The 71,136-nt window shown below is 34.8% G+C and overlaps 6 protein-coding genes across 9 annotated transcripts; all 6 read right to left on the bottom strand.

The window, feature by feature from the left end:
* Positions 1 to 1,183: 1,183 nt before the first annotated feature.
* LOC133303089 (uncharacterized) lies at positions 1,184 to 9,478 on the bottom strand. The gene is made up of 3 exons (XM_061502950.1): positions 8,294 to 9,478; positions 2,240 to 2,498; positions 1,184 to 1,849 (listed from the first exon to the last, which is right to left on the bottom strand). Exons 1-3 carry the CDS (start codon positions 9,265 to 9,267, stop codon positions 1,691 to 1,693), a joined length of 1,392 nt encoding a protein of 463 aa, XP_061358934.1. The 5' UTR covers positions 9,268 to 9,478; the 3' UTR covers positions 1,184 to 1,690.
* A 4,924-nt stretch (positions 9,479 to 14,402) lies between these two features.
* On the bottom strand, positions 14,403 to 28,746 carry LOC133303100 (casein kinase II subunit beta-1-like). Of its 3 annotated transcripts, XM_061502965.1 has the most exons (6): positions 28,378 to 28,746; positions 27,303 to 27,521; positions 26,946 to 27,055; positions 26,698 to 26,863; positions 19,063 to 19,223; positions 14,403 to 14,498 (listed from the first exon to the last, which is right to left on the bottom strand). In XM_061502965.1, exons 1-5 carry the CDS (start codon positions 28,418 to 28,420, stop codon positions 19,093 to 19,095), a joined length of 669 nt encoding a protein of 222 aa, XP_061358949.1. In that variant the 5' UTR covers positions 28,421 to 28,746; the 3' UTR covers positions 14,403 to 14,498; positions 19,063 to 19,092. The 3 variants fall into 3 exon arrangements, with proteins under 3 accessions (XP_061358949.1, XP_061358948.1, XP_061358950.1); XM_061502964.1 differs by lacking the exon at positions 14,403 to 14,498 and having other exon boundaries at positions 18,875 to 19,223; positions 28,378 to 28,745; XM_061502966.1 differs by lacking the exon at positions 14,403 to 14,498 and having other exon boundaries at positions 18,875 to 19,223; positions 26,701 to 26,863; positions 28,378 to 28,744.
* A 1,392-nt stretch (positions 28,747 to 30,138) lies between these two features.
* Positions 30,139 to 33,360, bottom strand: LOC133303099 (uncharacterized). Of its 2 annotated transcripts, XM_061502963.1 has the most exons (4): positions 32,753 to 33,360; positions 32,158 to 32,681; positions 30,856 to 30,862; positions 30,139 to 30,573 (listed from the first exon to the last, which is right to left on the bottom strand). In XM_061502963.1, exons 1-4 carry the CDS (start codon positions 32,931 to 32,933, stop codon positions 30,365 to 30,367), a joined length of 921 nt encoding a protein of 306 aa, XP_061358947.1. In that variant the 5' UTR covers positions 32,934 to 33,360; the 3' UTR covers positions 30,139 to 30,364. The 2 variants fall into 2 exon arrangements, with proteins under 2 accessions (XP_061358947.1, XP_061358946.1); XM_061502962.1 differs by lacking the exon at positions 30,856 to 30,862 and having other exon boundaries at positions 30,139 to 30,628; positions 32,152 to 32,681; positions 32,753 to 33,348.
* Positions 32,811 to 35,927, bottom strand: LOC133303098 (pentatricopeptide repeat-containing protein At4g17616). The gene is made up of 2 exons (XM_061502961.1): positions 33,713 to 35,927; positions 32,811 to 32,939 (listed from the first exon to the last, which is right to left on the bottom strand). The coding sequence occupies exon 1, from the start codon at positions 35,762 to 35,764 to the stop codon at positions 33,722 to 33,724; it is 2,043 nt and encodes a 680-aa protein (XP_061358945.1). The 5' UTR covers positions 35,765 to 35,927; the 3' UTR covers positions 32,811 to 32,939; positions 33,713 to 33,721.
* An 8,307-nt stretch (positions 35,928 to 44,234) lies between these two features.
* LOC133303082 (calcineurin B-like protein 1) lies at positions 44,235 to 48,873 on the bottom strand. Its single transcript, XM_061502944.1, has 9 exons — positions 48,660 to 48,873; positions 47,808 to 47,941; positions 46,815 to 46,897; positions 46,310 to 46,369; positions 45,206 to 45,314; positions 45,054 to 45,106; positions 44,808 to 44,888; positions 44,527 to 44,639; positions 44,235 to 44,439 (listed from the first exon to the last, which is right to left on the bottom strand). The coding sequence occupies exons 2-9, from the start codon at positions 47,884 to 47,886 to the stop codon at positions 44,376 to 44,378; spliced, it is 642 nt and encodes a 213-aa protein (XP_061358928.1). The 5' UTR covers positions 47,887 to 47,941; positions 48,660 to 48,873; the 3' UTR covers positions 44,235 to 44,375.
* An 11,932-nt stretch (positions 48,874 to 60,805) lies between these two features.
* On the bottom strand, positions 60,806 to 61,967 carry LOC133303083 (uncharacterized). Its single transcript, XM_061502945.1, has 3 exons — positions 61,760 to 61,967; positions 61,195 to 61,644; positions 60,806 to 61,023 (listed from the first exon to the last, which is right to left on the bottom strand). The coding sequence occupies exons 1-3, from the start codon at positions 61,965 to 61,967 to the stop codon at positions 60,806 to 60,808; spliced, it is 876 nt and encodes a 291-aa protein (XP_061358929.1).
* Between the last annotated feature and the right edge of the window lie 9,169 nt (positions 61,968 to 71,136).

Genomic DNA, 71,136 nt, shown 5'->3' with positions numbered 1-71,136 from the left:
ATAAGTAGTAAGTTGGTAGTGAAAAATTTTGGTAGTAAGAATATCTCTCCTCAACTTAATGTATGTAAGTATTTATTATGTTTGTATCGAAGTTTTAGAAACCGTACCAAAATGAGCCTGAATGAACCAGTTAAACTTTAAATTGGTTATGCTTTTTGATTAGATATTATTTGGTTCAACGAATATCTAATCGCTAACTTAACAGGTTAAACCAATTAAAAACATAACTTGAAAGTTTCGATGATTCAATGTATAATTCGATTTCCAAAACATGTTTGTACGACACTAAAAGGAATTTTTTTGGGGTATAAGATGCTTATACAAAGAACCAGATGGATCATGTTAAAGAGAGGGGTGTAATGGCATGTCTTCCTTATCCTAACTAATGGTAACGAAACATATGTTAAAGAAATATTGGAGTAACGGAATTCTAAGAGGATCAAAATTTTGTGCACTAGGGTATTTGATAATATTGTACTCAACGAAACAAACATTGATTAGCCTGTTTGACGCAAGTTCCAATAGAAATTGCTGCGATGTTTACCATCATTCTAAAGGGCCGATCCAGTTCAAATACCCACTTCGTGAGTGTCTGGGGAAGGGAATACTCTAGGCAGTCTTTCCCCTGCTTTTTGCAGAGAGGCTAATTCGAACCCGCGACCTGACACACCACGGCAAGCAAGCTTACCGCTGAGCCAAGCCGGCCCTTCATGTTTACCATCATTCTACAACATAAAATTCTTTCAAATAATAGTTGTTATATCATATTTTTACTTTTTCTTTTTTTTTATATACTAAGGACTCGTTTAGATGGACTTTATTTTATGAAAAAAAACACTTCTTATTTTTAGTGCGTTTGGATGTTGCTTTTAAAAAAAAGCAGAAGTTACAAAAAAAAGTCAAAAATCTATTTTTTTTCCTAAGCTAAAAATTTCAACTTCTAAAAAAAGCAAAAGTCAAATATTTTTTTTCAAAAACTAAATATTTTTTTGAAATACTAAATATTTTTATAAAAATATAAATATCTTTAACTTTTATTAAAAGCACTTCTAAATTAAGGAAGAGATAAAAATTACTTTTTGAAGAAGGCGAAACAAAGGAGCTCTAAGTCATTCATCGTTATTTCATGCATTAGTCTGATCGTATAAATGATAACGAAATTGAGCTTTCTAAAATTGGTACTCTTCAACAAACACATACAACACTGGCTGGGGAGCAACTTTATAAATGCACCCACCCAAATGCATATAGATACACTAACAAGTTCATAACAGGAATCCAACACGTAAAACCTACGCTAAACTTTGGCCATCTTTTTGGCACTTAAGCCTTACACATTGTAACTCTATAGTCTATTATATTCTTACTCTTCCTATACATATAAAAACAGCCACTAAGAGTGAGGAACCTATTTGCTCCGCAATCTGCCATCAAGTTCAATGACAGAAAGTGGTTCCAAGCAGGCACCTCCCAAGTGGGGAGAAGAAGAAAATGTACATAACTAAGCAACCAAACTTCAGAGGAGATCTCATGATTTTTCTGCATTTTTATGATTCATCTTCCTCGCATTCATTCTGCTTCCTTTGCTTTCTCTCATATCTAAAAATGTTCTGTATGCAACCTATGATGGTCGATGATACAGATGAAATGCTTTTGTATGATCCAAACATTGAGTGAATGGTAAGAAGTATCATTTGTCATTGTTATTATGGTGCATCCTGTTTTGCACAGCCTTTACAGCTGCCACTCTTGCTGCGTTTGCTGCTTTATTAGCTGCAGCCACTATTTTGTTCACACCATCATCCACCTTTGCCATATTGCAAGCTTTCTCAGCAGCACAATGTGCATCCTGCTCAGAATGAGACAAGTGTAACATTATTCTAGTGCCTAAGAAATCAGGTGGTTTAAGGTTTGACCAGAAGGTCAAAGTAGCTTATGCAGAGAGCTGAGTCTCATAAAATTGGGGAAGGTCCAGGTTGCTTCCTGATTTCTTTATTTGAATGTCCTTTTATGATAACAATTAGGAAGAAGCAAGGAGACTATATTGAGCAGCAAAACAATATATTAATATAATGCTATCATTATTTTTAATTCCCTTTTCTTTTCCTTTAAAGAAAAGAAAGAAAAGAATAACTTCCCCCTCATCTTTTTCTTTTCCATTCCTCTACTACCTTTTGTGTTTTTAGTAGATGTTTCTATGTGCATATTGATCCATAATGAGTGCAAAAAGGGTTATTACCTGGATTGCGTTTAAAACCTTAGCATGGTCCACCGCACATGGAGACCCAGAATGACTGTTTTGCCTTTTGGTATCATCAAGAATCCCATTCTGCCAGTGACCACATTGTGTTTCCCCATTTCTGAAAGTGTACATTCCCAGTCCTTGTCTTCTTCCTTCATGCCATGCCCCCTCATACCGATGACCATTCTGAAATTGATACACTCCAAAACCATGCATCTTGTCTGCAAAATATTCCCCAGAATATATGTCCCCATTTCTGCAGTAGCATACACAAAATTAACATAAAGACCCAGTCAAAAGAGATTATTTTGTATTTGTTGAGTATACAAAACCTTCCAATCACAATTGTTCATTTGTATTGCGTTCAATATATAGAAACCTTAAAGGACTACAGCATTAATGACAATAACAGTTTTATACCTCCTTCCAATGAGGTTGTTCTTTATCCATGTTAAAAAATGTGAAGTAGTAAAAAAAAAATACAGTTCTGGAAATGTAAATCAAATTCAATACTGAGTTCCAGCTATTAATGATGTACGATTGTAGAATAAAGCTAGACAGAGTTCGAAAGTTATATTCTTGAACTGATACTGTAGAAAATTAGAATTCAAACATGTTTCCGTTTTTATTTCCTATTAATTAGGATTGATTATGATTGATTAGGATTGATTATGATTGATTAGGATTAATTGTGATTGATTAGAATTGATTGTGATTAGGATTGTGATAGGATTGATTAGTCATCGCTTAGTCATTCTTAGCGATTCTTTCTTGTATAAATACTCACTCATGTAATTTATTCAATATCAATATACAAAAACTTCTTTTCAATATGGTATCAGAGCGGGTTCGTTCCTACCCTAATTCAAATCTGAAATAACCATCCAAACACTTCCATCACCGTCAAACACCTCCTAAACACCGCCTTGAATCTGTCCAACACAGAAACCTAGTTTACTGACCTCCGATCAAAAAAAGTGAGGTGACCATTCGACTCAGAAGGATCCGACGAGTCGACCGCCGCTGGACCCATCGTCGTCAGCCGCTACACGCACCACCACGCACCGCCTTCCAGACGTTTTTTTTTTCCGTCGCGACTTGCACAGACCTTCTCGCCGGCTTCTCCCCTTCCTGTTCCAGAGGTCAGATCAAAAGTTTACAAAACTTGATTTTTCATCAACGGTCAACCCTTCTCTTTTTATTCATGGCTTCCTCAAAACACTCTTTTTATTACCACGAGCAACCTCCCAAGGCCACTAGTCATGTGGTCCAGCAAGGTAAAACTTTCCATGTTGATAGTCAAAATCATTGGATCCTTGATTCTGGAGCCTCTGATCATATGACAGGTAATCTTGGCTTGTTTTGTTCATACACTCCATATTCTGAACCTTCTCGGGTCAAGATCGCCGATGGCAGTTTTTCCCAGATTGCGGGACACGGAACCATTAAACTTTCTGAGCTGATTACTTTGACATCAGTTCTTTATGTTCCTTCTCTGACTTGTAATCTCATTTCCATTAGCAAGCTCACCTCTGAGTTGCATTGCTTTGCTAAATTCTTTCCACATGGTTGTGTTTTTCAGGAACAGGACTCGGAGAGGATGATTGGCAGTGCTAGAGAGGATGGTGGACTTTACTACTTTGAGGAGGATGTGACTCATGAAGCTGTTTTCGTAGAAAAAAACTCTATGTTTCCTTTTGATTCATGTAATGATGTTATGCTGTGGCATCGTAGGCTAGGCCATCCAAATTTTATTTATCTTCAGAAGTTGTTGCCAAACTTATTTATTAATAAAAGTCCAAGTTTGTTTTCTTGTGATATTTGTCAACTTGCCAAGCATACTCGTGCTCATTATCCTTCTAAAGTTCACCATGACTCTTTCCCATTTTCCTTAATTCATAGCGACATATGGGGTCCAGCCCGTGTTAAAAATATTTCAGGTACTCGATGGTTCATTACCTTCATTGATGACCATTCTCGAGTTTGTTGGGTGTATCTTCTAAAGGATAAGTCCGATGCTGCATCCGTGTTTAAAAAATTTCATGCCATGGTTCAAACCCAATTCCAAGTTGCTATACAAATTCTTCGTACAGATAATGGCAAAGAGTATTTTAACTCTATTCTTGGAGAATATCTTTCCCAACATGGCATCCTTCACCAAAGCTCGTGTCCTGACACACCCCAACAAAACGGAGTTGCGGAAAGAAAAAACCGACATCTCCTTGAAGTTGCTCGGGCTCTTATGTTTACCACGAGTGTTCCTAAATATCTTTGGGGAGAGGCAGTTCTCACTGCCTCGTATCTGATAAATCGAATGCCATCTCGCATTCTGAAATTTCAGTCTCCTCTTTCTAGTCTTGTTCGTATTTTCCCTTCCTTCCGAGGTGTCTCCTCCTTACCTCTCAAGTTATTTGGTTGTGTTGTATTTGTCCATATTCCCTCCCATCAACGGTCTAAGCTTGATCCTAAGTCTCTCCAGTGTGTCTTTATTGGTTATTCTCCTACTCAACGTGGCTATAAGTGTTATTCACCCTCTCTTCGTAAGGTCTTTGTCTCTATGGATGTCACTTTTTCTGAGAATGACCCTTTCTTCCCCTCGACTTCTCTTCAGGGGAAGTCTATAGGAGTAGATGAAGATCAGTCATGGGAACCTATTAATGCCACAGTATTACCTCTACTTTTGGAAACAGGGGGAGCTACAGAATCCTCACCATCAGGAGCCTCCTCAAAATGGGGACAAGTTTATAGCAGGCGAAAGCCTCCTCAAAGTGTGAATAACCCAGAGCCTCTACACTGCCAGGATTCTGAACCATGTTCTAGTTCCAGCACCCCAATACTTGAGTGTCATGGTGAAAATGATCTACACTTGCCCATTGCTCTCAGAAAAGGTACTCGATCTTGTACTACTCATCCTATTTCTAATCATATTTCATATGGAAAGTTGTCCCCAGGGTTTCGTGCTTTCAATACTATGTTGGATAGTACAAAGATACCGAGAAATATACATGAGGCTCTCAATGATAAAAAATGGAGGGATGTTGTCTTTGAAGAAATGAATGCTTTAGAAAGAAATGGAACTTGGGAGAGAGTGACCCTACCCAAAGGAAAAAAAGCAGTAGGATGCAAATGGGTGTTTACAATAAAATTCAATGCAGATAATAGCATCAACAGATACAAGGCAAGATTGGTTGCAAAGGGTTTCACTCAGACTCATGGGATAGATTATCATGAGACTTTTGCTCCGGTTGCTAAAGTCAATACCATCCGAGTTCTCTTATCTCTTGCTGCCAATCTAGATTGGCCTCTGCAACAGTTAGATGTGAAGAATGCATTCCTAAATGGTGACTTACATGAAGAAGTCTATATGGATCCTCCACCTGGTTTTGAAAAGGGAAATGGATCAGTGTGTAAACTAAAAAAGTCTCTATATGGATTGAAACAGTCTCCCAGAGAATGGTTCGACAAATTCACACAAGCAGTCAAAAGAAGAGGCTTCATTCAAGCACAGACTGATCATACTCTCTTCCACAAACACTCTAAGGATGGTAAAATTGCTATTCTTATTGTATATGTAGATGATATAATTCTTACAGGTGATGATATTGAGGAATTGAACACCTTGAAGAAATTTCTAGCAGCTCAATTTGAACTCAAAGACCTTGGCACTCTCAAATATTTCCTTGGTATGGAAGTTGCTAGGAGCAAAACAGGTATCACTCTAACACAAAAGAAATATGTTCTAGATCTTTTGTTGGAAACAGGAATGTTAGGGTGTAAACCTGCTGAGACACCTGTGGAACCTAATACCAAGTTAGGTATTGAAGATGGGAATGAGGTGGATAAAGAACAATATCAGCGATTGGTTGGTAAACTAATCTACTTATCTCATACGCGTCCTGACATTGCCTTTGCGGTGAGTATGATTAGTCAATTCATGCACTCACCCAAGGAGAAGCATCTTAGTGCAGTCTATAGGGTGCTTAGATACCTCAAGAATACTCCAGGAAGAGGATTATTCTTTAAAAAGGGGTATAAAAGGACAATTGAAATCTACACTGATGCAGATTGGGCAGGCTCATCAGTAGACAGAAGATCTACCTCAGGCTATTGCACCTATGTGTGGGGAAATCTTGTTACTTGGAGAAGCAAAAAGCAAACAGTGGTTGCAAGAAGTAGTGCTGAAGCAGAATTTCGAGCTTTAGCTCATGGAGTTTGTGAAGGAATCTGGTTGAGAAGACTTCTTCAAGAGTTGAAGATTTCATATTCCCTACCAATAAAACTATATTGTGACAACAAGGCAGCTGTTAGCATTGCTCAAAATCCTGTGCATCATGATCGAACAAAGCACGTGGAAGTTGATCGTCACTTCATCAAAGAAAAATTAGATGATGGAAGTGTGCATTTGATATATGTTCCAACCAAAGAGCAAACGGCAGATGTTCTTACCAAGGGCCTACACCGTCCAGCATTCGAAGACTTGATTGGCAAGTTGGGAATGATCAATATTTACCTCCCAACTTGAGGGGGAGTGTAGAAAATTAGAATTCAAACATGTTTCCGTTTTTATTTCCTATTAATTAGGATTGATTATGATTGATTAGGATTGATTATGATTGATTAGGATTAATTGTGATTGATTAGAATTGATTGTGATTAGGATTGTGATAGGATTGATTAGTCATCGCTTAGTCATTCTTAGCGATTCTTTCTTGTATAAATACTCACTCATGTAATTTATTCAATATCAATATACAAAAACTTCTTTTCAATAGATACAGTAACTGAGAAATACTTCAATTAATTGCACTTACACTGCTACACAATAACAGATTCAATAGTCCAATCACTTTTCAAGTATTTTAGCTGGATATGTATATTACAGGTAAAATTGGTTGAGAAATAATATTTTTGATACTGAGACAAGTCTTTCTTATTTAGCAGAAACAGGAAGCAAATTCAGCATAGGCAGATAATTAATAATTTAGAAAATAGTTGTCTACAACAAATGAGAGACGAAAAGCTTTGATCCACCCATATATGCTTGCTTAGAAACAGGCAGAGCTGTTCCAAGCAAGTTGAAAGAGATATACAGAACATTTGATTAAATTATTGTCTTGTGGTTATTGAGAAACTAGAGCAACCCTTATAAACAACTCATTGAACACCATAGTAAAAGCAAAGTAGATAGAAAGAAAATTCATCACGTCAGCTACTGCAACAAAATGTAGTTGGCATTTTTTTGTTTGACCAACTATAAAGCATAGTAAAGCTAAATCAATATCTCCCTAAACTAGCAAAACAAGATATGCAATGTAACAAATCCAACTTGTGTTCCTAAAACACGTTGTTGACAATTTGAATAGTCATATTTTGCGACCAAAACTCCAAATGATAAAAGTGGTCTAGAATCATAATGACTAACAAATGTTAATATCAAGAGGACCTGATATGGGTAGTTTATGAAGTCATAATTGAAGCATTGGAATATTGGATAAATTTATTGTCCAATAATGCTCTGACACATACTTCTCCAGTCCAGGCCAGATGAAAATATTTCTAAACTTTTGCCCACAAAAAAATGAATGCTTTCATAAAACGACAATAAAATTGGCTTGTATCAGATTTACACAAAAGCTGCCGTATCAACCATCGTTTAGGAAATTCTCAGCAAGTTTCAACCGAAATACCAAAGTCCCATTGCATTGAACAATCCGAGAACACTAAGCCTAAACAGATAATGTCAAATCTCTATATCTTCCAAGCTGTATTTCGGTAGCAAATTATGACCAGTTGAAATTATTACTCAGTTAGTTTACAAGCCATCAAACGTAAGAATTACTCAGTTAGTTACAAGCCAACAAACCTAAGAACTTAATCCAACTCTACACTCAAATCCGGTGAACCATGGAACATGGCTCCATTCTTACAAGCTTAATGAAGAATCAAACATTTACCAAGACAGAAAATACATTTCTGGCATAGTAAATATACAATTGTAAACCTAAAAAACAAAACTTTGATGATGTTGTTAGGCAAAGAACAAAAACATACCTGAAATGGTACTGGCCGAGTCCATGTTTGACACCCCATTTAAACTCCCCAATATAACGGCTCCCATCATTGCAAGTGTGAACTCCAAACCCATGACACTGGCCATTAGACCACTCACCAGCATACACATCACCACTGTAAAACCTATAGATTCCAATTCCATGCCTCAAACCCTGTCTATATTGCCCACGATACCTGCTTCCTCTTGCCCATGTCTCAACACCATATCCATCATACTTGCCATCAACCCAATCACCCTCATATCTTCCACTCATGTGATAGTGATAAACCCCACTCCCAGAACACTTGCCCTTGTGGAATTCACCCTCGTACACATCCCCATTGCTATAAACTTGAACCCAAGATCCCGAAGTTGCGGTTTTCAATTGCTCTTGCTTCGACCCAATAGACCAAAGAACAGGCTGAGGAGAATATGTGGCGGCAAAAGAGGAAGATAGCTTGGAAGGCAACGATCGAGCGAGGAATAATCGAATTGAGGGTAAGCGTGGGAGTGCCAGATTCAGAGAAACCAAGAGTGCTGTTGAGAAAACAATCACGAAGAAGAAATCTAGCAAGCGAGGATACGAAACGAGAAAGTAGAGAGAAGAAGGAAGGGAAAGGGAAAGGAAAACAATGAAACGGAAATGGGTGAGAGGCTTCAAAGTTGGAAACTTTGCGCCAAAGGGTGTTGGGAATGAAGAAGGGTAAGGGTGGGTCATTATAGGCCTCTTGTGGGGTGAGGAGTGTGGAGTTTGAAATGGTGATGATGGGTTATTGGAGAAACGTTCATGGTGATAGAGACTTGGCGGGTTTGGTGCTGGTTGAGAAGAAAAAGTTGGAATTTTTTGGATTGAGAAATGGTTTTGGTTTGGATTTGGAGAGAAGGATAGTGAAGTTGAAGTGGAATCGGAAGAGAGGTTTATGTTTTCTTCTCCGATGTAAAGCTCAGATTTGTGGTGGTGACGCATTAACATACCAAAAAAAACAAAAAACAAAAATGGTACCTTGTTTTGTCTCTTGGTGTGTGTGCCTGAAAGTGATTAGTATCTATCACGGTGCTTTGCAATTCAGCTTTTTGTTTTCTTCTCTAACGTAGTTGCTGTTTCTAGCTTTGGTTTTGTTTGATTCAGAGAAAACCAGAGCTCGTAAAATGCATAGTGTGTTTGTGTTGCGTTTCAATGGATAAGTGGGATTTGGAAACCGGCGTCTATGAAAAACAAAACAAACAAAGAGACATGTGCTTTGTTCGGATTTTCTAAAATACCACCTTATATTCACTCTCCAACTTGCAACCCATGCTGAGGTGTATTTATTGCAGGTGAATATGTTTCTCATAATACATAAAAAAAATATAATAATAGATGTCACTTGTTTTAGTAGATTTCATTTTTTTTAGTAAACATTCTTTTGGTCCCTAACAAAAAATATGATCTTTATTTTAGTCTCTTACAAAAATAAATTAGTCAATTAGTCTTTAACAAATTCAAAGTGGACCCATTTTAGTTCTTTTGAGAGACTAATATAGATCTTTTTTGAATTTGTGAGGGACCACGATTTCAACTAAATGGGTCCACTTTGAATTTGTGAGGGACCACGATTTCAACTAAATGGATCCACTTTGAATTTGTTAGGAACTAACTGACTAATTTATTTTTGTAAAGAACTAAAGTGAGGACCGTATTTTTTGTCAGGGACCTAAAATGCTATTTACTTTTTTTGTTGTTGTTGTTGAAGAAATATATTTACCTTTATTAAATGTACAATACAAATTCATAAATAACGGTAATAAATTAACCACTTATGTAAAAACAATCTTAAATTCTTATTAATTCTGTTGAATTCTTTGCATTTGTGGAGTAACACTACGCCTCTTATAAATGAGGAAGGGTTTACCAAGAAGGAAAAAGAAAGGAGGATGGTTAGTTCGTAAAATAAAAGCCTAATGAGGGGTAAATATGGAAGAGCGGAACCTCAAAGCTGTGGTCGCGTCGCCTCTTCTCAGGTCACAATTCTCAACTCATAGCTACGCTTACGGTTCAATAACGGTTACCTTAGGTTAACGGTAACTGTTCCGGGAACGATATACACGTGGCACACTATGAATCTGGCGCGTTGCAGTCGTGTCAGCTCTTCAATGCTAATCCTGAATTGGAAAGTTAGTTTGAGCCTTAGAACAATCACATGGTTCTGCTAAATTTACGGAAACGCCACTCTCCTCTTTCCTTTCCTCCAAGAAAACGTAAGAAATGGAAAAGCTTACAATTGGATTTTTTTATTTTTGGAAAATATTAATTTTTTAATATATCTTTATGTATTTTTGAAATGATGGAAAGTTCATCATTCTAATAATAAGTATACATACCTATTTAATGATTTAATTTAAATTAACTTTAGTCTCCAAGTTTAGGCTTTTTGACCCTTATAACCCTTTATTATTAATTAATTACCGATTTGACCTTGATTATAAACTATTTCAAAAATTTAACCCCCTCAGAAAACATAACACTAATCTGCCCCTGTTTGACTGTTGACCACCAAGCCTACCCGGGTACACCCCTCTGTACCCGGGTATTTTTTGAAAATTTTTGTCTACCCGGGTAGGGAGGCGTGTACCCGGGTATTGTTCTTCGTACCTGAAAAATTGCTTGAATTATTTACCCGGGTAGAGAGGGGTGTACCCGGGTAAATCTTCGACCACCCATTTGGTATTTTTTCTCTCTTTTTTACAGCTAATGAGATAGATCAGTATTATCAAGTTAAGCATGCCTAACCAATTTGAAGAGCTTTTAGCTTTGAGAATGGATTTGGAATTTTCATACATCAACACTTTACTGCTCATCAAAGCGGTCCCTGTTCGTATCGATTATGATGGGGTCTACTTTTATGTACGACAAAATCGCGCTCCTATATATAAATGTGGTACCGGGTCTATTGGGGAGAGTGAGACGGAAAGAAAATAAAGACAGGGTTCATGGTACAGAAATTTAGTGTGAGCATGCAGCTTTTCATTTTACTGGTAAATGACGAATTATCATGTTCAGGGAAGACATGCATGGGACAAGGTTTGTGGTTGTGGATTTATACTGTTAACTGAGAATTCTCTTTCTGAAATAATCATCGAAAAATATTTGTGTGCTTTACAGACCCAAAAAAGTTGCAGAGGCAGAGCACGTGATAGTCGGTGCCTCCATATTCAAAGCTTGGAGAAGAAGAGTGCATGGGAGATCCAAAGAGTAATCATACCGGGTGGTTGAAGATTTACCCGGGTACACCCCTCTCTACCCGGGTAAATAATTCAAGCAATTTCTCAGGTGCGAAGAACAATACCTGGGTACACGCCTCGCTACCCGGGTAGACAAAAATTTTCAAAAAATACCCGGGTACAGAGGGGTGTACCCGGGTAGGCTTGGTGGTCAACGGTCAAACAGGGGCAGATTGGTGTTATGTTTTTTGAGGGGGTTAAATTTTTGAAATAGTTTATAATCAAGGTCAAATCGGTAATTAATTAATAATAAAGGGTTATAAGAGTAAAAAAGCCCCAAGTTTAACTTACAACAACTATTTTATAAAAAAATTGCTACAATCAAGTCATTTGACTATGACATGAGATCTTTTTAGTTGATGAAGAATAGTGCCACGTTGTTCTATATTAATAAAGTAAGACATTCTTATATCAAATTAAGAATTGTGATGATAACATTATACCAACTAAAGGACAGCAATGAAAATCAAACGGATTCAAAGTATGATTAAATATATATTATTAAAGGTGATGATAATTTTAAAGGAAAATATTAATCTCATGTGATAAGAGAGACTTATAATAAGTCTCTCTTACACACTCAAATAGATGTGAGTCTCATTTCAATTTTTCGTTTCTTTTTTCCTGTATAATGAAATCCACATAAAATTATGAGTGCAACATAAGATATCATATCTCAATCCCAATTTTAAAATGGGTAAAGCCTCCACTAGTATATGATTGTGCAACTTGGTTGGGTAGCCTTACTTTGTTCTTATCCATCTTTGCCTTGCCTATCCTTCTAATGGCATAAGATAACCCATACTAATTGTCCTTATCCGTGTCATCTATCTTGTCTCCTTATGCCGTAATAGGGGGCAGTGCCTTCATCTTTCGATTTCCATGTCCTTACTAGCTAGCTTGTTCTGCAATCAAGATATAGAAAGATGCCAAACTCTGGAAGAAGAACCAAAATAGTAGTGGAATCTTCTTGTTTGATAGTTTAGCTAACAGAAAAATTCGGCTTCCATTCCTTTTGTTTCTTTTTCGTTATCTCTATTTATTTAATTATTTACTTTTTGGTAAAAAAAAAAAAAAAAAGGGTAACAGCTATTAATCTCCGCAAACACATTTTGATCAATTTTACCAAATACCTTTTCCCCACTTTTTTGTGTTTTTATATTAATAAAATCAAGTTGAAATTGCATATTTAATTTGATTCAAAATAGGCTTTCACCATTTTATTTAAGGGTTTATCGTTTTTATGGTCACAGAGAATAAATTAAAGAGTTAAATTTATCTCCTGCTTGGGAAGAGAGAGAACGAAAAAATATAACTCACATTTTTATGTGTATGTAAAAAATAAAATTATTTCCTACAATATGAAAAATATTAATCCCTAAATTAAATATCTAATTTGAAGTAACAAAATAAGCAATGAATTACAAGAGAGGAAACTTCATTTACCTTTTTCCACATAAAAAACAAGATGGTATTTTGAAGCAGAAAGCGAATTTAGGCTTACGACAGACAGACAGTACAGGTTTTGCATCACATAATTTATAAACATTTTTTTTTCTTTTTTGAGGTTTTCATAGGCACTAGAAAGATCTTTATTGAATTTTGTTTTTAAATTTGACCAAAAAGAAATGGAAATGAAGTGTTTAAGAATTTTGCTATCACCTCATGAGGGAGTGGTAGAAAATGTTCGACCGCTCAATGCACCGCCCAACATTTAATCTTTTTAAATAGTTTTATGGTATCTAATAATGCTTTAATTAGCTGCCAAACATTTATTGATTGTTGATTAATGATTAATTTAATATATTTCAATTATTTAAGAACGATTTTTGTAATTAAGAGAATTCAATCCGAAAGTATCACTCTTCTTGAATAAGATAATCTTGTATTACCTATAGATTTTGTATTTCACCATATCAAGTGTGTAGCGAATAACTTTTGTGAATTCTGCGGCTCAAAGCTTGAAATATCCTCTAAATCCAGAGTGTACACATTCCATATAATGATCGTCATCAATAGAGTAATCTATGGAATTGGGATGGATGGACGTTCAATTGGATCACTTACAATTGACAAAATCAGATAAAGAAGCCCAAATCTTTTAAGGTAAGTCCAACTATAAACTATTAAGAAACATAAATAAATAAAAATATAAAAAAATACATAAATCAGCAGAGATTTAGTAATCTTAAGGGAACAAATTGATTAAAGCCCCTATAATTTATTAACTGCATTCAAGTACTTAACCAACTCCGCCTATGTATGCTTGCATGCATGGCCTGTCCTTATCCAGAATAAAGAAGAGTTGGTGTCAGGTGTAGGGAGCCAGCAGTAAAAAAACAACTATATTTATGAGTTGAACCCTTATGATAATCTGTTAGGGCGTACCCTTCATAGCAACACGTTGCATCGAGCCTCGGGTGTAGCGAAAAATGGGCTAAGGCCTTTGCCACAAGGCAAGGCGCTACATCGGTACGGGGTGTAGCGATAAATGAGCTCAAATCCTTGTCTCAAGACAAGGCGCCAGGTCTTCACCCGGATTTGGTGACAAGTATGTCAGGGTCCCAACACGCAAATAGACGAGCGTGGCGGACAAGCACCGCCCAGGAGTTAAGGATGCGATTGGGAAGCTGGAACATAGGAACCTTAACGGGTAAACTGGGAGAGTTAGTAGGTGTTTTTGCTAGAAGGAAAGTGAATATTGTTCGCTTGCAAGAAACTAAGTGGGTTGGAGAAAAGGCCAAAGAAGTGGACGGAACCGATTTCAAGTTGTGGTATATATGTATAAACAAGAGTCAAAATGGTGTTGGAATTATGATCGATAGAAGTTTCAAAGATAAAATTGTTGACGTCAAAAGTAAAGACTACAGGATTATTTTGGTTAAGCTTGTAGTGAGTGATTTAATCTTGAATATCCTCAGTGTGTATGCACCCTGTAAGAACCTGCACCGTTAATTAAGAAATTTAATTAATAAATTATAAGAAAATAGGATATGATTCCATAATTGACCCTAATAATTATTATGAGGCTTTAATAATTATAGTAAGTGAGTAATAATGCTGAAAGTCGCTTTTCGGAAGAAAAGTGCAGATACCGGTTCTGCTAGTCGGTATAAATGCGTACCGAAAAAGTATCCCGAAAAATTATAATAAGTCCATGATAATTACTAGAATAATATATAGGACTTGTAAAACGAGTTTCAAGTCCAAATAATGAGAACTGGTGCCAGAATCTGATACTGGCTATGAAAAGCGCGTACCGGAAAGGTGCTCAGAAAAATATAATAAAGATATGATAATTTTAGTAAAATTGAGTAGGTTAAAAATTCAAAGTTTGGGATTAAAATGCTAAGCGTAGAAATTAAAGTTAATACGTGTTTTAAGCTTAAGTGGCTATATATATGTTAGTTGCACACAACCCTAGGCTGATCTTTAGCTTTTTGTGCGTGGGATTTTGTGTGTGTTGGTCAGCCTCTTGGTGCCTTGCTTTCTCGTCACCATTTCTTCATGGAAAACCTCCAAAGTTTTCTCTTTTCCTATGATTCTTCTCCTTCTTTCTTGGTAAACACTTGGTAGAGTGGTGTGGGAGGGTGAGTCAGCCACCTTTTGAGTTGGTGTTTCTGTTTTGAGGTAGGGAGAGTGTTGGCTTGGTGGCTGGAGCTTGGTCTTGGTGGTGAGGGCTTCAAATGGTGATCTTTGTGAAGAAAGGAACCACCTTGAAGTGTATTTTCGTGCACCCTTTGTGTCAGCACCTTGGAGTTGTAGTGTGAGCTCCAAGAGCACCCATAGCTACTGCCTTGAAGCTTGGGTAAGTTGTACCACCTTTGTTCTTGAGTTTTAATGCTTAAAAGAGATGTCTTGGCATGTTTAATGAGTTAAGCAAGTAACCATCAGTTGTATGAACCTTAATGTGCCTAAAAATGCATGCTTTAACGTGTTTAAGTGTTAAAAATGGACCCTTGGGATTGATATCTCGCGAAATGCAAAATCTGCATTCTGACGCGAAATATCCCGATATTTGGTTGTAAATATCCGGATATGTGATATCCCGATATTTGGTTGGAAATATCCGGATATCAGATATCCCGATATTCAGTTGGAGATATCCGGATATTTTGGTCTGGACAGCAACAAACCTGTTTTAGTAAAAATTCGATATCTTGGGCTACAGAGCTCCAAATTGAGTGTCGTCTGGACCTATGTGAAGCTAACACATAGGGCTACAACTCTGTAAATTTTCGTAGCCATTGGATCAGTGGTTTGATCGCAGTGTCTATTATAAGTCGCGTTTTGGTTACTGGAAATTCTGTTTATCATGGTAAAATATTGGAATATGAATATTGATATAATTGTTGGTCTAAAACAGATTGTGATTGTGTTTGTGGACCTCGAGCTAGTGTGGACCTTGGTTTGGGTTTTTAGCTTGCGAGGTAAGCTTTCGTGTCCTCGATTTAGCCATGTTGTGGTTCCACCATGTCCCATGGGGGTATGGTTGTATGCATGTTGTATTACATGCTTTGAATATTTGAAATGCTGTTGAGCTTTATGTGTAATGGCTTTTAATATGCATGTGTTGTTCTATCTTGACGGTAAACCTGAGTATGTAGCGCCATACAAGACGGTGATCCGGGGTGGATGCAAGTAGCGTCTTGCACTAGTGTGGGTATTTGGCGTATGTAAATCCTGCATTTCTCTGGCCAGTAGAATAGAATTGACACACATGACATGATTATCTGCTGCATTGCACTATTTTAGAACTGATGATGATAAACTGCTTTTGAACTTATATTGCACATGTAAGTGAGCTTGGAGTGGAAGATCCTTGAGGACCCCTTGTCTTACTGAGATTTCTTGTTTAGAGATCTCACCCCACGTTTGGGAAATGCTTATTTCAGGTTCCGGTAGTTTGGTGACTGATGCCTCCGGCGGCAGGAGGCCAGAGCTTAGTTGATGATATTATGTTGTATTGCTGCCATGACTGGATTTGGATGTTGTTTATGTTTTCCGCTATTTATGATTATGTTGTCGTTGCTGAGACTGATGTTGGGCATGTTGCCTTATTTTAGTGAGCATGGGGATTGTTCATGACACTTTATGTTAGTATTTTAGATTGGAGTTGTATAAACTGTTAGATGGTCTGGTCTACGTTGTTGTAGTTCCGTGACTAGAGCCACACTTTTATTATATATATTATGAGGTATATTCAGATAGCTGTTTTATTGCAATTACATACGGGCGTTGTTTTTAATTGATTAATAAGCAAGTTGGTAATGATAATGACATCATAATTGAAAAGAAAAAGATATTCCGCATTTTTAATTAAGCGCTGCTTAATACGATAGTATGATAACATTACCGAATATATACGGGGTGTTACATTTATGGTATCAGAGCCTGGCCCTGGACCGGTGTGTACAGCGGGGACGCTGTATTCCCATTGGGGGAGGATGTAATGTCCCACATCGGTTGGAGAGGGGAACGAAGCATGCCTTAAATAAGGGTGTGGATACCTTTCCTTGTAGGAGGCCTTTTGGGGGTAATCCGAAATGTAAAATCGTGAGCTCGACAGTGCTTGTGCGCGGGGCAAAGCGGACAATATCCTGCTACAGGGTTTGGGGTTGTTACAGTGTACACCAAGGTTCGACTCTAAGTCCTTATCTATTTGCCTTAGGTATGGATGAACTAACAAAAGATATCCAAGAGGAAGTGCCATGGTGTATGCTTTTTGCAGATGATATTGTGCTTATTGTTGGGACCAAATACGGTGTTAATAGAAAACTTGAATTGTGAAGAAACACGTTAGTCTAAAGGATTCACGTTAAGCCGGAGCAAAACTGAGTATATGAAATATGTTTTCTCTAGTAAGAGATGTAAACCAAGATCCTGTGCATCTACTTGGTCAAGAAGTACCTAAGAAAGATGCTTTTAGACACCCGGGATCCAATTTGCAAAAAGGCGAAGAGATTGATGAGTATGTAAATCACAGAATCAGAGAAGGGTGGCTGAAATGGCGTAGTGCTTCTGGGTTTTTGTGTGACCGCAAAATTCTCCTTAAGCTAAAAGAAAAATTCTATAGAATAGCAATAAGGCCTACAATGTTATATGGAGCTGAATGTTGGCCAACACATAGGCACATGAACATAAAATGTTAGTACCAGAGATAAAGATGTTAAGGTGGATGTATGGTTATATGAGGATAGATAAGATAAGAAATGAAGATATTCGACATAAGGTAGGAGTACTACCGGTGGCTGAAAAGATGAGAGAACATAAATTGAGGTGGTTTGGGCACGTAATGAGAAGGTCCCTTGATGCTCCCGTAAGAACAAAAGTTTGATACCAAGAGCTCGACAAAAAGAAAGGTAGAAGTAGACCGAAATTTACTTAGGTGAAAGTAGTAAAACAAGACTTAATTGAGTGGGATATAGATTGGCGGGCGGTGTGCCTTAAGATAGAATGGAGAAATGCTATTAGTATGGTAGAGGGTTAGATCCATTGTTATTCCTATGTTTCAGGTAGTCCCTTCTTAGTTCTTTTCCTCTTCACCCCCCCCCCCCCTTTTTCTTCTTTTCCCTTCTATAGAATAGCAATATGGCTTGCAATGTTATATGGAGCTAAATGTTAGCCAACACATAGCTAACATAAACATAAAATAGAAATACTAGAGATAAGAATGTTAAGGCGGATGTGTGATGATACGAGAATAGATAAGATAAGAAATGAAGATATTCGACGTAAGGTAGGAGTACTACCAGTGGCTGAAAAGATGAGAGAAAATAAATTGAGGTGGTTTGGACACATAATGAGAAGGTCCCTTGATGCTCCCATAAAAACAAAAGTTTGTTACCAAAAGCTCTACAAAAAGAAAGGTAGAAATAAACCGAAACTTACTTAGGTGAAAGTAGTAAAACAAGACTTAATAGAGTGGGATATAAATTGACGGACGATGTGCCTTATGACAGAATAGAGAAAAGCTATTAGTATGGTGGAGGATTAGATCCATTATTGTTCGTATATTTCAGTTAGTCCCTTCTTAATTCTCCCCCCCCCCCCCCTCTCTTCCCCCCTTTCCCTTCTTTTCCTTTATATCTTTTCCCCTTCTCTATCTTTTTTTTTATTATTTTTTCATCCCTTTTATTTTTACTTTTATATTTATATATATATTATTATTATTATTTTTATTTTATACCTTTATAACTTTCACTTGGGTTCATCTACTATCGATCCCAATTACTTTGGGATAAAAGTGTTATTGATGTTGATATTGAATCAAGTACTTAACCTAAATATTGATCACAAAAGTTTTACCAAAGCTCACTGAATTTGAAGCAGAAAGCAAAATTAAGCTCTTGCAGTTGGTGACTGCACATAGCTGTAGTTGTCTACAGTTTACAATACAGGAAGACGTAGATTGTACTGATTTCGAAAACTGAAAATCCACTGAGTTTTTGAGGAAATACAACAAACACTAAGCTAAACAAGGTATTAGGCATGCGCAGACTCTTACTTTGATGAAAGCTTGAGACTCCATCCAGCTTCAGGGCTTGTGAACTTTGAAACCAAAAACTCTAGGAACATAACTCTCTGATGGTTTTTGTGGCTTCAGATTCCCGTAAGTCATCAGAAAGAGGTGAGGGAATGTATTTCCAAAATAAGCTCCATCAATGTCTAGACGAAGTTAAGGAAATTTGAGTATAAAATACAGAATATTATTTTCCACTATAAATTAAATTGAAACCACAACCTTATGCCAAAACTCAAGAGTAACATGCAGTCATTCCAAAAATATTCAGTCAGAAATTCAAAAAACTGTCCTTATAATCGTGGAGATGAGGGTGCGTTAGAAGAACATTAATTATCTTTATCTAGTCAAACAGAAACTTCCAATATATAACATATTGATATGAGAAACTCAAATACTGTAGTTGAGACATAGCCTACTAAATTACTAATCACATGTCTGTAATAAAGAGAGGTTTTAATTATGAATACTCTGAAGTGTTTGAGTGTCCACCTTACTAATGACATGTCTGTAACAAAGAGAGGTTTTAATTATGAATACTCTGACGTGTCCACCTTACTATTGACATGTCTGTAATAAAGAGAGGCTTGAGTGTCCACCTATTATTATGGCAAAAGAAACCTCAAAAGGTACCCAGACTTCCATAGGTAGATATAACATTACGTGCAGTGTTCCTAATCAACATATTTCATTATATGACAGCTTAGTCTTGTGTTGCTAGTAAAAGAAATATTTTGAGAACAAAGTTTAGTCTTGTGCGCATATACTACCAGCTCATCCAAGTAAAATAAATCTTCCGAGAATTAGTGATGAGTTCCTTGCGTCATTTTTATTGATAGTTAAATCACGCATATAGGAAGACATTTAGGATCAATATCCATTTTCCTTTCTATTTTTTATTTTAGATCAACAACAGCAACATCACATTTACCCCAAACTAGTTGGGGTTGGCAGTAGTCAATGAACCCAAGTAAAAATAAATAAAATAAAAGCAAAATCAGATTTGAGTTAAAAGAAATAATAAATACGAACGAAGAATATATATATATATATATAGGAGTAAGATTCTTTGACACCAGTGTCAAATTTAAAGTTTGACACCTCATCTGAGAGCCGTTAGATCAAAAAAGATCAATGGTGTCGCATACTTCCAAATCAGAGTCGTTGATCTTTTTTTATTTAATAACTCTCAGATGAGGTGTCAAACGTTAAATTTGAAGGTCAAATGATCCTGTCCTATATATATATAATAAAACAGGTAGATAAAGAAGATTAACATATAAAATTCATATCTATTTTTATTTCAGAAAATAGTTGAACATACAAATTTCAATAATTCAAAATACAGTATTTCAGGACAAAGAAGAGAACTTACAATCAAGAAGGTGATCGCACAATCCTCTTTCTTCTAGAAACAATGAAAACAGAAAACTTTTGGGAATGGCAATATTGTTATCAGAGTTGAAACTAGCTCTCATAACTCACGCCTTACACCAAAGGAAGGGGGTATTTACAATACGAAACCTACTTAAGACACTTGAACTTCAAGACTTTGAATCCGCAAATTATTTCTGACATAGATGTTTGTCTTCTTGCGTCGGCAGGGGACATCATCTTTTACTTTTCTAAAGAATATTTCTTTAATAAAGATACTTGTCTTTATGCATTGGCAGGAGACAACATCCTTTACTTTTCTAAAATAGAATATTCTTTAATAAAGATACTTGTCTTCATGCGTTGGTAGGGGACAACATCTTTTGCTTTTCAGAAAGCCACTTATTTCTTTTGTTTGCTAATAAAAGATCTGTCAGGTTAGGGTCAAGGTCTATCCCGAAACAATCATCTCCATTTTCAAATTAGAGATTAGATTCAGCTTCGAGCTTTGGATCTTCTAATTCATCATCTGAACCAAGAGAGGATAACGCTGCTTGCAGAAACTTTTTATACTCTTCCTTGGTGTTGGCTTTGACATTTACTAGAAACATAGTTGGTCCTGACGAACTAGCTTCCATCTTTTCAATAGTCAAAGGAGATATTATTTGTCCATTTTCCCAATTTCTGAATATTTCTTCAAGAAATTCAATTTTATATTTCTTCCACCATAAACCTTGATCTTTAAACACAACCTCTTTGGATAACTAGGCTCTAGCATATTCTGATGAAATTCATATAAATTTTAGAGAAGCTAACTTACTCTCATTTGTGAACAGAATTCAATAAAATTAAAATGATTTGGTAATTCAGGTGTTAATTTCTTGTTGAAAAAGTTGAACTACCTTAACAAGTAATATTGCTCTAACCGGTCCCATTTGTTGAAACCTATCCCAAGGTTCTTTACAAGGTATCAGAGCCTCGGTGTACCGGGTTCGATCCTCACCGCCCCCACTTTCTTTCAAGTGAAATTTCTTTCTTCGCATAGGTAGATGGGCCTGTGCATTGTCCACCCTTCAAACCCAGTGGGCTTTCGTGTGAGGGGGCGTGTTGAGATATATAAAACCATTAATATAACCTCACCCAACAGCTTAAGCTTTTGGGTTGAATTGGTTCTTTACATGGTATCAGAGCCTCGCCGCCCCCCCACTTTCTCTTGTAGCGTTTCTTAGCACAGGTAGGCTGGGCCTGTTGCATTGTCCACTCTTCAAGCCCAATGGGCTCTCGTGTGAGGGGGCGTGTTGAGATTTATAGTCCCACATTGGTTGTATGTGCAACCAATGTGGTCTTTATAAGACATTGGGCACTCCCACCCTTTGAGCTAGCTTTTGGGGTGGTGTATCCCAAGGTGTAAAGAACCTTGGGATACACCACCCCAATCAAAGGGTGGGAGTGCCCAAAACCTTATAAACTCCACATTAGTTGCTCATACAACCAATGTGAGACTATATATCTCAACACGCCCCCTCACACGAGAGTCCATTGGGCTTGAAGAGTGGAAGATGCAACAGGACCAGCTTACCTGTGCTAAGAAAGTCCACAAGAGAAAGTGGGGGGCGGCGAGGCTCTGATACCATGTAAAGAACCCTTTGAGCTAGCTTTTGGAGTGGTGTATCCCAAGGTTCTTTACAAAACCAATACAAAAACTAGGAGGGTATTTATGAAGAAAGGGGTTTTGTGAAAGTAATATATCACGAATGTTTGACTTTTTGTTCCAAAAGAACTTTATACCAGGTCTCTTGATAATAAAAGTAATTAAAAGAAAAAGGGGAATAGAGTCTAAAGAAATTGTTGGCTACAAGAGGATTTTGGTTCCAATCTCGCAAGGTCAACACAGTATTTATTTTTAATTTGGAATAATTCATGTTTGAGGGATCATTTGGGTCTACTTCAAGGCTTATTTCTGCAGAATTGGTATCAATTAAAATAGATTAATAGAATTTCAAATTCTTCTCAAGGGATTAAGGTTTTGGGATTCATCCCCGTCCTTTAGGGGGGAATTTGGATATTAATTGGTCGATAGATACAAGGTATGTTTTAATGATAACAAAGAGACAACAACAAAAAGAGAACAACCTTAATCAAGAGCAAAAAGCATTAACCATGTGTAGGGATTGAAGATGCATGTTGGAGCCACACAAGAAGATTAATGACATCAAAGTTGCAACAACATGGATGAGCTTTGAGAATAGCAAGGAGTCCAGAGCAATTCAATCAAGCGCAACAAGGAAGAATAGCAAAATTAAGATCAAAGATAACAAACCATGGACAACATCTAAGAGAAGATAAAATATCACAACTATGGTGAAAAATGATCAAAACCAACAAAATGTTAAGCATTGAGATATCCAACAAGTCAAAGCATCAAGTTCAAGTAAAGATCCAAGACACAAGCCATGAAGCTAAGTCCAAAATCATATTTAGAATATACCTTTAGGACTTAGACTTGTATGTAAAGGTATATGATAGATTGAATTGTATGAGCTCAAAGTTTTTCTCAAAGTAAACATATTTTTCAAATTGCATAATCCATAACCTGTATATACTTGAGAGAAATTTGAAAACCCATGGAAAAGATCATTGACATGTTTTATAAGTTCAAAACATATTTATCATATCAAGATTTTTAATAAAAAGTTGTTGGAAGTTAGAACACATTTGAACTTAAAATTTGCTGCATAATTTGGCTACTTTCTTCAAGACATTTTTTCGTATCCAAGATGATAGATTTGATCTTGTGTTCTTCATAGAAGTTGTAGATCTCTTTCTCTTATCTTTCCAATGAGACCAGGATCACATCAATATGATAAAAGTAGCTCAAGTTATGCCCAAAATACGAAATAATGTTCTTGTTGTCGAATTTCCAACCTTTAACAGGGTTAGGAATCGATTCCCACAGCAAGAGAATCGATTCCCTCTGCAGTAGAACAGCTATAACGGCTATAAACGACTAGTTTTGGGTAAAATCACTTTATATACATTCCTGACGGACCTAAAACTAATTGATCATCATTCCTACACATCTTAAGGATGATTTAAGAGCTTCTACACTATCATTTGCATATCATTTCATATCTTTCAAAGATTACACATATTTGAGCTCGTATATTGAAAATCCATATAGCCATAGTGCTTCAAGTTATATATTCACAGTTTGAGAGTATATATTTATTTCCAACCACTTCCTTTTGTATTCTTGAATTGAGAGGGTAGTGAAACCCATTGAATTAGAGAGGTCACCAAATACCTAAGTAAATTTGGAATGAAGCGTAAACTTGGAAATTGAAAGGTATCCAAGAACTCGAAGTCTTAGAAGGTTGTAGCGGTTTGTCAAGCACCCGTAAAGCTTGACCATTAGTGAAATAATTGATCGAGCGACTTCAGTCTCGACGTAACTCTCAAGTGGTGGTGACCGAACCAAGATATATTGTGTTTGCAATTCTCTAAACTCTTAACTCTTTATTTCTAACACTTTAATTGCTTATTTGATATCTTGTATGTACTAGTATAGGTTCTATAATTGCGATATATTATATGTAATGGATTGTTTGAATACTAGCCTTTCATATATCAAAGTTTGCTTGAAATGCTTTACGAAAAATGGTAATACACAATTCGTCCCCTCCTTGAGCATACAAGCCATATTCCTAACAAGGTCTAGTATTTCGGGTTCGAAGGTAATTATTTTTGTGCATCCTTCTTTGATATGGTTGTCAAGATGAGGTACAGGGGTGTTCTGGGGGATATTTCCAAGAGTGGTTAATTTATTAGTTTTAAAGATAGTTCTTGGTAGTGCTGCGACATTTATTGTTAATTTAGAGATATTTTCTGAAGACGGTTTTGCTATCGCAATCTTAGAGAAAGATTGGTTGAATTATCTGTAGACAATTTCACCCTATGCACTTTGTCCTTGCTTTCAAAGCTCATATTTTGTTGGTATGTCAAGCAAGGTTTTACTTTGTAAAATGTCATATCAAGTTTTGGTTTTCAGCCATTTCATTTTTCTTTTACATGTCCTATGTTCACACTTCCCTATATATATATATATATATATATATGACTTCACTCAGTCCTTCTCTAAGGCTGCGGCAGCAAAACCATCTTTAGGAAATACCTCTAAATCAGCAATAAATATCCCAACACTTTCAAGAACTATTTTGAAACAAAACAATTCACCATTCTTGGAAATATTCCCCAGAATACCCCTATACCTCCTCTTGACCAAAGACAAATGCACAAAAATAATTTCCCTTTACCCCCATACTTATTAGTAGCAGTTAGCGGCCGACCCCAAAAATGGTAGAGCGGTGTAGTGGTATTGCCGCTACGATAAAGTATTAATTCCACATATATTATACCAACAGTATAATACTACACAAATATAAATGCTCAAACATAAGAAGTTACACAAAATCAAACACATAATTCCACAATCAATGTCATATACAAGGAACATAATCGAAGGATCCAAAATTAAACACAAATGAACAATAAAATTGTCAAATAGTCAAATACAAGAAGTGAACTAATGAAGAAAATCATCATCATCTCCAAATTCTCCATCAAATTCCAATAAATCTTCTCCCTCACTTTCATCTTCACTTGAACTAATGGTATAATGGTGTAACGGTATTGCCGCTACACTACGCGGCTAGCGGCTAGCGTCGCAGTTGTAGCTACCTGCTACTGTAGCGGTTTAGCTGCGCTACCGGCCATTACTAAGAACCTAGTTTACCCCTCACCAAATAATATCCAAATTCTCCCCTATAGGATGGAAATGGATCCCAAAATCTCAATCCCTTGAGAAGAATTTGAAATTCTATCAATTTATATTGATACCAATTCTACAAAATTATTCCAAATTAAAAATAAATATGGTGCTGACTGCGAGATTGGAACCAAAATCCTCTCACAACCAAGAATTTCTCTAAACCCTATTTCCTTTCTTCTTTTAATTACTTTGATTATCAAGAGGCCTGGTATAAAGTTCTTTTGGAACAATACCCTATATGCTCGTGTTATATTACTTTCACAAAACCCCTTTCTTCAGAAATACTCTCATGGTTTTTGGATTGGTTTCAACAAATAGGACTAATTAGAGCAATATTACCCGTTAAGGTAGTTCAACTTTTTGATAATTACAAGAAATTAACACCTGAATTACCAAATCATCTTACATTTATTAAATTTTGTTCACAAATGAGAGTAAGTTGGCTTCTCCAGAATTTATATGAATTTCATCAGCATCTGTCAGAGCCTAGTTATCCAAAGACGTTGTGTTTAAAGATTAAGGTTTTCTGGTGGAAGAAATATAAAATTGAATTTGGCTGGAAAAAAGTTCCAGAATTGGAAAAATGGACAAATAATCTTGAAAAGATGGAAGCTAGTTCGTCAGGATCAGCTAAGTTTCAAGTAAATGTCAAAGCCAATACCAAGTAAGAGTATAAAAATTTTCCTCAAGCAGCATTATCCTCTCTTGGTTCAAATGATGAATTAGTAGATCCAGAGCTCGAAGTTGAATCTAATCCCTACTTTGAAAATGGAGATGATTGTTTCGGGACAGACCTGAACCCCAACCTGGCATATTTTTAATTAGCAGACAAAAGAAATAACTGGCTTTGAGAAAAGCAGAAGACGTTGTCCCTTGCCAATGCATGAAGACAAGTATCTTTATTAAGGAAATATTCTTCTTTAGAAAAGTAAAAGATGTTGACCCCTGCCGACGCATGAAGACAAGTATCGATATTAAAGAAATATTCTTTAGAAAAGTAAAATATGTTGTCCCTTGCCGACACAAGAAGACAAACATCTATGTCAGAAATAATTTGCGGATTCAAGAAGTTTTGAAGTCCTAGAGTGTCTAAACTCTAAAGTAGGGTTTGTAACATTATAAATACCCCCTTTTTCTTTGGTGTAAGGCATGAGTTGAGATCTAATTCTAACTCTGATAACAATATTTTCATTCCCGAAATTTCTCCACTTTGTCATGAAATAATATATTTTGAATTATTGAACTTTGTATGTTTTGTATGTTTAACTATTTTCTGAAATAAAAATAAATATGAATTTCAAATGTTCATCTTCTTTATCTACCTGTTTTCTATATATATCTATAGAAAACCAAAACCAAATTCTCAAGAGACCTGATAAATAGTTGACAGGAGTTCAATAAGATGCTTCAAAGGATGCTACCTTGATACTTGGACCGTGGGTAGTAAATGTCTTCACACCTGGGGCAATATATTTTCACAGTACTTGAACTAGGAATATCTGACTGGCCAATTGGAAGGCAGGGTTGTCCGGAGCAGTAAACTCTTGGACATCTGCCAAAGTGGTCGTTCCTGTACTTGTCCAGCTGTAGATAATCCAATGTCATTTACCACAACTTTGTCTACAATAAAGCATGAAAGAAAGTATAACTGGGAGCAAAATCCTACCATTGCAGTCATTCCTTTGCTTGTCAAAATGTACCGGGCATGAATCAGACCATAAAGCATCTCTGCTGCAGATTCAATTAACTCATTTTGTTCCTCTGCGAGCATGTCACCTACACATTCCAATGGACCAACAGTACCAGTCAAACAAGCAAATAGCAGAATGGCCAAATTGGTAATCAGAACTTAAGTCATGTCAGTGTACAGCTTGAATTTAGCTTCAAGTGGGGAAATTTTCGACTTACTTTAGTCAGAATAAAGTGGTAGAAAGAGCCAACACAAGTATTTTCAATTTCATCACATAACTCACTTGAATTATAGAATAAAGATTAAATTCAAGAAAGAAAAAAACAAGCTTACCATGGGAAGACTCAACATCCAAAATCAAATCAAGTGCATAATCATAGTAAGGCACTTGACTACTTAATCCAGAGAGGTTGAAATCATCTTGTACATAATCATCATCAACTTCGCAAAAAAATTCATTTCCTCTCAAATTGCAAAACCATGAGATCCAAGATGTATCATCCCCTTCAGAACCACTAACATCTGATTTGTCACTATCTGTTTCAGATTCCTCTGCAGCGAAAACATAGAAGATAAAGTCAGCTAATTAAAGTCAGTCCCAGCAGTTCTATACCAAGTAATTATTGTGTTCTCTCCAAAACTCCACTGTGCTCCTTAATTGTCAGTTTCACCTCCATCTATTTGCCACCAGTCTCATTTGCACAATAGGTTCAGCATAGGTAAGTGCTGGAAAATTTTCATTTTCCTTTTACATCTTTTATCTTGTAGAACCAGCAATTTTTTTTTTATTCTAAAAAAAACGTGAATAACCAAATGCAGTTTCCGGATTAGGTAAAATTCTAATATGCCTTTGAATTTCATTTTCAAGAATGAAATTTTGAATGTTCAGGCTCTTGTACTGGTAGAATATGCCACAGTCATGGAATTAGTAGTACCAATAACATGAATTAAACGGCCAAATGCCAACTCAGAGAAATCATTTTATGCAACATTCCATTCCATTCCATTTCCTTTCCTATCCAGCATTAGCTTTTCATATTAAACCATGAAAACACAATCATCAAGTTCCTCCAGCGTAATGGAAAGCAAATAATGATGCAAATCTGAACACATTCATGAATGTTAGATAGATGCGTGTGAGGGACATGTTTCCACCTTAATATTGAAAAGAACTTTCTGAGGTAAGATTAAAAAGGAGACATTTCTTAATCGTTCATTGTCATTCCATTAGATTTAGATTGATGATAAAATTTAAATCAAATGCTCCTCTAAGTGTATAAAAACAAAAAACATGACTGATTGATTGATTCTCAAGAACAGTGGAGTTGAAACAATGTGGCTACACAAACCAAGAGAGCTATTAACATAGAAAAATAGAGAAAGATAGAACAAAAGGAAAGGAGATAACCATGTTGCTTCTCGTTGATTCGCTTGCGATGAAGATGAGCCATACCGTCCTCCGTCTTCGACTCAACACCTGCTTGCTCTCTGTACGTGCCTCACCTCAATCATACCCTGCTCGCGGTGGCGCTGCTTAGGGTTCTCTTCTCAAATCTCAATTCGAAATAAGTGTGTGTGTTATAGAATGGTGTTATATAGTGGTTAGTGTCTTGTTCTCAAGCAACAACGAGGAGGAGGAGGACGACGACGACGACAACTCCCTCTCATTTTAGTAACATACACAACACACACTCTCTATCTCTCTCGCTGCATCAAACTGTGTTTTGCGTCGCATGTCATGATTAGCATATTTGGTTGGAACCCTATTTGTGTTTTAATGTTCGTGTCAGTATCATATCATATGATATGTGTTTTTTTTTTTTTTTTTCAGTGTTTCCATGTTATATTTGTTAGCCAACTCTTTTTTTTTTTTTTTTTTCTGCTATTGAGATTGTGATTTAAGGCTTGGATTTCATCTTTTTCTTTCTCCACTAGATATTTTGATTTAAGGTATTCAAAAGGAATAAATAGAGTAGATATAAAAAAATAAAAGTATAATATTTTGAGAAATGTTATATTTATTATATTTTTTTCTTACTACTTCTTATTGTCAAGTTTTAATCGTTGATTTCCGTCAATATAACGATTATAATTTATTAGAAAATAATAATTAATTGATAAGTGTGATCCAATAAATTATAACCGTTAAATTGACGAAATCAACGGTTAAGATTTGATTGTAAGAAGTAGTAAGAAAAAAATAATAATAAGTATAACCTCCCCTGATATTTTATCCTATAATATTCAAACTCATATACCTCCTTTTATATTTGTCATTTTTAAATAAAAAGTGGAGTGCCCTAGATAATTTTATCGAAAGCTGTAATACTTATCACTATTTTAGATTTATTACTCTTATTACATGTTTAGCTATCGTTGAATTAATTAATTTTTTTCTTTTTCAACGATAATTAATCAGATAATAAAAATAATAAATCTAAAATAGTGATAAGATAACCTTTTCCATTTTCATTTATTTTTTTCTTTTTCAACGATAATTAATCAGATAATAAAAATAATAAATCTAAAATAGTGATAAGATAACCTTTTCCATTTTCATTTATTGTTACTACACTAGAACTTAAATTATAACCCTCCCGGCCTACCTACACCATCTACCAAGTAACAACTTTTCTAAACCCCAAGTTAGCTGTTTCGACTTGGAGACGTTCTCCATAAATCAAGGATAAATTGTGTACGGTTCTTTTTAATCTTTTTGCAATGATTTTGATTTCAGAAATCTTATTAACCTTCTGAATTTAGATACTGGATTCAATAGTAGTTTCGATAATCAATAGTGAATAATGAAAGTGGGTATCAATTAAATTACAGTCTGTTTGTATGTTCAATGCAATTTTTCTTGCGGCAATTATTTTCTTCCTCATAGAATTCAAAGTTTGTATCTTTTCTTTCTTGCAGCTCCTGATCAAGAGGGTTCAAGTACTACTCCTAATGGTCAAATCCATTATCAACTATCCCCACACTCGTAAATAACAAGGTATGGAATAACAACAGAATCTCACATGGGTGTGAGAATCATTATACTTAAGCTAAATTCTTATATGGATCGCCTTTTCTAAACATTGATGTGCTAATCTATTTGACTTGTCAACCTAAAACATCGACCTTTAAAGGAATATATAGTATGGAAATTAATATAATAGGTAAGATTTTAAGCCACAATCGGATGCCTACAGTGGGAGTAATTGGGGGAAATACGCGTGTGACCAATAACTAGTTGCTAATCACAATTATATTCCCCATATAAGATGCAAAAACCCTTATATTACATTTCCCGTTAATTGAAGTACAGCATAGATTTCAAGATGGGAAAAGGGAGCAAAAATTATGCAACAGTACATCCGATTCCGTATTACCCAGTATGATGCTATAGTTTAATCATCAGCAAAATATCTCTCCTCTGCATCAATATTGGCCTCCCTCTGCCAATGATCGTCAAGAGACTCATCATTATCTATTTTAGAGTAATCTAGATGTTCGTGATCTTCCCCTAATAGAAACTTCTGCTGCATAATGTAGGTGAATTGATTCATCCGGTCCTCGAGCTCTTCTGCAGATAAAGTTGATTCCCGACTCTCTCTCGCTAGATCATCAGATAGGGCATCATCATCAACTACATCAGGCTGATTCAAGTGCCTCTGCCAATAGCAAAAAGAAAACAATCATTGAAGCCCACAAAAAATACGGCAAACATTATAGCACTACAATATCTCCAAGTCCCAAAAGATGAGGAGCCGCAGATCCAAAAACAACTGACTTAGTTTCAGTGGTCGTCAAACTGTTTAAAACAGACAATTCATGTCAAAGAGATTATAATTAAAAAATCAGAATTTAATCCAAAATATAACCATCAACGAAAAATCACATTGCTTCTCTCTTGAGTTCTGTAGACAATATAGGGTTTATTGCTGGAACACCATAATCATTGGGAACATATGCCAGTAGTGACCATGTTAGCAATTACAGAAGAAATTACTAGAAAAAAGATTTTACATACTAACATACAATCTTATCATTTCATATAGTGATTGGTCCATGTACGGTACAAGAGTATATAATACACAAGTAAGTGGGTCAAATCAAATGTAGAAGAAAGTTCATAAAGTCAATTCCAAATAGTGATAGTTGAGATTATGTAACGGATTTGAAGAAGCCAGGACTTAGATAGTATGCAGTTGAGTTGGTTTCGAATAAAAAACATCAATTCATAGCCCCAAGTGCAACTTCTTCCTCTTGGAAGATGAAATGACAGAGGGATAGAACTTTTACATAATGCAGACATTATTCCTGCTTGCCACAAGTATAAAGATTAATTGGTTTTTAGACAGACTAATTCAAAATAGATTATTATGAATGGGAGGCATCATCTTTCTCTTGATGAGTAAAGATGTCGCAGGGTTTCAAATCAAATAAAAATTATAAAATGAAGAAGCAAAGTATCCCCATCTAAATTTGGCGACACCAATTTGGTACATTAACGAACATCATCACCAGAAGTCAGAAGATCATATAAGAGCATTAACAACATTTAAACTGATAGCATTGTCACTAGTCAGTGGAAGTCACTCGTCCTGTGGAGAGAAAGAAGGAAAAGTATACAGAATGCTCTGTTTCTACATCAAAGACAACACACAGCGTATATATGTCATGAATTTACCAAATGAAATTTGTATATCTACAGAAAAAATCTTTATATCAGCACATCATTTGTAATGGGCGGTTCTTGCTCAGAATCGCTTTGCGGAATTCCTTATTAGGCATTTTCAGAGAATGTTAGGTGTGTCCTAAGTCCCTAGACCAATTCTTGATTAGCTTTCTATAGTTAAAAGTAAAGAGTCTAACTTTCTTCATTATGCTACACATTGGTAATTTGGATGGAGCAGAACCCTCGTAGCAAAACACTTGATTTGGGATAAGATTACATTACATGGCCTTATGTTCCATTGAATTATTCTTTTTGCTTGGTTGTTTTCTGTTCTGTTATTTCGTTTAGGAGGATAAAATCCTCCTTTCTCTTTGTAATTTCTCTCTTCCGCTTTATAAATTTCTCCTTTTATATATACAAAAAAAAAAAGGCTAGTTAAAACAAAATAAAATAAAATAACCTGCATAAAAATAAAATTCACAAAATACAATTGATTAATAGATTAAAGAGTAGTACCTCAACAGGCCCTGCATTGCTACTACCTTTTCCCCTCTCTTCTTCTTCTTCTTCATCATCATCATCTTCTTCTTCTTCCTCTTCTTCTTCTTCTTCTTCTTCTTCTTGTTGAAATCTGTCATTGCCAATCCAATCCCTTTGAGGCACGCCCATCCTCTGCTGTTCACCTCTAATCTTGGCAACAAGCTCGGCTTCCTCGCACCTCCTCAAGAGCGTCTCCGACCACCGCTCTCCGGGGCGGGCCATGGCTCTGCCGGTATGGTCCTGAAACTTGCCGACGTAATCGTGATGCAGATAGGGCTCTCTTTCCCTCATCGCGTCTTCAGAGAAGTATTTCCCATCGCACATCAACTTGTTCAAGTAAGCCCTCCTCCGATTCTTAACCGTCACCGACCTCTTCCTCAACTCCTCCGACGTCGGCCTCATCACGCTCCTCAACCGCTTTATGTGCCAATTAACCTCGTAATCGTCCCCTTTCATCGATTCGAATTCGCTCAGCTCATTGCACGTGAGTTGTGAACCATATCGTTCTGCATAAAAAGAGAAACATATTAGAGAGAGAAACAGAGGGGGAGAGAGAGAGAGAGGTGACTGAATTAACCTAAGAAAAGAGCAACGTCTCTGGAGAGAAGGTCGCGGAAAATGGCCTTGCGTTGTGAAGGAAGGACGGAAGTGGATTCGAGAGCGCGTGGGAAGTAAAGGTTCTCCTTCTCTAAACATGAAAGCCTCTCTGATATTCTCTCTATTGCTTCCTCACTCATCATCACCTTCTCCTTCTCCATTTCTATCTAAATTGCAAGAAAAACAAACCCTTTATATATGCCCGTTTCTTGTTGGGTTAGGCCGGTGGCCCAACCTCATATCGGCCCATTTACCACGTACAACAATAATTTTACAAGATTAAATAAATAAAAAGTGCTACCAACAAAGTCAAATAGCCTGCTGACTCCCATAAGCATGTTGACAAGAGTTCATTCTCTAGCCGTGTGTATGAAAAATATTTTATTAGTAGAGACAAAATTTATTTCGGTGATTTCTACGTCTCCAAGAGAAACTTCGATTGTACTGAGAGATACCCTTGAGGAAACTCCAAAATGCCTCCTTTATTTTGTTTGTTGAGTAACTTAGTATGTAGTTCATTTGACTCCTTTCCTTCTAAATATATATTCCCATTATTTGCAAGATCTCAAAATGATTAGTAATTGCATCCACTTCAAATTGGGAATTTCAAGATCAAAATGAGGAAATTCATTCTCTAGATCATGGCCGGAGTTGTGATTAATGAAACAAAAATTTCCACCTATTTCCGACATTGCTAAAGTTGAGCAAAGAACCAAAATTAAATAAACTTTAAACAAGTAACCACCAGGCATTTAAATCAATTGATAAGGGGTTGTTCATGCTTAATCACTTAATCAATGATCTCAAATTCGAATCCTAGATAAGCAGCTGTGTTCAAAACTTGTGGTCCTAACCGGCTCAACCAGATTAGTTGATTAATCCATGAACAATGAGAATAGTACTGGAAAACATAGAGGTACATCAACACATGAATATTTACCAGAGATCTTCAATCAATGCCCACCCATTTCCTAAATTCCTGAACATGCTCAAGCCTTCTGCTTTGTGCTTCTGTTCTTGTATTTGAAGCTTTTAAACTCCTATAGAGATTCTTATGAAGTCTAAGGAACTCACTTTTGTACATCCACTTGTCAGAATACATGTTATGGTCTCTCATATGGCCAATGACCTCCATCACTCTCTCAAAGTAACCACCTCGAAGAAAGTTTAGCAAAAGCAACTCATATAGATCTCTATCTCCCACCAAATTGCCACTCTTTATGAATCTCTTAATGTCTCCCCACAGGAATGTGATCTCACGATACATACCAAGAGATGAATATCCACACATCAAATAAGCAAAAGTTTGACTTGTGGGTTGAATTTTCATCTCTCTCATTCTTCTATATGCCTTCAGTGCATCCTCCATCATTCTCGCCTTGCAGAAAAAGAAGATGGAAGTATTGAAATTATACACCAATGGAAAAACTATCTCATCTTCATCTTTCAATATTTGGGCCAAGGTAACAGCCAAATCTGATTTACCAAGTGAATTTGATGTTTCCACGTAGAGGATTTGTTTGTCAATAGCATCATCAGACAAATCTTTGTCCAAACCAACCTTTTTCATTTGTTTTAGCAGTGCCTTTGCTTCTCTTTTCATTCCTCCCTTCTGATATGCTGACAAGAGTAACATATATGTATCCCAACCCATTGGAGACCCAGTAGCCTCTACATCATCCAAAATGTCATGGGCAGACTCAAGCCATCCCAACTGAATACACGCACCGATCACATCAGAACACAAACTGGATCCTACCACTGAATATTGTTCCTCTTGAATGCTAATTAAAAGTTTTGAAAGTTCACTAATCCTCCCATCTTTCTTGTAACCACTGATGAACTTTGCCAGACCTCTGTTACTAAGAACAAGTTTCCCACCCCTATAAAGAATAAGACCTTGTCTACTTTCCATTTTAAGGACAGAATCCCTCTGCAGTAGCTCAGGCTCAATATGTATCTTCAATGCAGTCTTAAGGTTAGGAGATCCAATGGCAATAAAGCAAGGCTTTTGCAAGTGTTTCCTATATTCTTTATCAATATGACAATGATGTAAGCTATTCATATCCAGAACAAGCTTAGCAGCAGCATCAATGTCATCAAATTTGAAGTGCAAGCTCAACAAACTATCATAGAACTGACGATAGTCACGAACATAAGCAGCGGGAACTACATCAATATGATCTTTCAATTCATTCATTTCATCTCTCAAACCATTTATCTCTAGAATCTGCGAAATTAATACAATTGAGTGTGCATCAGCCACCACACCATTCAGCAGCATTAATTCAATGAGGCATAGGCCTTTCAAAGACAAATTGAACCTCACACAAGCATCAAGAACAAGGTTAAAGATCAAGGTGTCAGGCTTGACAGCAACAGCATGGTGAGCTTTTTTATCATTCAAGCAATTATAAAAATCACAAACTTGAGACAGATAATTGGATGCAAGATGTGTTCCAATTTCAGTCTTCACAATATGAAAAACAACCAAGGACAATAAATGCATAGGGGGTACACACCCTTTATTAAGCATCAATCTGAGTAACACTGAGGCAGGGGATGGCATTTGCAACCTAGCTAGAGAAAGTGCAAGTTTGGATAAGGTATCAACATGAAGTAAACCTGACTTCTCTTTAACAATCTGCAATGCCAAATCACATGTTTTTCGCATCCAAACATGGTTGGAAGAATAGGACAATTGAACAATGAGCTGGTTCACAAGGTGAACATCAGGGTAGCCATAAAGGCTTCTGAAATCCTGAAAGAATTCCCATGCTTCATGCACTTGACGATTCCTCAAAGCAGATTTAAGCTTCCCCAATAGAATTTCTTGGGTGGAACGTTCCCATGGTAATCTTTCACAGTGGCCAGAAGTGGAAAAATTTTGCACGAATGGATTGACATACCCACAAAATATCCTATGTAAAGGAGAAGCCTTTCTGACGAAGTGGTTACGTGATAGAATGTATTTGGTAAAAGGAAGCAACATGCCACCATGCCTATGCTATTTGAGCTTTATTTATGCATACACATGCAACCCAAAGACTGAAAGTCTTCAACTCGATGTTCAAGGAGCACAATTTCGAACCCCATTGTCGATGAATTTTAGATTTTGGGAATTTCCGAAGAAAAACAATAGAAGATTGGGATACTCTGATGAGTATTGAACGCGAAGTGTAAACCCTAACGTAACTAACGAAGAATGCATATATGAATCAATACATCTACAGTATACAATATTGGGTAAGAGAAATTTTATTTTTATTTTTATTACCACTGACAATGGAACAAATTTTTTTTTGGTAAACAATAGGGGAAAAACAATGGAACAATTTAAATATAACATTATAATACATGATATAAAATTAAATTTATTTCATCAAATTTATTTCATAACACTTTATAATAATATCTAGGCTATTAATTATATACAAAATAATTTTATTAAATTAAATGTGAAAGTATATTTACCATTTTAGTTTAATTTTTTATTACTTAAATGGATGGATAATTTTTATTACTTTATTTTGTTCAACAAGTATATATGAATGTTATTGATTTAGGGCCTCTTTTAAGATAGGATAGGATAACTTATCATATCGTATTTTTATCTCTTGTTTGGTGGGTCAATAGGATATGATTAGCTTATCGTATTGTCTCATTTTATCCTATTCAATACATATTTCTTATCCTGTGGAGAGAGTTGGGTTAGGATTCAACATAATAGAATATCAATATTGGATACCCATTATATCCTCACGCTACCCAATATATCCCCATGTTACCCAATATATTTGTATTTATTGTATTATATTTTGTTTTTTCTTTCTCCTTTCTCCTTCTACATAATCTTATCAGATTGTTAATCAGGTGCTCATCAAACACAGGACATGATATAAGCTTATCAGCCCCATATCATATCTTACTCTTATCTTATCATGTCCACCAAACGAGCCTTTAGTGTCTATAATAAACAACGCTTGATTTCTCTTATATTCTAGTCTAATTGCTTTTAGTTCAGCGGCTTAGGCTAAAAATTAAGAGATGAAAAAACACAGGCAGTAATATTCAAAGGTTTATGAAGTGGCTTAGAGGGAATAAAAATTTAATCCTTAAGATGTTTAAATCATCAAATATAATTTTGTCTTGGGGTTTAGCTATAAATTTATTACATTTGGCTTTTTGACTATTTTACCATTTATTAATTAAAAAATAATTAATTTACCTCTGACCTAAAACATTTCATCAATTTGCTCATGTTTGAGCTTTGACTGAAGATTTAATCGATCACATCGTGTACGTAATCGATTACATATTCAAAAAAGCTTTGATAGTCGACCCATTATGTAATCGATTACACTACAATAGCGTAATCGATTATATAATGCCCAGAAACCCTATATCGATATGTCTTAGTCTTATTTCAATTATACCCAATTTTTACACCAAAATCTACCTCGTTTCTCGTCTCTATTTCAACCCATCAAGATTTTATTTCATCTCACGATCTCTAAAGCCTTAATCTTGTGAAATTATTGTAATTACACTTATATATTCCATTTTTTTTTTTTGTAAAATCCGAACCAAACCAAACCCAAGTCCCAATTTCGTGTGAAAAATGAGCTCAAGTTCAAACACTTATATTATACTTATCTACCACAATGGCAGGCATTTTGAAGGTCGCAATGGTGTCCAGTTTGAAAGAAAATGAAAATGATGAAAATAAAACTAGGCACTTAATACAATGAGCTCAATGGGAGAATTCACCAAAATCTGAGGCTACAAGGCAGTCAATGCATTCATATGTTAATAGCGAGGGTAGAGACTATAATTGGTAAGGATATTATATACTTCATTAGTAATGGTATATGTGATGATGAAGATATGGAGTGTGTTATAGATGCATTTGCTGACCGAAAATTACAAAATTTTATTGAGATATATGTTGAAGTTGATTATGGTCAGTCTTTATCTTTACCCAAGCATACAAGCTCCACAATATTTTGGTCAAGAAGACAGAGTTGTCGGTTTATCTGCAACTACATAAATGTTAAGTCAGATAACATTGGGGGAGGAAGAGGAGGAGGATATGGACAACGATGAGGAGGGAGAACTTGAGAGTATTATTCCGCTAGGTGACACCACAAAAACTGACGTGAAGGGTGATTTTGACGCTGATACGAACCCAGTAAACCTGAGTTCCCCGGCTATGTCCCCACTTCATGTTGACCCAGTTAGCACTGGTAAGTAGTAAATTTCAAATTTTATTTAACATTTCATATTTGTGTTGTTATTGCTTCTGACAAAAATATCATGCTTTATATGTAGGGCCAGATATTAAGTCATTTTGGAATGAAAGCCAATATTATTCCTTCATTAATTGGGTGCACCCTAATAATGAGATGGAGATGTTATATAGTGATAATGATTTGCACGGTGGTTGGCAATTGGGGCATCCATTATATGTGTTACAAGAGTTTTCTTCCAAATTTGAAATGCAACAGGAGTTTCGATTACATAACAGGTCAATGGTCAAAGCTTTTTTTGAATATGTATTCGATTATGTGCGTGTTGTAATTGATTAAATCTTCAGTCGACTATCAAACACTCGCATATTGGTGGAATGTTTTTGGTCAGGGAAAAATTGGTTATTTTTTAATTAATGAGGGGCACAATGGTCAAAAGCCTTGGTACTTCAATTACTTTGTTATTTTTTTTATTAGGGTTTGATATTTGTCCTTTTAAAGGATATAGAATTGTGTCATTTTAAGTGAGAAAAAAATACAAGTAATAGAAATCATGGGGGGGGGGGGGGAAACGGGTTTTTTAATTTAAATTTTATATAAAAAATATTAATTTGTATTTTTCTCTCACTTAAAATGACATAACTCTATGTTCTTTAAAAGGACAAATGTTTTTTCCTTTTTATTACTTAATACTTTAAAAAGTTTTTTTAAGAAAGGATTAAAAATATACTTATCCTATCAAACTTTTTATTTTAGTTTTAAAATTGTTCGATGAGGAGGGAGAACCTGAGAGTGTTATTCCACTAGGTGACAACTTAGATACTGACATGGAGGGTGATTTTATCGCTAACACAAACCCAGTAAACCTGAGTTCCTCGGCTATGTCACCACTTCATGTTGACTCAGTTAGCAGTAGTAAGTTAGTAAATTTCAAATCTTATTTAACATTTCATATTTGTGTTGTTATTGCTTTTAAAAAAAATATCATGCTTTAGATGTAGGCCAGAGATTAAGCCATTTTGGAATAAAAGCCAACATTATTCCTTCATTAATTGGGTGCACCTTAATGATGAGAAGGAGATGTTGTATGGTGACGATGACTTCCACAGTGGTTGGCAATTAAGGGATCCATTATATGTGCAATAAGAGTTTTGTTACAAATCTGAAATGCAACATGCCATGAAATTACATTGTATGAAGGGTCATCGTACAACCATAGTTGCAGAAAGCGATAGCATAGATTTGTGATGAAGTGTTGAAACCATGCTAACGGTTGTCCCTGCTATGTGACGGCAATCATGCCCAAGAATGGAAATACTTGGGGTGGTCGATAAGTGGTGTAAAGATTACACATTCCTAAACCAGGATCTTACCCGGGATCATAGACAATTGGATTCATAAATTATTTGCAGCCATTATGAGTATGTTTTGTATGATGTGCAGTTACATATGGTTTGTTTATGTTTATTTATTTAGTGGAAAATATTTACTAACAATATTGAGAATTTGCTTTATTTTTTATAGGCATGTTAAAGGAATATCCATCTTTAAAACTAGTTCTGATACAAGAGAGGATACAATGTCTGTATGGATACAGTATAACCTACAAGAAGGCTTTGAAGGAAAAAATGAAAGGCATTGCGAAGTTATTTGGTGACTGGGACAAATCATATGCATTTTTGCCCAATTAACTGACATACATGACACAGTGTAATGTGGGTTCTGTCTTTAAGCTTGATATGCGTGAGTGTTTTGACTAACGTCGATTTTATCCCGACAAGGTCGTCTTTCATAGGATTTTTTGCACATTTCACCAGTGCATTGAGGCCTTCAAACACTGTAAGCCCATGCTCTAAATTGATGGCACTCATCTATATGGAAAATACAAAGGAACTCTACTCCTCCCCCTCATCTGACTTGTTATCCTCTTCCCTCTCATCTGACACATCAACCCCCTCCTTATGATCACCTGTTGCCTCCTATCCTCATTCAAGCTCCAGTTGACCAAGCCTATTCTCCAAGCCCTTGAATCGATATTGAATGTGCTTAAACCTTTCATTCTGTTTATCTATATGGCTCTTTCACCTCTTTTTCTGTTTAAGCTCCATCTTTGTTATTCTCCTAAGTGTGGCATTGATGTTTTTCATGACATCACGAAAGGTGAATCCACCTTTAGGCTCAACTATCTCCTTCAGGTCAGCATGGTCATCCTCGTCACCATCATCCGCCTTAGCCTCAACATTGTGTTCATCTGGGTCAACCTCAGGGATGTCAACCTCAACCTATCTTGTGAACTGCCACACACTTGCATCCATCTTTGAGATCTTGCACTGCTCCAATAGACGTTGTTCTAACGTGGCATTATAGCATGTGAGCCTCTTTGTACACTCAGTCTCCATGGGAACATCAAAATGCTCCAATATCCTCTGAACTCGAAAGGCATCTGGAAATGCACCTTTATGCTTGGCCTTATACATGATCCAACATATGTAGTGCCCCTAATTCACCTATATGTCGTGACAGGTACAACAGAGGAAAGTCACCCTCCAACACCCTCACATGATTGAAAGCTCGGGGGAACAATATGTAGGTGATGACGTAGTGCAAGATACGAGCATCAACACTAAGCAACCCTACAGTATAAACAACATCATGCCCATGCCTGATATCACGCCTCCTGGTTTCCTCCACAATATCATCTCGCACAAATCTAGGAATGATGGCATTGTTTTTCCCATCATACTCCACTGTAAGATGACCATCAAAGTCGTACTCTAATAACTTTGTCCATATCAGAGTCGTCATCACTATGTCCTTTTCGTAAACATGAGACCTCAGCTCACTCTGTATATAGTTGAGGTTATAGTAGAAGGCCCTCACCATAACCTCTGAATATGGATATAACATCAGCAAGCACTCTCAAATGTGACCCTCCAACAATGCCACTAAGTCAAATCCCTCCGACAAAAAGAATGCCAAATCCAATGCCTTTGGCTAACAAATGGGTCTACTAAAAAGATCATCAATAAATCGTGCATGCTCCGAGGGATCATCATCAAGCAATTACCCAAATGGGAGGTCCACATGCCCAAGCTGTTGTGTCCTTGAAGAAGAAGGACGGTCCTAGCGTTGCTTGGTCCATTTTTCGGTGTCGGTTACTACTCTCTTCGAACCTCATCTACCAGCCATGATAACAACACAAACCTGCAAACAAACATGATAATTTATCAACAGCACAAAACACAAATATAATAAAAAAAATAAAAAATCAGACCAGAAATTCGACAATTTTTTTTTTACAAAACCTATGAAACATAAACCCTAAACCATATGCATTCATCAAAACCTAAACTAAACAACCATAAAACCGAAGAATAATAGCAAAATTTCATGTCAATCGAACCAAACCTTTGAAGAATCAGACTAGGGTTCTTAAACCCGAAAAAAGACAAAGAAGAACTGAAAAAGAAATAGAACAAAACATACCAATAAGTGAGAGAAATGAGCGAATGATGTTGTCTTGTGAACCCAGCACACGATTCTTGAAGATTTTCAGGCAAAATCACGAATTGATGCCTTAAGGTTTGGGGTAGTCGATTACACCTTTCGTTTATAACCCCCTTAAGCCAAATGAAAAAAACAGTTACATTATGAAATTGATTACTCCATTTTCGTAATCGATTGCATAACAGGTCAACGGTCAAAGCTTTTATTTAATATGTAATCAATTACATACGTGTTGTAATCGATTAAATCTTCAGTCAACAGTCAAACAAGGGCAGATTGGTGGAATATTTTGGATTAGGAAAAAAATGATTATTTTTTAATTAATGAGGGGCACAATGGTAAAAAAACTCTAGTACTTTAGTTACTTTTTTATTAAGGTTTGTTGTTTGTCCTTTTAAAAAAGACATATAATTGTGTCATTTTAAGTAAGGCAAAGACACAAGTATTGAAAATCATGGGGAGAAAGTGTATATTTTTTTAATTTAAAGTTTATATAAAAAATATTAGTTTGTTTCTTTCTCTCACTTAAAATTACATAATTTTTTAAAAGGACAAATATTTTTCCCTTTTTATTATTGAATACTTTAAAAAGTTTTTTTAAGAAAGAATTAAAAATATACCTATCCTATCAAACTTTTTATTTTAGTTTTAAAATTGTTTGTTTATCCCTTTTTTTTTTAAAAAAAAAAAGATACATCGGGAGAGGGAAAATTAGGGTGTGTTTGAAAGTGTTTTAGTTTTTTTGTTTTCAAAAACTGGTTTAAATATGAATTTTAAAAAACTGATTTTGAGAGTAAAAAAGCAAAAAAACTTGTTTGAGTGTAGTTAAATTAAAGTTATAAATAAGTTGTAATTATTTACAAAAATGTCATTAATGAAATTTTAGAATTACAAAAATGCCATCTAATATTTACGAAACTGTCATTAATAAAATTTTAGAATTACAAAAATGCCATCTAATATTTACGAAACTGCCATTAATTAATACTGATAATTACAATTTTGCCACCGCCTACAAAAAAAAATCGCAAACAACGCTGGAGAACATCCTCAAGTTGTTTTAGTTTTCTGGTTTTAAAAACAAAAAAAGAGTCATTGTTTTGGGAAGCATTTTGCAAAATAATTATTCCCAAACAAATTTTTTTATTTTTTTGTTTTAAAAATTTAAAAACTGTTTTTAAGAACAAGAATCAAACAGACCCTTAATGCCTGACTTCGTTTTTTCGAATTCTAACTCCATTCATATATTTGTTAATATAATATGGGTTTTTGGTTAGAGATTTTTTCAACAGATTATGCTATTGGTGACATTTGAGCCAATTTTCCTTTTAGTTCTTCAAAAAAAGGTTATCAGATCAATCATAAAAGATGAAAAACAAAATATCGGAATGGATTACCTACTTAAAAAATATCGAAATGGATTAAAACGATATAAAAATTAATATGAATATGTGGGGGCTTTTTTCTGTCCACACGTCGCTTTTGACCCGATTAGAGAACAAGAAAAGAAAGTACTACTACTTCGATTTTTATTTTTTTTCTTTACAAACCTCAATCGATTTTAATTTTTTTTATACACTAATGAGAATTAAACACGTAATTTAATTTTATAATCTTGCATAGTTCCTAATGTGTAAAATAAAGTTAGGTAAGGACAAAATTTTACCTAAAATTTCAATTTTATCCTTACCTTACTTTGCTTTTTTTTTTTTCATTGGGAGCCACGTAAGATTACACTATTAGTAGTATTAATAAAATTAAGTATTAGAAAAATACTGTATTAATCCAATAAGTTATAGGACAAAATTAAAAAACAAAATTAAATTAAAAGGCAATATAACATGTAAAAAAGTTAAAATGACAAATATAATTTGTGCCACATAAGCTCCTGAAAATATTTGTAAAATTATTACGTTATATTTAATCACTGATTTTGTCAAGTAAGGACATAAATAAACTTTTTAAATCTACTTACCTAGCCTGCTCAAGATTTTATCATATTCTTTGTGCAGTTTTTTCTTTTAAGCTCTTGTTTGCCAGTGATACAATTAAGTTAAATTAAGAAATTTTACCCTTCAAGTGCAATTGATAAAAAAAAGGTGATCTTTAATCAAGCTTGTTAAAAATTTAAAATGAGATAAAGTGTTTAACTCTATTTTAAGGGAAAAATATTTATTCTTTTAAAGCATGGTTATTTTAGTTAAAATTAATATTTTTTATTTAAAATTTAAATTAAAAAAAAAATCATCCCACTTCCCCCCATGATCTCCATTATATATTTCTTTCTTTTATTTAAAATAACACAATTCTATCTTCTTTTAACATCAATCCCATATTTTAAATTCCACCCTCAAGATGTTTTATTTTCAATTACAATTTTAATAACGCATTTAGATATTTCAGTAATCTAAGAAATAAATATACAAATACTATTTATTATACTTTTCCAGCCAAGTATCCCCAATGCATTTCAATATTTTCAATTATTTATTGCACAAAATAGAATCAATTTTGAGGAGTTTGTAACAATTTTTCGTCATAACATGTAGCACTCCACCCACCTTTTCACTCTTTATTTTTTGACATGATCTTCATCTTTTTCACCTTTATAAATGTGAGGCATTCCATAAATGGGAAAAGAAAAGCATTAATAATAATAACAATAATAATAATAATAATAACCAAAGCATTAACTTCAAACCTGACTGGAAAATTTTAATGAGAATGTGATTTACAACTTACTGAGAAAGGCTAACTACATCATGCATGGCATCTATTACTTCATCTCTGTCTCTTATAAATACACCAAACTTTCTCACTAATTGCATAACCTAAAGCTTGGTGCTTTCAAGCAGCAACTTCATCCACGTTAGAGTTGAATACAAAACTTGGGAAAGCAGTTGTTATATCACTGCATAAAGTATTATACATAGTTAGAACATAAAAAGATGGATGAAATTAGATTAATATTTACCATAAAAGAAAATTCCAGACATACCTCAGATAGGGTAGGGTCATGATTTTTAGCAGTGATGGATTCTCAGAAACAAACTTCTGCCACTCGACCAGGTCTATTTTCCCATCTTGGTTCAGGTCAGCATCTAAGAAAGTCTGGCCCCAAAAAATACAATGTTGAGCTTAAGCCTTTTATTTAATTTTTGATAATTAAGGGAAGAAAAAAGAGAGGTTACAACACAGCATCAATAAACTATATTTCTTACAAAAATGCTTCATATCTAATATTTGATATTATCTAGGAATTTTACAAGCACAACTCACTTTGTCAAGAATTGTTTCTATCACCTCATCTGCCAACTTCATTTCAGACTCACAAAGAAGCGCAATTAACATTTGCTTGACCTGTCAGAAATCACGAAAAAGAATGATTAAATATACAAGACCAAACTGAAAATCATCAGTTTAGAACAGAGACATATCGATGTGTAGATTAGCACTTCTTTTGTTTTGTCAAACTGAACACTTTAGTTGCATCAAGGGTATATGAACAAATAATCACCATCTTACCTCTTGGCGCTCTATAAAGCCAGTATTGTGCAAATCATAAAGCCTAAATGAAACTGCAAGAAAAACCCAAACCCAATATATCAGCACAACTAAATCACAGTAAGGAATCAAGGGTAAATTACAATGAGTTGAGGATTTGATCTTTAACTTACAATCTATCTTGTCTTCTAGTGGTGCATTTGGGTGGAAGACGTTGAGAGATTTAACAAAGTCATCAAAATCAATGACTCCCTTCCTCTTGACATCAAATAGATCAAAGATCTGCATGTAGAAAATTTCTGATATCAACAGATATCTAGTCAATTGAAAAGGCTACTTCATGGAGATGCCACAAGAATGACATAACATGTCAACGAAGAAATCAATAACTGTAAAGAACCAATTCAACCCAAAAGTTTAAGCTGTTGAGTGAGGCTACATTAATGGTTTTATATATCTCAACAACCTCTCTCACACAAGAGCCCATTGGGCTTGAAGGGTGGACAATGCACAGGCCCACCTACCTGTGCGAAGAAAGAAATTCCACTAGAAAGAAAGTGGGGGGCGGTGAGGATCGAACCCGGTACACCGAGGCTCTGATACCATGTAAAGAACCAATTCAACCCAAAAGCTTAAGCTGTTGGGTGAGGCTACATTAATGGTTTTATATATCTCAACAATAACAAAGTTGCAAAGGTAATCAAACATTGATTTCTATTCCAAAAAGGAAACAAGGAGATGATAAAAATAATCTGCATGTATAAATTTGACAAATATTGGACCGAACAAAATGGTTCACAATAAACAAGTTACAGGCTTGTATTGAAAGGACTAGTACATTGAGTTTCTTGCTGGAAAATAAAGTGAAACAGAAAATTTCTTCAATACCCTACTTCAATTGCAATATTCCCAAAGAAATAAACAGTAGGGAGTAAATGGGTTTGTTATAGGCAGTTACAAGGCAAGTTAGGAGGTTAGGTCAGTAGTAGCTACATAGGAGAAATTGTATTGGGTAGGCACTTTTGGCAGAATAACAGATTAACTAAGCCATTATCAGTTGGAGAGAGGACTCCCTCTCTTGTTTTCCTAGCATTTGTGTCTTCCGCTTTCCTTTGCTTACTTTTCTAAAGTTCTAGACTTTTATAATTCTTGGAACCTATCAGATCTAAAGAGTACATTTGGGTCAGCCTATATACATTCACACATGCTTGCAGGAAACATCAACAATTATGACATAGTTATTAATATTAAGAAAGCACAAGTATGATGTAGAGTACCCGATTAGCAAAGATATTCTCCTTTTTCCTATTCTTGAAGATCGCCAATTGAAATTCTTCCTGCAAAGAAAGAACACCCGTGACCACAATATGGACTATGAATTCAATTTGAAGAACAAATAACCAAAATAAACTTGTGTGTCAACTGGATTAGGACGATAATATATGAAGAAGTATAAAGCCAAAAAAATAAGCTAAAATCAAAATATGTGAGAGAAAAAATCAAAGAAAAGAGATAATATACTGTAGATCATTCATGTCTGGAAGCATCATTCAGAAAATCAAAACCAATTATCTCCATATGACACATAAATGATTAAACAGAAATTTCCAAAATTTTGTAAACCAAAATATATGGCCTGAATTCTTGTGATAAACTACACATGCAAAACTAATGAACTAATTTCTCTTGACAAATACCCATCACAAGGTAGATGTCAGAATATAACTAAGTTCCTCCCAGGGAACAACTGGAGATAGAAAGAAGGAATTTTTTATGTAGTACCTTGCTTATTAGTCCATCATCAACAACAGAACTGCTGATGCTCTTAAAAAGCTCGAACAGGGCTTCAACCTCACTGACAGTGACTGGGAAACCAAAAATTTATACACCAGTTTAAACTACAAAACTAACATGAGTCCTTGAGAAGTAGAGATAGAGCGATTGCATAACAAATGCGCATCATGGATGGAAACTTTTTTCTTAATGACTAACAAATGCAACAAATCTAGATTTTATTTCTCAAATCAGCAGAGCTCGCAGAATGCATAGGTCTAAAATTGTGTGTTCCGAAGAGGAGAAAAGTTTTGTAGCAAATGGAAGAAAAAACAGCCTTTTACACTTGAGGTGGTGACAGAATAGAAAAGACAGGATTATAAGCTACAGATTCTAATGTCAGAGAAAAGATGTGAGACTATTCTTTAATCTCTTCAATTTTGCAAGTAGAAAGCAACTAACAACATTTTACTTTGGTTTGGTTTACTACACAAAATACAGAAGAAATGCAACTTATAATATTACATTCATATATACCAGCAGATACAGCACAAGCAATACTGACAAAGATTGTCAAATGAAAATTGTTTCACTTCATGTAGCCCAATTAAGATAGATTAAAAAAGGGTAGGCCCAAGGAGAAGTGCTACTCTTTACAGATCCAACTGTGCCTACCTTTAACAATAAACCAAATAAAGTGAACTGTGTTTTGTTTGGCTGCAAACTTGCAATCTTTCCCTTCTCAGAAACCCCAGAGGAAACATACCATACATAATTGCAAGCGCTTACAGAATATTATTATAACTTTGTGTTATTATTATAACTGTAAGATTCATCCAGCAAGAGTGCAAGACCAAGAGTAAATAATTCACAAGAAGCAACGCCTCGGAAGTGTGTAAACTTAGAATTCAATAAAACAGTGACAATCACAACAAACCACAATCTTGTTATTGTGAGAATTACAGCTTTGCATCATTTCATTGGAAAAACTAATCAACTTACAGGCTGTTTGTGATGCAAGAATTACTGGATCCACCTGCCCAGGAAACTGACTTGTTGCCTTAGAGTTGAAACAGCCCATTTATGGAGGAAATGCAGGCAAGGAAGCACGGCACAGGACCAGTGCTCAGAGCTCCCTAAATCATCCAAATCGAAACACCACAACATAAAATAAAAAAATAAATAAATAAATCAACCCTACAACAATACATGTTATCTTATCTAAACACAACTAAAGAAATAAAAAAAATAAAAAAGAAAAAGGAGGAAAAATTAAAATAATGCTTGCAATCTGAAGACGTCCATCACTGTATGGCAGAAACAATAATTGATAATTAAGAAAAGATAGCTATGAGCTCAGAGTCACAAAAAGAAACATTTTTTTATGTAATTATTGAAGAAGACTAACTCTCAGAACTTGACTCTTCAAAAACAACTTGGAGTATGAGAAGGGCATGGGGCAAATAAAATATTGAATAATTAACAAATAAAAATTCGACCTTGACTTCAAAATTTTATCCCCATTAACAAGATGAAATAATCTTTCAAACTTAAAGAACAATCAATATCACAGGATTCCATTGATCCCATCAACACGCAACAGAGGACACACTTAGAAAGATAACACACACACACATAGACTCACGCACACCCTCAATTAGCAAAAGAGAAAAATAAAAATGAAAACCCACATTGTAATTACTTTTTCCTTCTTCCCCCAACGAACCGCAAAAGAACATCATGTAAATCAAACACAGAAAAAAGAAGAATCAAGAAAACAAAGGAATCATAACAAAGTCAAAATATGAGCACAATCGAAAGCATAATGAATCATGGTGATGAAAAGAGACTCACCCCACTTGAAAACTCAGTCCTAGAAAACTAGCATTTGAGTGAGTATGGCGATGGGAACAAGAGCTCGAGGAGAGAGAAAGTGGGAGACACGGAGTTCTAGAGGGAGAAAAAAAGCGTAATGTGTCATATATATGTATATATATTAGAGATTCACGCTGTTCTTGTCGGAAACTCCCTCAACTGAAAAGTAAAGTTGGAAACGTTAACGGCGAAATTGGTTGGTAGCGAGGGTCGCTATTTTTTTTTTAGGTTAATTTTATCAAAAGAAAAAACAGAAAAAATGGAATCAGAGTGTAGCATTTGGAATATTCCTACTTTTACCCCTATATTTGGTTTTCCCACTTTTTCATTCTTAACAAGTAAGAAAGGTGTTTGTTTTGGCAATTTATCACAATAGAATAGATCCTTCTACTAAATTAATTTCCTCATCTCGAAAAGTCCTACTATTAAGAAGGTGTCACTCAATTACAGGCACTAACTCCATTTTTTTTTCTTTTTTAAAATAAAATATGTGACATTAATGTTGAATATTCTTCTTCAAGAAATAATAGTCAAAAAATATGTTCTTCCTACTTTACTTTCTTGAAAATTTGGACATCGATTAAGTGTTTTAAATGTAATAAGTCATTGTAGAGTACACCTTTAGTTTTTTTTTTAAATTAACTTATTTCAATTGGTGTTCAAGCTAACTGAATTTTAAAATTCTTAGGTTGATTTACTGTTACATATTTTGAATTTAATTTAAAGCATTGCATTTTGATTTAGATTTTAATGTAATTTAGAGCATATAGGATTTGTGCATATTTATACTCATTTTGAATTTAGAATCTAATATAATAAGAACTGATTTCGTTTTGTTAGGAGTTGCAATGTTCTGAATTGATTATAGGTCGGCGTTAATTTAAATTTATTTGTAATTTATAATTCAAAAATCTATTTATGGACAACATTTCGATGAAATGAGCAAATTGTATATACCAACTTTCATCTATTATCTTTCTTTCTTTTTTATTTTGGTAATCTATAGGGAAAAAACTCCACTTATTTCTTTTACTTAAAATGTGAGTTATAAAAAAAATTGCTAAATTTTAAATTACTAATATTTATATTCAAGATAAAAAAATTTACCAGTCCATCAAATATACATATTTACAAACAGTAAGAACCAATAATCTAAAAAATTATTTAATGAATATCTTTATAACACACTCCATTTTATAAAGAATCATTTGGGTTTGAAGCACACAATGTATAAGTTTTTTTTATGATTTCATCCTATACTTAAATTCAACTTTCATATAAAAAAATAGAGACAACAATCAATAAAGAAAGAATTCTTCACCACCAATAAAACACATTCAAGAAGATCTCTTAGATCATAGCTGCACAGATATATCTTTATTTCTCTGCAACATTATCTAAAATCACCATTGCCAATAAAGAGACTTCGCCTCCATACCCACTTGCTAGAAATAAGTATAGGGATTTTCAAAGCTAATCATTCCCCAATTATAAATATTAATATTCTAAACACAAGGTGATGGCTTTTATTCGGTGTCTGTATGGATCCTCTCTTTTTTAAGCTCGAAGTTACTTATAAGTATAAGCTAGGCCAAACAGGTTCTGGAAAAATCTCTTATAATGAAAAGCTCTTACTTTAATAAATGAAAAAAAAAAGCTGAAAACTAAAAGCTCCTAGGAGGGAATAAATATTTGGTGCTACTGTTGCACTAACATTCAGTGCATCCCACCAATAGGAGACATCATAGGAGAGAGAAAAAATTTGGCAGAGAAAAAAAAAACCTTTAGCTGACATGTAATATATGTATTGGTGGGATGTACTGAATTTTTGGTGCAATAGTAGCACTAAAAACTTATTTCCTAGGAGGAGTTTTTTTTAAGCTCTTATTTGTTTTTCTTGAATTGTGTCCTTTTTTTAAAACGAAGAGTTATAAAGAGAGAGATAATTTTCTTGAAATATGTGCTTTTAAATCATTTTTAAGCTAAATTTTTTATGTAATTACCAAACAGTTTTTAGCTTCTTTTTTTAAGCTCTTTTTTTAGCTTAAAAATAAGAGGATCCAAACATGCTCTTAATAGTTAAATTTGCTTAAATTTCTGACTTGAGTCATGTCATACTATTTTGCAGATACATCCTTGCTTTATTCCATTGAAGGCTTAAAGAAAAACTGTATCAAATCACTAACAAAGGAGTTTCAAAAACATAATGATGGTTAGCTCAAAAATATTCAGACCGCTGAATAACCAAATGACATTGAATAATAAGAGGGCCTTCCTGATAAATTAATTGTCAGTGGTCCACCATCAAGGATGGTGCCCGTGAACATTTAATTCAACTAATCTACTCTAACATGCTTTGTGGAAAATTAATCTGTAGCAAAGTTAGTAGAAATGCTGGTTTAGAAGCAAAGAATCTCTGACATCTATAAATTAATTAATGGCGGAATATCTCAATGATGGAAATGGATTTTTTTATGTGAAAAAAAAATGATATTGTCAGGTAAGAAGATCATAATTATATAAAGGTGAATCAACGGTTATGATTTTAAAACTACCTATTTTAATATATATTTTTTCTCTTCTTTTATTGTTATTGATCCATTTTTGTATAATTATAATTTCTCAAATAATAATATTATATTTTGTTTCATGAGACGATCCAAATCATCAATGGCACCTTCTATGTCAGTTAGACTATGATGCTAATTAAGACCAATCGAAACAGGCTTCAACAAAGTCACACACTCGCACATGTTTTTGCTTTAGTTGACCATGCTTATCAGGATTAACTTTTTTAATTTAGGAAACCCGAAAGGGAATGACAAATCTCTTTCGAAAATGCACTCATTTCATGTTTTTCAAATGAAGAAAATTAAGCTATACTCTTTAAAAATAATATTTGTATTTATAAATTAACAGAAAAATATTTCTGCAGTTAATGCAGATAAGTTATCTGCATTTACTTTCAAAACGACGTCGTTTTGGGATTAAAAATTAAAAAATTATAATTATAAAAACTATAAAAACTCTGAAATAAATTAAAATTACAAAAATACTATGATTTTCGTCCCAAAACGACGTCGTATTGAGCTTATTGCAGATAACTTATTTGCAGTAACTGCAAAAAAAGCGAACCCATAAATTAATATTTGTTGTTATTATTTTAACCAATATGAAATGAGCAGTAACTGTTGATAACAAATATCAAATTATTAACCACTCAATAATAATTATTGACAACCCAAATATGAGCAATAATCCAATTTCGTGATAGTCATTGATATTTTTATTAACAAATCATAAATAAATAATAAACATTGACAATAAATACCCAAAAGTTAACATTGACCACTTAAAAATAAATAATAATTATTAAATGATAGTAGCTCAATTGACACGCATGAGAACTAAGCAGATGAGGTGAGAGCATGTGTTCAATCCTCCATATATTATCATCTTTTGGAAGGATTTAAACCTCGAACAGAATTGTCTACTGTGGAGAATATTTGTGATTTATCTAAAAATAAACAAATAATAACTATTTCTAATGTTACGGTTATTTAGTGATTATTATTGATCAATCTGATATGAATAATAACTTCGAACAACAAATATCATATTGTTAATTATTCAATGACTATTATTGACCACTCAAAGATGATCATCAATAATTAACATGAAAACTATTGAATAATAAAAAACACGATATAGTTGTCCAGTAACAAGAATAATTTTGGATATCCAGTGAAATTAAATGATCTTTTACTCTAATTAATAAGCTCATAGCTTACTTTAAATAAACATCTCATTAAAGCACTAATCACTAATCAGATGCATATGGCTTAGATTAATTTGTCCTATGTGTCAAATAATCCGTCCAAGAATAGCCGACCACGTTGTGTTACTTTTACAAAATATAACAAATTAACAATCAAACCTAACGTGCGCAGACAATTTTTTTTTCTTTTCCAAACAGTAGGACTCGTTAAAGAGAAAAAGAGAAGAAAAAAAATGAATCTCACTTTTTTTTTATGTATTGCACATGACGATTTTATTTTATTAATAATGGGAGGATTAAAAATATATCCAAATTAATAAAAATCTCTGTCCTGTTTCACATACCGTGATACTCAAAACATGTCAGAGCCCATATATTGGTTGTTATTTTTTTTTTTTTTTGGTATCTTGAAAGAGGGAGGGGAGGGGAGGGGGGGGGGGGGAGGAAGGAAGGAATGTTGTTTGTGAGTTTAAAAAATTGAGGGAAAGGATTTAGGGATTTTCCCAAAACTATTCTTGTTCTTAAAATTAAAGTTCCCCCAATTTGGGGAATTTTAACTCCCAAATAAAGGAAGGGAATACCCTTCATTTTTCTTCCCTTCCCTCCCCTCCCTCTCCCTTTAATTCCTTTTCTTTCTATCCTCTCTAAACTCCTAAACAAAGCCTATAGCTATACAGTGGCCCACCCGGTAGGAAAACCCATTTAGCCATTGATCTACACAGTCTGTAATGACTCCCCCATAAGCATCCATTCCCGGATTCCCTTTAGATGCTCCATCAGTGTTAAGTTTAATCCATCCCTTTTCGGGTAAATGCCAGGCTATTGATATTTCAACACACCGTACACTCTTGTCTTCACAACTTTTATCTCTTTCAAATGCCCAAATTTGAGCTGTATACTGCGAAATAAAGTTATGACTATATCCAGTTTGTAGCCCTTGTTCACTATGTAATCTTTCATTTCTCCAATTCCAAGTGAACCAAACAGTCACTGCAAAAGTGGTATTCCATGGTACCCCTCTGCTGTCTATGGTCTTTACCTGCAGATTAAAAATAATCCAATCTTAGACCTCTAACGAAAAGAAGTTATGACAGTATCTTGGAGCATCCAATCTGTCCCATAACTGCTGAATTAAACCACAATCCCTGACTGCATGCATCAAGGACTCTCTTTTATCATTACACAATCTGCAAGTTGGTTCCCCTAATTGCATAATGGACATCATTCTTTTAGTAAGAAGCCTGTGGTGGGTCAACTTCCACAAGAATAACAGTATCCTATGAGGATCCTTCCACTTCCAAATTATGTTCCAATCTTCTAATTTTTCACTTTCTTCCTCCCTTCCTTTTGTCAATAACTGATAAATGCCTTTAATTAAAACACCACTTTGCCCAAGAACATTCCACATTGGCTTGTCGAAGCCATCTTGAGGCTGGGGTGGCAAATAGCTTCTAATTACTTGAATCTCTTCATTCAAAAGCCACCTAGCCAATTCATCAAGTTTCCATTCACCAGCCTCATTTACATATTGGGCTACCTTCTTCGTGGCCTCTTCCCAAGGAATTGGAAAAAAAGTTTTATCCCTTCCATGAGCCCACCTATCTTGCCAAAATCTCACACTGATACCATTTGCTAACTCTCAAGTAATATGCTCTTCCATTTTCCTCTAACTCAGACAGATATGTTTCCATAGAACTAAATCTCCATTTTTACAGGAAAAAAATATGCATACCTTTTTTGTTGCCCACATATTTAGCTTCAAGAAGTCTTACCCATAGAGTTTGTGTATCAGAATATATACTCCATGATAAATTCGCTAGACGCATCATTGAAAGAGACTAATTTTTTCAACTCAAGACCCTCATCTCACTTTAGAGCTGTTATAATTTCTCAACTTACAAGATGCATCTTCTTTTTATCCTCCTTATCCCCCAGATAGATTGCCTCTAAGGCTTCTCCAATTCAGCACATACTCCAAGCAGCACCTTTTCACATTGCATTTGATAAGAGGGGATAGAAGCCAAAACTGATTGAGTAAGTGTTATCTTCCCAGTCTGAGAAAGGCATTTGGCTTGCCAACCAAACAATCTACCCTGAACTCTATCTATAATATCTCCATAATGTTGTTTGGTTGCTCTCTCATGCTGCATCAAAGCATATCTACCAATATTATTAACCCTTTTAAAACCACTAATTTATGTTATTCGGGATGCTGTAGCTTCATACATATTTTTTGACAAAAATAATAATGTGTGTGTGTGTGTGTGTGTATATATATTATTATTAGGACTAATGATAAATTATGATTAAATGAATTATTAGTTGATTGGACATTTATGCATTAATGTTTGATTGGTAATGTGAATAATTATTGTGATTATAATTGAATTATATTATGATAACCAATAATAGTAAAATAGTATTTATTCCTAGGAGCATCGTAATATTAAATGCATTGGATTAGGATGAGTCAGCAAACTTTATTTGATTAGATATGATGAGTCAGTCTTGAGTCAATCATGAGTCAGCCTTGAGTCAACAAATAAGTCAGCGATATTCTGAGCCACAAGAAAAATAATTGTATGAAACCCAGCCCATGTCTGAGCCCTAAAATTTAGCTATAAATGGAGGCCTACTCTAACCCTAACCAATCCTCAGTATTTCTCTTCTTTTTTTTTGTAAATCAGTATTTCTCTTCTTCTCCTCCTCTCCTCTGCTACTCTCTTTTCTTACTTCAAAATTTTATTTTATTTTATTATTTTTCTTTGGTTATCAACCGCATCTTTGCTCAAATCATTATTTTCCTTTGGTTATAAACCGCTTCTCTCCTCAAATCACTCTTCCTTTTAGGGTTAGCAAACACGGAGACCAGGTAATCCTAATCCCTAGGTACTCTTAGGTTATATTTTTATTTGGAATTTGGTATATGTAATCCTAATCCCTATATAATCGTAGGTTAACTTATATGAATTTTTGTTTATAATCCTGATGCTTATGGCATTATAGTTCTGTTTATCCTAATCCCTAACCTTTAGTTATTAGTAAATTATTTATATTATTTGGGAATTTATTGGGTTCAACCCTAGAAATTTATATGATTATTTATAAAATTATTTATATTATTTGAGAATTTATTTGGATTTTGACTCTAGAAAATAATATGATTATTTGTAAAATTATTATTTGGGAACTTATTTGGATTTTAACCTTAGAAAGTAATATAATTATTTGTAAAATTATTTATATTATTTGGGAACTTTATTAGGATTAACCCTAGAAAAGTATAAGATTAATTATATAATTATATATGAATCTTTATTTAATTTTAATTCCTAAGAAAAATTGATTATTTGCAATATAATTTTATTATGTGCGATATGTTTGGGAATAATCTTAGTATTTTGATGGTGATAGATATTTGAGTTATGAAATGATATTTGAATTTGGATTTTTACTCTGATAGATAATTGAATTATGATAATAAATATGAGTTGGACCTTATATTGAATATTTGAATTATTATACTCTTGAATAGTTTGGAAAGTCAAGATGCTCTTGAGCAATTGATATATTCAAAGAAGAAATTTTTTTAAATACGATAATTGAGATAAGAATGAATTTTTCTTGATTGTGTGTTGAACGTTGCTGTCCTCAGCAATATAATAGATTAAAGTCAGAGGCAAAGATTAACTCTGTGAAGAAAAACATGGAACATGAACATCTTAAGAAATCAGACTGCTATGCATGTATAACTTCCTATTAAAACTTCAACAATGCTTTTCAGTTGTATCAAGAAATTAGATCCTAACTTGAATATTCCTCACCAGATAAATATACTCCCATCGCTCCAGTGTTTGAGGAGTTCACACTCATTCCATCAGTGTAGCAGTAATTCCATAAGCTTGAACATTTTCTTAATTCCTAAGATTGAGGAACCCATTTGACATGCATAGACTGATCAAAAGGTCTTTTGATAGGTTATAACTTGGCTTGGTTTGGGGTAAGAATCTTTTGGTCAGAGGCTGATTAATTTGACAGACTGAAATTCTGATAGTTTTGACATTACTTCTTTCTCAGTCTTTTGATTCTACCACATTTCATCAATTTGGGATTCTTTTCCCTTTTTCACTACCTTTTTCTTTTCCTTGTTTGCAGATGTTTTCTTTCTTTTCTCTTTTGAGCTGCAAATTTCTTTTTTTCTTTTTCAGAATTTCTTTTTTCTTTGTAGTATTTTGCAGACCATTCTTCTGTTTCCTTTTTCAACTTACTTAACTTTTCTTTTGAGAAGTACCTTGACTTTTTCCTTTGATTATCATTTCAATCTCTTTCAAGGTGTGTCAATGGAGAAATGGTTAAGTAATTTTCAACAGGTTTTTTTGAATAAATTGGTCTAAGGCTCAAAAGGGCTAACAATGGAAAATTCTTTTAGGTAGGTTGTTTGGCTCTAAGTTAACAAGAATAAACATGCCTTTATCATGTCAGTAATGCATGCAAGCTAGAGAAACAGTTCAAGTTCTAGAAACTACTACAGTGAGGTCTCTCTGAAAAAAATATTTTTGTTTAGGCTCAAATCCTCACAGTTGTGATTCAAATTAGAATCTAATTTCAAAATTTCACATCAAGCATTATCTAAAATTTGTTACCAAAACAATTATACAAACGAGCAGTCATCATTCTCAGATTATAAAAATAATTGAATGCTCCACAGATATCATGCTTCTTATAATTCAATATAATTACTTCATGAGCAAGCTTTGCAAAATCTAAGAACGCTTATTCAGGAATTCACTATTTTTTTAATTTTTTATTTTTCTAAAAACAAATTGAATTAAAGAAAATTAATTGAATTAAAACAGCAAAAACTAAAAAAAAAATATAAAGGTTAAAAAATCTTCCCTTTTTCAGAAAAATTTCTCTAAGACGTCCTCTCTGTTGTGTAGTTCCGCAGTTAGCAGGTATCGCATAATGTATGCGACCAATTCCCAGATTTAGAACGTTGTTGTCCTCAGCAACAAACTAAACTAGTCGAGTGAAGCTACTTCTGCACAGGTGGAACACTCACACACTTTTAACCATCAAACAGAATAATCATAAAAGTGAAATACATTAACAAGGGAGACATAATCAAACCATAATCTCAAAACAGCAAAAAGAAAATACTAAAGTCAAGGTAAATGGTGAGAGTACTGGCGCTGACAACATGGAGTTCGCGCTGTGAGCGCAGATCTCACTGGAACTTTTGGACCTATGGAGCTGAGGGCGTGGATCTCATGCTGTTGGCGCAATTCTTTCGTGGGTTTCTGGCACTGTAAGCGCCACCTTGGCGCTGTCGGCGCGGATCTCACTGTACTTTTGGTCTTGTGGCGCTGCTAGCGCCATTCCCAGATTTAAAATTGTTCTATATGGTCACTAATTCACCAATTACTTGACTTGTTAAAATTAAACTAACTAAGCAAATAAAATAAATAAAAACACTACTATTGGATTGCCTTCCAATTAGTGCTTGTTTAACGTCACGAGCCTGACGTACCCCCTGTGATTACGGTGGTTGGAAGCATGCTACCACTGGTGACCCATTCTTCTTGATCCAGTATTGTGTCTTTCCAGGATCATATGCACGTGGATGAGGAGGAAGTTTCTCAGAAATTTTAAGCTTAGGTTTTGAAAGAAAAATGACCTTGAAGGTTGAAGCATGTGAGAAGGAAAAACAAAAAATTTCAAGCGGAATAACACATGCAATCAAGATTAATGCTTTAAGACAGCATGATGTTACCTTTGTTTATGATTCAAACACCAAGGAGATCAGTGTTAGGTTTGAAGGGTTCAAACCCTCTAACATTGATCCACACCACCCCACGTCAAGATGCAAGAACTCTTCTTGAAAAGCCACTAATTGATCACTATAAAAGCTTGCTAGGCGTCCAATGTGTGAAGGAGAAGGCTAGGTAAATGTGTTTAGAAGAGTGAAGTCTTCAGCATGAAAACTTCACAAAAGTGGGGCATGGATGCTCTTAGAAAATGCTAAGTTAATTCCAAAACACTTAGGGAAAAACCTAACAAAAATGGCGCACCAAAAGGATGAGAGGAAGCAAGGATGCAATCAGATTTTCTTCTTCAACTTCTGATCACAAATGGCATACATAAAGGGAGAGAAAGGGTGGAGTTGTTGCAATTCAAAATTCCCAACAGCCTACCATACAATCCTCATGAGACTAGATCTTTATCTAGTCAAAATTATGACCTAATGGCCATCATATGGCCAGCCATCTATGCGCCCCATTCAGCCCCAAAAGGGGTCCAGATACGTTAAGCAGTTGCATTCAAATTTGAACCAACTCACTCACTGATTCTCTCAACCAACCAAATCTGATTGGAGCTTATTTGATTGACTAGATGACACTTGTAATCACACCAAATCAGCGCCCCAAACAGCCCTTGGTGATCTCCAAAGATCTCCTCTTGATACAAGGGATTTGTTCCAACAAGATCTTATCTTATCCTTTTGGTATGAAACAACTTTTCATAGCCAATTCAAATTCAAATTCAAACATTTAAATTCAAACGTTCAAACATTTAAATTCAAAATTCAAAATTTAAATTCGAATTTCAAAATTCAAATTTCAAAATTCAAAATTCAAATTCAAAATTTAAATATTTGATAATTAATTTAACTAATTAAATTAATTAGTAATGTCTTTGACCATCCAAGCCCACTACATGATCCATACGCTCTTTTCCCTTTTAGGTGAGCTTCCAAACTTTTTCTTGGGCTAACAACCATTATTAGGCCTAATACCTTTAATGCTACATCATCATGACAATAAGGTGTTAGTGTATGACCCATTAGGTCTAACATAGCCACTGACATAAATGGGCTCGGGCCCAACAATCCCATAACCCATTTAATGACAACACAGAGCACTAGCAATGCTTTGTTGCCCCAGAACTAGTTAGATTAATGACTTGATCATCCTATTACACATATTTGGTTGCCGTATGTATTTCCTTTCATCTCGGTTACCTTCCCTTTAAACCTAGGGCGAAGAAGTGTATCAACCCTTGCAGTTTAGGGTAAGTTTTAATTCGAAATAGGGAATCTTCAATTTACTGACTCTAAAGGCAGATCATCTCATGATCTCTTTTACTATGCATAGATTCCCGAGTCTTGTAAATGTCATCCCGATTTCTCCAGTTTACAGATAACCTAATCTCTTACAGAGATTTGACGAATTCCTTCAGCTTATCACCCTAGGCCTGTGCTCTTTCAGGACATGCCCAAAAGTATACCTATGAGTCTCCATGTTTCAGGTAAACGAGGTATACAATCAAAACATGCCTTCTAGAACACAGTCTAGGTGACAACTTATGGTCTAAGGAAAGACATACCCAAATATTAAGAGACTGCTCTAATGATACTTTTGTAAGATTTCCTCATAGAGTCTCTTTGTGGGTCTGTTCAGTGCGAGCTATACCCTTATAGGTCCACCCATGACTTTAGCTAAGATATCTCCATATCTGTAGCTCATGAGGTCTTTACCTTGTATCCGAATACAAGTAGATAAGTCGTGCTAGTCTTACCCGAGATTACCGATCCCCATTCTCAGTGTCTCTAGACTAGGAACATAAAATTAGGAATAAACATCTGGTATCCTTAAATCCTCATGATCGTGATCTCATCACAGATACTCAATAGATACCTATTTTATTCCAATGGGTTTATCCAGTTACTCATATAATATATTAACAATAATATTGAGACAAAATATGAAACAAGATAAAGAGTGCATATTATTTATTTGCGACAATATAAAAAGGTCCACATATGTTCTAATCTAATCAAAAGATTGTCTCTAGGACATCCATATACTAATAGGTTTCACATGTTCTTCCTTACTCTTGGGCTTTTCCATCTTAACCTTTGGCTTGCTTTCCTCATGCCTCTTATGGTCTTCCTTCTTGTTCCTTTTCTCAACCTTTTTTCTCCGCAATGTAGTTAATTTGTTTTTTAGGTTGAGATGCAGGCAATAGAGCTTCATTTGTAAGTACCTTGAATGTTGCTTGCTCTCCATCCACGCGCATTATTAACTCTCCCGTAGGTACATCGATTAGCGCTCCTGAGGTTGTTAGGAATGACCTCCCGAAGATCATAGGCACACTGGCATCTTCATCAATGACAAGAATAACAAAATCAACAGGAATTATAAATTTGTTTACCTTGACGAATACATCTTCCACAATACCATGTGCTTGCTTTGTTGAGCGGTCGGCCAGTTGAACATTTATCCTCGTTGGCTTTACTTCATCAATTCCTAGCTTCCTCATCAGGGTGAGGGGCATCACATTTATGCTAGCACCAAGATCGCATAAGACTTTCTCTATAGTCGTCTTGTCGATGGTGCATGGAATAGTAGAGCTCCCTGGATCCTTCAACTTTGGAGGCAAGTTTTTCTATGATTGCACTGCACTCCTCTGTTAGTGTAACAGGTTCATCCTCTGTGAGCTTCCGCTTCTTAGATAATTTCTCCTTCAGGAACTTTGCATACGAAGGTATTTTCTCCAGAGCTTCTGCAAAAGGAATGTTAATTTGCAATTTCTTAAAAATATCTAAACATTTAGACATTTGCTTCCTTTGCTCATGTTGTCTGCTACGCGTGGGATATGGAGGTTTCTCAAAACATGAGAAATCTCATTGCTTCTTTTGAACTATAGGAAGTTGCTCCTTTGCTTCTTCTTTGCCTTCTTGAATGTGCTTATCCTTTCCTGTAGGAGCTTCCACTTTTTCCAGATCCTCGCTTTTAGTAGTGATGGCATTGCAGTGTTCCCTTGGGTTGATTATAGTGTCACTGGGGAATGTTCCCGAAGCTCTTTCATTCAATTGCTTGGCCAACTGTCCAATCTGAGTCTCAAGATTTCGGATTGAAGTCTCTTGATTCTTGAAATTTGATCTTGTCTCTTGAATGAAAGCATTGGTAGTTGAAGCCAGGGTCTCCACCAGTTTCTCCAATCCGGATGGCTCCTTGAGTGGAATAGGAGGAGGTTGTAAATAATTGTTGGATTTGTAATCCAAACCTCCCCCTTGAATTCTCATTTGGAAATTGTTTCCTGGAGCATTGTTCTGGTTTCTCTGGAAATTCTGCTGTGGTCTTGGTTCATACCAGATTCCATTCACTTGTAAAGCATCTGCTCCTACCAATGTTAGGAAAACGTTAGTATCATGCTCACCTTGGCAATACTCACAGTTGACCAAGTCAACTTGAGCTGTAGAGAGTTGCAACTTGTCCAACTTTGCATTCAGACTAGCTAGCTGTTAAGATAGGATGTTCTGCAAGTGATGCATCATTGTTTTCCAACTGAAGGATTCCCCTTCTTGGTTGAACTGGTTGAATTGTTATTGATGCGTTATCAGCCCTTGCCATAAAGTCGATCAACTCTAAAGTTTCAGCTGCTGTCTTCTTTGCTATGGTTCCACCGGCTGCACCATTGACAACCATTCTGGAATCTGGTGTCATTCCATTGTAGAAGATTCTGACCTTGTTTTCGTCTGGCAGATCATATGTGGGGCACTTTCTGATCAGTTATTGGAATCTGGTCTAAGTTGCACATAGAGTTTCCCCTGATTGTTGAGTGAAGTTGGTGATTTCATTCACCAACTTGTTGTATTTCTCCCTGGAGAAGTGCTCAGCAAAGAATTTAGCTGGCAGTTCATCCCACGTTCTGATGTTGTTGGGAGCTTGTTTATCCAATTATCTGAGAGCTTTCCCTGTTACAGCAAAAGGGAACAGTCAGAGTCTTATTGCATCATCTGACACCCCGTTATGTTTGGTGGTGTCACAGATTCTCAGAAATCTATCCATGAAATCATGGGGGTCTTCATAATCTTCTCCGCCAAATGGGTATTTCTCCACCAGAGTTATCAGTGCTGGCTGGATATCAAAATTATTGGCGTTGATTGGTGGTCTGATGATGTTAGAATTTGGCCTCGTGAACTGTGGAGCCAAGATTGACTCCATCAATTCCTCCTCCGGTGGTGGTTGATTATTAGCTGCCATCTCGGGTTCAACTTTTGGCTCTGAACTCGAGGATTCCTCTATCTTCCTTTGCTTGGTTAGCTTCCTATTCTTCTTTGCAGTCTTATCGATTTCTGGATCAAATTGTAAAGGTTCTTTGTTAGCTTTACCTCGCATAAAAGAGAGAAATCAATTAGTAACAAAATAAAAAAATTAAAAATTCCAATCTCAAAGATCGAAAGTTAAGACTAAAATTGGCGTAATTAATCCCCGGCAACGGTGCCAAAAACTTGTTGCGAAATCGGCAAGTATACTGTTCGTTTCAAGTAACAAAATGATAAGTAAGATATCGTTCCCTCGAGGATTAATGCACCAAGTATTATTCAACTATTCCCCTTAAGTTGGAAAAGAAAATTTGTTTGTATTGTGAAAGTAATTGATTTTGGGATTTTAAAATAGAATTTAAAAACAATTAAATTTAAAACAGAAAATTTAAAAACAATTAAATTTGAACGCATGCAAGAGTATCAAGAACGCTAAGAAAATATTGGTGAAAATTTTGTAAAAAGACTGTAGTCAGGATGCACTTCACCTCCGATCCTCCCTTATATTCCTATATTGTATTTTATAATTAATTAATTCGTTTGCTCAGACAATTCATTATTTCTCTATAAAATAGTTGAACCCTAATGTCTTAGTGATTTCAGCCCTTTAATCCAATTAGAATCCTAATGTCTTAGTAATCCCTGTTGAATTAAGCATTAAGCAAATGAATTATGAGTCTGCAATTTATGTAAGCCTATGTCTAGATCATACACAAATTATTATTCTAGCCTTGTCCAGATTAAAACTCCAATATGTCTATTGTGAATTCTAACCCTCAAAGCCCTATAATTTAGAGTGATCAGTTCTAAACAGGATATGAAAAATTAAACTAGGTAGAATAAAATAAATTAACTAATTAACTTATAAAATATCAATACAGAAAATATAAAGGATTCACATTGGATCCGTGATCCCAACTACAAAAACAAATTAGCTAGACATAGCTGGCTTAAAAAAATAAAGAAATAAAAAAAATTCATAAAAGCAATAAAGAAGAAGGAGAAGAAGAATCAATGATCTCCGGTCTTCAACTCCGTCGGAATCCTGATCTCCAGCACGAGCCTCCAAGCATTCTCTTCAGCTAAAGATGTTTTTCTCTGAGGTCTGAGTCTCTATTTATAGAGTTTATGACCTTGTGTAGAAATCTTGATTGAATCTTTGTTGTAAATCTCTGTCTAATCTTCCGCTGATGCAGAAAAAGATTTAATGCTGATTGTCCGCACCTCCCACGCTGATAGCGTGGGAGTTTCGTTCATATTTCTGGAAGCCCACGCAACTAGTGTGGTTCCCACGCTGTGAGCGTGGGTTGTGGCTCAACTAGCGTGAGTTTCACGCTGTGAGCGTAGATGTCTCTGGCTGATTTTTGCTTCTGGCGCTACTAGCGTGAGTTTCACGCTAGTAGCGTGAGACTTCGATTTCTTACTTCCAAATTTGGCTCCTTATTGTCCTATTTCTCCTACAAAATCGAAAGATAATCAGTTGTACTATCTTTGATTGAGATTTTAACAAATCAACAGTAATTCTTGCCTTTTTATTCAAGATTAATCAATATTCTTTCTCTTTTTGGCCTAGATTTATATATATGTTGGAGGCATATCATGTGTGCTTGAAATAAATCATTAATGGGAGGATAGCTTTGGGATGAGACCTCCTAGAGTGATGATCACAACCTTTGGGTTTATGTTTCCGATATTTATATGATGTGAAAAGATAGTATCGTTCTTCTCAAAGTGGTATCTTGCAGGATTTTGTGGGATACTAGTAGCAATTTTGGGAAGAGGTGTACACACTAGGAAGAGATATTTTGATGATGGCTAAATTTGATGATTTATGACTAACAGGATTTTTCGGGTCACAGGGTAGACTGATAGGGTCTCCCGAATCTACCATGTTTCTCTTCCCACTAAATGAACTAAATAATCTTAAATATGTAATTGATACTTGATTCGTGTTATGATTAAATGACATATTTGAATTATTGCTTGAGTAATGAATAAACGACATATTTGGTATATTGATTGAGTTGATTATGTTGATTATTTTTAAATAAATGTCTTGATTGATATTGGGTTATATTATCATCATTTTGTGTTTTGATTAGGATTACCAGCTTTACTTACTGTTTGTGTTTGTGTTTGTTTGGCTGCAATGATCCTTCGGGAGAATAGAGTTTCAGTGTTGCAAGTTGCAGAGGTTGGTGCTAGCAATGAGTGGTGAGGATAACAACTCATAATTTCTAGCTAGTCTTAAATATTATGTATAAAAACATAGTCTTTGATTTTATTTGAATGTAATAAAGTTAGCCTTGCACTTGTCCCTGTACATGTGCTGCGATAACATTTCTCCAAATTAGTTTTAGATTAACTTCCGCAATAGTTATAAGATCTTAATAAATAATTAAATGTTACTTTTTTGAAAATTTCTCTATTATATGAATATTTTATTGTTTTTAAAATTATTAAAAATTTGGGGGTGTTACACATACAACGACATGTACACTTCTTAAATGGTAGTTTAGACATGAACCTAGGGGATTACAGTTTGTCTTTCTTGGTTGAGAAAATGGAGGATTTTGAAAACCAAGTCCATGTTTAGTTGAATCAATCATTTTCTTACCAAGGAGGACATTCAAGTTGTCTCTCCCACTAGTTATTCTTTCTACTGTTGTCTTTAACCTATCCACTTCATTAGTGAATTTCACACATTTAGCACATGATATAGTTGAAGAGGGATTCACATCATCATATGATCCAGCAAGACAAGTCATAAAAGTTTTTTCATTCTTGAGGTGCTCATTGTCTTGCATTAAATCATTTACTGTGGTTGTCAAGCTATTAACTTTCTCTTGCAAACAATTTTTTTAATTTTCACCTTTTCTAAATTTGAGTTCAATTTCTCATTTTTGTACTTGCATGCATTTATAAGCATATAACAATTCATCATAAGAAGGTCCAACCATAGAACATGTATCACATAAGGAGCTATAACCACATATTGAATTAGAATCACATACCGAATCGAAATCCCACATAGAACTAGAAGTGACTAGAATGTACCTCGATTTGATTTTCTCCAAATTGTGTCATGAAGCAAAGGTTAGCTTGTTCACTTGATGAGGAGCTTATGGTACTTGAATTATCATCTGAAATGCAATGCAAGCTCTCTTCTTTTTGCTCTTTCATTTCTTATTTGCCATATTTACCTTTTTGGGGCAGTGCTTTTGAAAGTATCCTTCTTTTCGACACTCAAAGCAAGCATTCTTGTTATTGGCGTTGTTGAAATTGCTTTTATTTCTCCTTTGGCTAGCACCTCTTCTTCTTTTCTTATTCAACTTTTTATTAAGGAACTTTGTGAATGACTTGTTGAACTTCTTCACAAACATTTTCATTTCATCATCTTCACTAGTACTAGATTCACTTGATGATCTTCACTATTTTTCTTACTTTGCTTGGATTGGGAAGAAGAAGCTTTTAGGACTATACTCTTTGGATTCTTCTTGCTCAGTTCATGGTTCGCCTTTCTATTCATCTCCAATTCGTATTCTTTAAGTTTTTCAAATAAGGTGGCAATAGAATTTTAGAGAGATCCTTAGCTTCATATAAGGAAGATTGTTCCCCCAGAGCTGTCTGTTCACTAAGAAATTTATTATAGTCCTCCTCCTTTTTTTCGATCCATCCATCTGTTATTATTGTGCATCCGAATTTTTTCCATAAGCTTTATGTTTTTCAATATTTTGCATTGTTGAATCACATTGTTTCTTTAAATATTTAACTTTGATCTCATGACTGAATGGTGGCTTGAATCCCGGGCCATGTCTTGAAACCGATTCAAACATCTTTTATAATTCATCAGTCTTTGCCACGTTGAATGGAATGACATTATTGTAGAAGAAAGAGGCAATATCTTGACATACTTCCTCTCTCATATTCTTCTTAAAGATGCTACTTATTATTACTTGAGTGCTCACTCCCCTTCTTTTAAAAGTATTATTATTTTGATCATCCTCTTCACTTTTTTTTCTTTTTCCACCAAGTTCAACATCACCATCATCATCTTGTGAGAGTGTGATTGATTTCTTCATTAGTCTCTCTTGTAAAGAGGATACAATTCTGAACATTAGTTTTTGCACTTCATCAAGAACGAAGTTTAAGCCCCCATATCATTTTTTGTTCCTGCCAAATGGTACTTGAATTAGTAAACACCTCCTTTTAATGTCTTCTTACAATAATTGCATTAAATACTTTTACAACTTCCATCAATTTGACTACCATGCTTCCATCCCACACCAGTCTTACTTTCCAGCAGCATTTTTGTTATTTGAGGTTATCAACCACGTCTTTATTACAAAAGAACATCAACTCATGATTTATGATTGCAAAGTCTCTATAATTATTAAATGTAACTACGCTAAAAAATTTTAATAAATAGAAGTTGTCGTTGTTACATATGCATAGAATGATTTGTATAATTTAATATACTCAATTCAAGTATATTAAAATGATAAAATATTGACAAAGAATGGCTAAGAAAGAAAAGCTGCCCAAATTAATGGCTGAATTTCCTCACCACCAAACTAGCCCAATGACTGGAAATCAGCCCAAATATTGAACAACAATAATAAATAGGCAAAATGATATTCTAATCAAGTTTGTTAGAACTCTATTTACTTTTTAAAAAAATGTTAGAACTCTATGCCTTCTCTCATCTTTTCATATTTTGGCTTTTTGATTTCTGTAATGCAGTTTTAAATTTTTTTATCAAATCAATAAAAATTCAAAAGATTTTATCAAAATAATGTAGTGTGATGTGTAAGGGGTTGTGCACGAGATGGTTGTACATTTGCACATGAGGCGAATCGGCATTTGCCACGTGGTGCACAATATTACAAGGGGATATAAATAATGCAAGTCGAGCATGCCCACATCCATGTCTTGCATTGCACATCACATGACAGATGTTGATTTGCAAATCCGCATTCACCTTTTATGTAATTTGAATATGAACAATCCCTTTGTGTCTCAATGCATTATTTTGGTAAAATCTTTTAAACATACATTAATTTGGTTCAAAGTTTCAAATTTAGCCTTAAAAGGGTCAAAAGATCTCATGTCTCTCATGTTATATATACTCGTTCAATTGTACGGGTAGTTGTAAGAAACAAACCATCTAAGCTACTTAGTATTAAAAAAAAAAAAAAAATCTTGTGATCTAGTTATTTAGTTTATACGGTTAATGGGAAGGATAAAATTTTATTACCTAAAAGTTTAATGGTGCACTGGTAAAAACTTGTGATCTCTTACATATTTCTCATACAAGGGAAAGTGTAGAAATTTCATTAGTCATACTAATTTACTGAACAACTCACTCCCGAATATAATTTTTTTCAAGTCATCTATATTAAGATATGATGTGATTGAAATCATATGCCTCAATCTAATTAATTAATTAATTGAATGTGATACATTTTATACATTAGTAGAGTTCAGCCCACGAAAGTCTCTTAGGGTGCGTTTGTATTGACTTTTTAAAAAAGTCATTTTTATCACTTCCTTATTTTAAAAGTACTTTCTATAAAAGTTATAGTTATTTAGATTTTTAAAAAAATATTTGATATTTGAAAAAAATATTTGGTTTTTGACTTCTGCTTTTTTTAAAGCTAAAATTTTTAGCTTATGAAAAAAGTAAGTTTTTGACTTTTTTATGACATCTGCTTTTTTTAAAAACAGGCATCCAAACAGACTTTTTTTTGAGAAATGTTTTTTTTTCTTAAAAAATAAAATTTTTGAAGAAAAAAAAGCTCATCCAAACAGACTCTTATTCTTTTATAATTAGTGATTAAAAATGGCTCATAATACAGACTTCGAAAAACAGACTTAGTCCAATTTGAAAATATGTCTTTATCTACAAAAAAAAAGGTATTTATTTTGGTATAATTTTTTTAGTGTATTATTGTTTATCATGTTAAAATCTTATGCACCAACTAGTAATATTTTTAATTGTAGAGGATATTAAAAAATATTATGCATTGCCAGTTGCAGGATGTTCAAGTTTATTCGGGGTTGATATTAATAAATCTCTCTAATTTTGATTAGGAAAATAAGTCATATTTAATTTTTTTTCCTCACTTTTGTAGTGGGTCAAAAGAATACAGCTTTAGCAAAGATGACTACGAAAGATAACGTGGCAAAAGAAGAGAATAAGGATCTAGATTGTTAGCTTATGAAGTCCCGTAAGTTAGTAACATTCTATCGCACGGTCCGCATCAATTAAATCAGTGTAGCTTTCAACCTTTCCCTGTTAAAACGACGGTGTCTTTGGAGGTTTCCTTTCTGGCTTTATTTGATAGTTACCGTTTTATGTAGGCTCTTTCACCCATCACCTTTTTATTCCTTTAATTTATCAATTTGATATTTGGTTTAAGGTATTTATGAATGTGGTCATATAGTGATGTGAGGGGCACTCAGCGTCATTGAGTGCCGCTACTATCCCTCGCGTCACTCACACCTTCTTAATTTTTTTTCTATTGAGTGTCGCCCCCTCCCTTAGGGCACTTATATAATTATGCCAAGTGGCACAATCTAATTACTCCTTCAGAAAGCCATAACTTGTGATTCGGTTATTCAAATCAGATGATTTTTTTTTATTTCACATAACTTTTCGAGATCTACGCAATGACACCTCATTTGATATATTTTATCTTCTATTAATATAGTTCAAATTTGCAACACTAATTACACTTTTTTACATATTTGAATTATGTTTGTGAGAGATAAAATATGTCAAATGAGATGCCGTTGCGTAGATCTCGAAAAGTTATGTGAAATCAAAAAAGAATCATCTAATTTGGATACCCGAGTCAAAAGTTATGACTTTTCGAAATTTTACGGTAATAAGAGTAACCAGATTGTGCCACTTGACACAATTCAGTGAGTGCCCCAGGGTAGGGGAGGCGGCAAAAGTGTGAGTGACGAGGGGATGATAGAAGCACTCAGTGACGCTGGTCGCCTCGCGTCACTAAATGACCCTCGTTTGTAAATATGTTAAACCAAATACGAAATTTTACGGTAATAAGAGTAACCAGATTGTGCCACTTGACACAATTCAGTGAGTGTCCCAGGGTAGGGGAGGCGGCAAAAGTGTGAGTGACGAAGGGATGATAGAAGCACTCAGTGACGCTGGTCGCCTCGCGTCACTAAATGACCCTCGTTTGTAAATATGTTAAACCAAATACAAAATTGATAAATTAAAATCGAAACCCCCCCCCCCCCCCCCCCCCCAAAATTGGTCAAATAGCCGTTTTATGTATCTTCAATACCAACCAAATGACGAAGATGTAAAATTGGAGAGCAAAGGCCAGCGAGATCCCATGAATTTAGGCTTCTCTTCGTGCAAGTGCAATAGTTTAATAATAATAAAAGGACGTAAAGAGAAAGAAATAAAATTATCCGAAGAATAGAATTGTGTCCCTTTAACTAAGATAAAGAGATAAACAATAAAAATTATGGAGAGAAAGTAAATGGTTTTTTTTTAATTTAAATTTTAAATAAAGAATATTAATTTTAACTAAAATAACAATCAGGACAAATATTTTTTCCTAATAATAATAATTATTATTATTTTTGAATAAATCATAGGTATTCTTCATACGAGGCAATCCTGTTCGAACTGAAAATATTTACGTCATGGTGGGACAGTGGAGCTAGCTCTCCCAAAAGAGATTTTTTGCATTCATAAGGACCTGAACTTAAGATATTACTTAAGCGGAATCAAGCATGTAGGGGTGCTAAATGAACTAGGGCCTTTCAGGGGCCTTTGGCTCGGCTCGTGAAAGCCTGAGCTTACGTGTCTAAAATTAGAATTTGGCACCTGGCTTGAACTTGTATAAAAGCTCGTTTAATAAAAAGGCCTCAGGCTCAAATTCAAAAGCTCGGCCTTAAAGCCTCTCAGGCTGACCTAGTATATTATTATTTTTTATTTTTTATACTACTTGTAATAGCCCTCTCTTTCTCCTTAATCCATTTCACTCCAATTTATTGGTTAAACAGACTTTTTGAATGATTTTGTTCTATGTTATGCTGTTTAGATATACATTGAATTTATGAATATTTATGGAATAACTAGTGTTGTTGATTGTATATTCTGTTTGGATAAATTTTTGTTGTCTTTTAAAAAAAAAAAAAAACAGGTTAACAAGCTAAACCAGACTATTATTTTTTGTAAATAAGTCAGGCCACATGCCGATAATTATATTTATAACATGTAACATGCTTGGTCAGGATGACACATTTAAACACAGACTTAACCTTTTAAGAACAAAGCTCGGCTCGGCTCGGCCCGTTAACACCCTTACAAGCATGTATCACTTTAATCAACCCCTTTTGGTATAATTATTATTATAACTGCTCCGTTATATATTATAAATTTAGGCTTTAATGTTTCTACAGTGAATGTAAATGTCATTTTGGGTTGAAAGATTAAAAAATTATAATAAGAAAGACTATTATAAACCTGAACTAAATTATAATGACAAAAGTACCTTAATTTCTGTCCCAAAATAACTTTGTTT

Source organism: Gastrolobium bilobum, unplaced genomic scaffold (assembly GCF_033153095.1).
Source record: "Gastrolobium bilobum isolate Gb01-03AN ecotype WA unplaced genomic scaffold, APGP_CSIRO_Gbil_v1 utg48080, whole genome shotgun sequence".
Classification (NCBI taxonomy): domain Eukaryota; kingdom Viridiplantae; phylum Streptophyta; class Magnoliopsida; order Fabales; family Fabaceae; genus Gastrolobium; species Gastrolobium bilobum.
The sequence above is the reverse complement of the archived record's forward strand: the minus strand, read 5'-3'. Positions and strand labels throughout refer to the sequence as shown.

Excerpts from the sequence above, each read along its gene's own strand:
- LOC133303089 (XM_061502950.1), bottom strand. The coding sequence starts at position 9,267 with ATGTTAATGCGTCACCACCACAAATCTGAGCTTTACATCGGAGAAGAA. Across the intron at positions 2,499-8,293 it reads CTCGGCCAGTACCATTTCAG|AAATGGGGACATATATTCTG; the intron begins GTATGTTTTTGT and ends ATGCTACTGCAG. Across the intron at positions 1,850-2,239 it reads AGGTTTTAAACGCAATCCAG|GATGCACATTGTGCTGCTGA; the intron begins GTAATAACCCTT and ends CATTCTGAGCAG.
- LOC133303100 (XM_061502965.1), bottom strand. The coding sequence starts at position 28,420 with ATGGCTCATCTTCATCGCAAGCGAATCAACGAGAAGCAACATG. Across the intron at positions 27,522-28,377 it reads AATCAACGAGAAGCAACATG|AGGAATCTGAAACAGATAGT; the intron begins GTTATCTCCTTT and ends TTTTCGCTGCAG. Across the intron at positions 19,224-26,697 it reads ACGGTCCAAGTATCAAGGTA|ACATTGATGGAGCTTATTTT; the intron begins GCATCCTTTGAA and ends AACTTCGTCTAG.
- LOC133303099 (XM_061502962.1), bottom strand. The coding sequence starts at position 32,933 with ATGGAGAAGGAGAAGGTGATGATGAGTGAGGAAGCAATAGAGAGAATA. Across the intron at positions 32,682-32,752 it reads AGACGTTGCTCTTTTCTTAG|AACGATATGGTTCACAACTC; the intron begins GTTAATTCAGTC and ends CTTTTTATGCAG. Across the intron at positions 30,629-32,151 it reads GCAATGCAGGGCCTGTTGAG|AGGCACTTGAATCAGCCTGA; the intron begins GTACTACTCTTT and ends TGCTATTGGCAG.
- LOC133303098 (XM_061502961.1), bottom strand. The coding sequence starts at position 35,764 with ATGTTGCTTCCTTTTACCAAATACATTCTATCACGTAACCACTTCGTC.
- LOC133303082 (XM_061502944.1), bottom strand. The coding sequence starts at position 47,886 with ATGGGCTGTTTCAACTCTAAGGCAACAAGTCAGTTTCCTGGGCAGGTG. Across the intron at positions 44,640-44,807 it reads TAGAAACAATTCTTGACAAA|ACTTTCTTAGATGCTGACCT; the intron begins GTGAGTTGTGCT and ends TTTTGGGGCCAG. Across the intron at positions 44,440-44,526 it reads ATGACCCTACCCTATCTGAG|TGATATAACAACTGCTTTCC; the intron begins GTATGTCTGGAA and ends TACTTTATGCAG.
- LOC133303083 (XM_061502945.1), bottom strand. The coding sequence starts at position 61,967 with ATGACACCAGATTCCAGAATGGTTGTCAATGGTGCAGCCGGTGGAACC. Across the intron at positions 61,645-61,759 it reads ACATCCTATCTTAACAGCTA|GAGCAGATGCTTTACAAGTG; the intron begins GCTAGTCTGAAT and ends TAACATTGGTAG. Across the intron at positions 61,024-61,194 it reads GGATAAGCACATTCAAGAAG|AAGCTCTGGAGAAAATACCT; the intron begins GCAAAGAAGAAG and ends TTCCTTTTGCAG.